Raw genomic sequence first — 72089 nt, 5'->3', positions numbered from 1 at the left:
TGTACTCTTGAGACGCATCTAGTTATTGTACAACTTGCAGAATTTTTCTTGGTTGTGTTCTTTAAAAAAAAAAAAAAAACAAAAAACAAAACAAAACTGTGGAATGTTGTTAGCAAAGTCTTTGATAAGATGGCTGAGTAAGGAGTACTTTTTGTACTCTTGAGACGCATTTTGCTTATCTTATGATTTGCATGAAATTTTTATTTTGGTGTGAAAATATAAATATATATATATGGTGTGCTCATTTGTTGTTTAAGTTTTAACAGTTCACAGCAAAATGGACTTGTGGAGTTACAGGTATTCTTAACAACCCTAATTTACTACTGCAATTCAAGTTGGGGGGTGTAAGATTTAGTTATGAATTATTTGGTTCATATTTAACTGTGAGTTTGCTATTGCTAGTTTGTAGTCTTGTGTGAATTGATTATCTTTATCTGCTCTTATTAAAAAAAAAAATTGTGTTTTAAATAACGCTATTCCTAAAGTTTTGAAGTTATGCACTGATAGCCGGTTAAGTTTGCAATACGAAACATGAATGCATTGATTTCTCATTTGAAAACGTTTATGCATGAGAATAAGTAATTTACATTCATCAGGGATTCAAAATTTAGAAATTGGTTATCGGTCATAAAGTCAAAGGTAATAGTAATTAGCTGATTAGTACATTGTATGATCCCTCAACAGAAGTGGAGACTATTACCCAAGCAAGTGTTTGAGCCTAATAACCGTTAATTCTGAGTGAAATAACACTTACTCTAAATATGCTCTCTTGTTTATCTTATCTTTTCAATGGCTTCAAAATATCAATTCGCTTTGAATGTCTAGTATGATAGCGGATGAATTTGACTGGTTTCAAACTATGAATTAGATGACTGAGAAGCATGATAGGGGGATCAATTTCTTTCATTTTGAGCCTATTTTTTTTTCTTTAAATCAACCTCTTGTTAGCCCATTTGAGCCATTTGTAGTACAACTTCTTTCGTTACCCTTGTTTAACCCATAACCATATGAATTTTATCCAACCTGGTGTGATTTTGGGAATTAGTCTGTTTATCTATTTTCATATTTAAAAAGAAAAAGAAAAAAAAGAAAAAAAAGAGAAAAAAAAAAGAGAAGAAAAAAAAAAGTGAAAAAAAGGGGACAAATTCTCTTAGTTATTCAGCATAACTGTTTCAAAATAAATGCTAAAAAAAAAAAAAAAAAATCCCGACACACCCTTTGCACACTCTACCTTTTCTTTGACAACCCGTATTAACCTTATAGCCCCATTACAACCCAGTCTGGTCCTTTTTTATGCTATAAATCATGTGATCTCAGAATTCGAGTTTGGAGTAGGGAATCATGTTTAAATTCAGAAGTTACTCGTCTAGAGCATTATTCCAATCATGAAGCTATGTCAATTTCCCTGTTCTTTCATGAAAATACGTTCCTTGTATTTGGGATGGCACCGAATTTTGAACTTGTTCTGCATTTACTCTTATAACGGTGCACCCCCTTGTGTGTACACTTGAGGAATCCTTTTTATTGGAGAGAAAATCCATAGTAAGATTTGAAGTCAAAACTTCGAGGGAGTAAGTCTGTGTGTTGGTTATCCTAATTTCCATTCCTGAGATTGTATGACCTTTAACCAAAAATCTGATTTAGAATGCTAAATTATTTATTTAATTTTATGCATTTCGATTTCGAATTTGAAATTTTTACATTCATACAGTTATTGTGAATAAAGTTTGGCAGGTGTATAATCTGATTGCTAAGGGACTAGCAATGTTTAAGTTGGGGGGTATGATTAGTGGTTAATTTTATAAAAATTTTGTTATAATTATACCCTTCTTTTGATCTTAAAAATAGTTTAAATTAGATATTAATATATATTTTATGGTTATATGCAAGTTTAAATTGAAAAATGAATGAAATGAAATTTTAAAGTAAAATTTAATAATAATAATAATAATATATAAAATTATATATAATACATATACATCATTATATGCATGCATGTAATATATATATAATATAATATAATATATATATATATGTGCCATGTGTAATATATATATATAATATATAATTTATTAATAACATTAAATTATTTTTTTTTTTAGGCATGAAGAATTCAAGCCCATGAAGACTTAAAGTCCATGAAGAATTCAAGTCCATGAAGAAATCAAACCCATGGAAAAATCAAGTCCATGAAGAATTCAAGTCCATGAAGAAATCAAGCCCATGAAAAATTAAAGTCCATGAAGAATTCAAGTCCATGAAGAATTAAGACCCAATTTGAGCAACCCATGGAAGATATTATTTGGAGAAGGCCCAAGGATTATTTTTAATCCTAATGAAGATTAAAAACCAATTTATAGAAATCTATTTTTATTTTTTATGTGAGAGCTTTATTAGGTGTGTTTTTTAGCTAAAATCCATTTAACTATTAGGTGGATATTATAGCTAAAATCCATTTAACTTTATGAATGCTTTATTAGGTATGTATTTTAGCTCAAATCCATTTAATATTAGGTGTGTATTATAGCTAAAATCCATTTAACTTTAAGTGTGTGAGTGCCCATTAGATATAATTATGTCTAGTTGAATAATTGAAATTGTGTGGTTTGTATTGCATCTTGTGGCCTATAAATAGATCACTTGATTGCATTTGTAAGTGTGATTATTATTCTTGAATCAAAGTTTAGTTGTTTCCTTATAATTCTCTCTTTGAGAATTGTTCTTGTTCTTTCCCATTTTCTTTAGTATTCTCTATTGTGATCTTACTTCCTTCCTTTCTTCTTTTAAATTCTTATGTCATTTATTATTACTTTATTATTCACCGCCTAAATGGACGGTTAGTTTATGCCTTTAAATTTCTTGTCATTTTAATTCTTGTTATTTAATTATTCACCGCCTAAATGGCCGGTTAGTTTATGCCTTTAAATTTCTTGTCATTTTAATTCTTGTTATTTAATTATTCACCGCCTAAATGGCCGGTTAGTTTATGCCTTTAAATTTCTTGTCATTTTAATTCTTGTTATTTAATTATTCACCGCCTAAATGGCCGGTTAGTTTATGCCTTTAAATTTCTTGTCATTTTAATTCTGTTATTTAAATTACGTCGTTTAAATTCATGTCAATTAACTTTTAAATGGAAATGAGTAGCTAAATCTAATCTTGGGTTAAGGCAAGGACAGTGTCCAACGCCAATGATTCCCAAAGAAAGCTGCGCTTTAAATAAGTAACATTAATTTAAATTTCAGTATGAGTGTATCTTAATTATTGAGAAATCACTAGGTTTGGATTGGAGCGTAAGCCTAACTTAGAGCTTTCATGCCATGTATGAGAGTTACTAGAACTGGAAACGCTATCATACCCAAACTCGGATGATTAATTTAGTTGTTTTGTGTATTAATTGCAATTGAATTTATGGTGGTTGCTTAAATTAGAATCTCGCATATCATGTATGGGGATTGCTTAACCTAGAACTATCATCATCTCTAATTGCATTTAATAACAAACCCTCATATCTGAAATTAAATTAATGTTGCTAATCTTTTATGCTAAAATTTGGGAATCAACGGGTTGGCACTGAAATTGTCTTAACTCAAGTACTATCCAATTTTATATTCTCACTTAAAGTATTTATTTCAATTACTGCCTTAATTTATTTCCTAGTATCTGTTGTTTAAAAAACCATAAAAAACCTTGTTGCCAATTTATCCAAATGCGTGTGTGCTTGTGTGACATTCTTTTTATTTTGCCATAAATAAATCTCTCAGTGGACGACCTGGACTCATTCAGAAAATATAAATTTAAATTTGGACTACAACTGCACTCGTACACTGACGAGTATAAACCTCTCACCTAAACAAAGAAAAAAATATAAAATTTTTATTGTGTTTTGTTTTGTGTTTTAATTGCAGGGTGGGAGTGCAGCCAGAGACCCTTTGGGACTTCTCTATCCTTGGATCCTTAAAGACTCTCCTGAGTTTACAATCTTGAAGGCCTTATCTGGTCTCCTAAAGCTCCGACCTTCTAGGACTGCTAATCCGGTTCAGACTTAGTAGACTTCGCTTATGACATCTTGAATCCTTTGTCTAGTTATGGAACTTTGCTTTAACTGTTTTCAAGAAAAATAAATTTAATTATTGTAGTTTGGCAATAATAATTTGGCGCTCTATGAGAAACGAGCAAAAAGTCATCCTCAATTGTAGAAGCTATAAGGGTCATTTGTGTGAAAAATGTCACCTCAATGCTCCCACTCCATCCTACAGTGCCTCCTGATAAATCATGCTCCAGGGAGCTTTTTGCAAGGTTTTTCTCCTACTACTATATGAGGCCGCCAAGGCTTTTCCCCTACTATTATGCCTACCCTAAGGAGAAAAGCATACCTCCCCACCCTGTCTCAGTTGTTCTTCAAAGTAAGGCACTAGGCTAGGAAAGTGGGAAGGTTGCGAGATGTGCCTCTCATGCATGCCCTTCTTAAGTTGGTATGTGATGACGAGGCTAATAACTCCCTAATCATGTTTGCACCTAAGGGAGAAGGAGCCTTGAAGTCATTTAGAAGTGGAGCGATTTCTTTCTCAAGGATACTTGCATCAGTCGACTTTGTAGGTCCATCCTATCCTAACCCAAGTATGTCGTAATACCTCAAGCTAGCCAAGTTTCTCCAGATATGCCTTTCCCCATGCTCGAGGGAACTCTATAGCAAATGGTGGTCTGCCAACTCAAGTGGCGGTAGGAGTTGGGGAGCTACATGAGGTCAAACTGTTGATCCAAGAAAATAACTCTCTGTAGTTTTTTCTACTACCACTCATGTTGTAACCTCTATCCCCTCTGCTAGAAGATGTTTCGCGCTCAGAGTCCTTTTTAGCCCTATGACGGTATCGCGCAATCAACTGCGACGAGAGTTTCTTATAACCTTGGCCATGGATATTTCAAAGGCATGAGACTAAATGACGTTATATTGATCGCTTCATGAGGATCATTCTCAAGCAATTCGTAACTTTTTAGAAGACTATGAGTCCATAAGACAAGCAAGAAGAGCCCTCAGACAAAGATGTTACTAACTTAAAATTAACTCCTTGTAATTCGTGGATATAAGTGTTTGTACCAAACCACATAAACAAAATGCTCTTGTAATATGAAGAGGGAAAGTATACGATAACATATATATGTGCATGCTTTGTTTTGCAGTGTTCAAAAGAAAACTAAGAGTCTGACATAGTTCATACTAAGAGTCAAGGGATGGAAACTCTTAAGCCTGTTCTAAATCGATCTTTTGTAATTTAGAACTTAAAGGCTGGATGATTATGAATAAACAAGATTATGGATGGAAGTAATCAAGAAGATAAGTCCCAACTGCTGGATCTTTACATTTGCAAGAAATTATCCAGTATTCTGATATTTTGGGGAAAGACAACAGCTATATTGAGGCCTTTCTATGTTAAAAGATTAACTTGATATGATTATAAGGGTAGCTCCTATAAGGGCGAACATAGGTGAAGGACCAAATCACATAAACAAAAATACATAGTTATAATGATGGTGTGACTATGATAAAAGGCGTTCTGCCAAACCACTACAATGAGAGCATTATTGTCATCATGAGCCACAGGACACGCTACCAAAATCCAAGCATTTATTACTCAATTCTTATAATCGTGGAAGTAGGCACCTCGCTGAACCATTATAACAAAATATTGATATTACGGAAGAAAGCACTTCATCGAACTGCTAGAACAAAAATATTGTCCCTCTTATCTGGTTGCAGAAGTAGGCATCTCGTCAAACTACCATAACAAAATATTGATTGCGGATGTAAGCATAACACTAGGCTGCTAAACTGCTAAAACAAAAAAATCCACAAACATAGATTAGCGAACTGAGTTAAAAAAATAAAGTACCTCTCAATGTACTCTGTGTTAGTAGGTAAATGAGCCCCTGTCATCTCCACTCAGTATTCTTTTTCATATGGGCCTAGGACACAACCTGTGAGACATTTCCATTATCTTTGGATGCAAGAACGAGGGTCATTCCCTATAATGACTGAATCTCTTGCCCTGCAAATTTGTGCACCAATTGGTGGAAGGAGCAGAGTTTAGGAAATGTTCTTTTATGCCATGCAAGTCCATTGGTACTCACCCCTTTCATTACACTAAGGCATCTAGGATCATGTACCGCTCCTTGGGACCTAACATTTCCACAAAGGGATTCTATGGGTCGATGTCTTCTTTCCCGCATGACCCTAGGGAAATAGTGGCGGCATTCCTATTAAGGATGAAACCTACGGGTCAAAGGCGATCAGGAGACTCAGGCATGTTCTCACCCCTAGTTGCAAGTGGTGGCAGTGATACCCCTTGTTGATGCCAGATGAGGGATGTTATATACTTTGGATTTCTATTAGGATTCTAGATTATATATTTGTATATCAGGGCAGGGTATTTCATAGTGCCCTGATAGGTATATCGATACCTGTTACGGGTATTTCTCGCACTACTTATGGGCTAGGCTCGACCCAGTAGGCCGACCCAATGGCCTAAAGCCTAACAAACTCCAAGCTGAGTTCGTCGGAGCAAGCTCACACATCTCTAGAGCCTGAGCTCAGATCGCAGGACCAAGCGGGCTTTAGTCGAGCTCCAGCGATATTGTGAGCTCCTAGCGATGCTTCCAACTCGCTAGCCTAATTGATCAGCTCGCGTAATAAGAAGGCCGCAAAGTAACTAGAGAACAGTTATGGGCTAGGGGTTATTCTGGTTAGGCCATCCAAGCCCAACCTGGCCCTAATCTCTAGCCCATTTTCTTGGCCCATAGCGGTTCCATCCTGGCCCTGTACCCGCCTGTAATATCATTATTGCAATCACTTCTGGATTTTTGCGCGCCTACCTTAGATCTTATTCTCATTAATGTTACATCCCATTCTTATTAATGATAGATCTCATCACCTGAAGGCATATGACATACTCAGGATGACATTCTCTCTTCATATATATATATCTACTAGCTCTCTTTAGAGCAGATGTATGTTTTTCTTGCTAGCCTACTACTACATAGTTGCTCTTGACTCTCATACTTACTTGAGCATCGGAGTGCTTGCAGGTACCGGTGGTCGAAACACTCACCACAACCATATTCCCTTGCTGTGCCTATTTTCCTTCCCAGTTGTGTTCATTTTATCAGTGCGGACCAACGAATCACGGTTGACCAATTTCCAACGTTAACAATTCCCTTGAAATTTTTTCACTCCTTCCACAAGTTTATATATGCAATTGTTTTACTATCCACAAGATGGAGGAGGTCAACATCCCTATTACACTCGGAAGTTGGATTCTTTTGGTGCGTCCATGAATATGCAGGAATGCAAGTATTTATAAAATATGCGATCCTCACTCAAAGTAAAGGCATGCCTCTACGAGTAACTACGTATTATTTTTACTTATGATTCTTGTTCCATTTTCAGTTATGCTCTATCCAATCATGAGGCTCGCGCATGTATCAGACCTATGCCTAATCAATCGAACGCTAATTCATTCTTCAAAAGAATGCTCATTCTATTGATATCTGTGTAGTTCTCAAAAATACAAAAGATGAGATGAGCCAAAAGAGTCAAAAAGAGGTGAAAAGAAATCTATTCTAAATTAGGGCCCTAAAATCCATCCTCTAGAGTAGGGACCCCTCCTAAAAAGTCCAAATCTGTAAATTCAATATTTGTCAAGGCATCAATCGCCTATGTTCCTTAAGGAGCTCTATGGTCGGCTGGCGTTTGAGGAGCTTTATGGACCTGTTGTAACATCCCAGTATTTTGAGGAGAAAATAAATTCTTGTATTTCTATAATTTATTAAAAATTTATGATTTTGAGGAATTTATTGGAAGACATTAAATTTATCTTATCTTTGACTGAGGTAGGGATCAGAAGTTGTGAAACTTTTAGGGTTTAAATTATCATTTTAAGGTGAATAAAATATTATAATAATCGATGTATAATAAATAATATATATAATAAAATAAAAGAAGTGAAGATAATTCTGAAATAAAGTGATCGTTATTATGATACGTTATATTAATAACATATATTAATAGTGATTTAATAAATACGTTGTGTGTTATATATATAAGCAAGGAAAGGGGAGGAGGCTCCCACGTGCTGCCATCTCAAACATTATATATATATATATATATTGGTGTGTGCGTGTGGGCTAATGGCATGTGAAGGTTAGTAATAGTGGTCGGAAATTAAGCAAAAGAGGGAAAGTGAGATTGGCAGGCATAATCATGCGCATGAGAAATCTCAATTGGGGACTTGATCTCTAAAATTATAATGACAATGGTATATATGTATGTATGTTAATATATATATATATATAGTAAGGTGATATATATATATATAGATAAAAGAGAAGTTATTAAATTATTAAATAAAATATATGAAAATTCTAGAGGAAGAAAATTGAATTGGGAATAGTATGGGTAGAGAATATTTTGTCAAAGCGATAACTTAACTTAATTTGATGGACTGTAGAACATTGATTTGAAAGGAAAGGGCATAGGAGCATAGGCCCATGATGGCGCATGAAAAATTGGAAATTTGAGAGACTTTTCCTAAAGTCTCTAAATTGATATTATAATATTTAAATAAATATATAGGAAGGTAGTGGGAGACCAAGTTGTATCACTCACGTGAAATTGCTAACGTAATGTATAATATATATAATAATATAATAAAAAGGAAGAGAAGGGGGCAGCAACAGTGTGAGCCTTTCTCAACTTTTGTGTCCATCTCTCTATTTATTGAATGCGTGAGTGTCAAATGCACTTCAGTGCATTATGCATCAAATTTTTAGCTGCCCTTGTTCCGTCTCTTTTCTTCCTTCTTCTATTTTGTCCGTTTGGTTATTCATCAGATTTATTTCTCATATCTTAATAGTTTATAAGCTTACTGCAAACACAAAAGGAAAACTATTAAGGCAAGTTACTAATCCCTTACAAGTTCCTATATCTCTTTTATGGTGAGGCAAGTTTTTATACTCTTTTATCTAAATTTTTCTTTAGTTCTTAAACTTCTTTTCTATTTTAGAAAATTTATTCTTTTCTTTTTGAATAAATTTAATATTATAATTCTTGCATGTCTATCATATTTAATCTTGAAAGTAGGGTTTCGGTTCATCCTATATTTTTAAATGGAATAGTGTTCTTTGTCATAATAAGCTCTATATTTTTTTTGATGATCCAAGCTTCTTTGTCCGCTTGATCCATGATTAAACATATTTATGTTATGATATTATGTTCAAACAATATGAGTGATTTTATAATATAGGTTATGTTGATTATTTACTTCATTAATACTATTGGTGGTACTAACATTTCGATAGTTTTTAAATTACTCTCTCGTTGTTATAAAAATTATATACTCGAATAAAATTACTTTTTGTAATTTGTACAGTTAATATATTATATGTTATTAGAAAATGAAAGAATCATATAAACTGTTGGGTATAACGAAATAAAAATAAAAATGGAAACATGATTATCTATCTGTATATATATACATATATGATATTGTATGGTATAAAAATAAAATAACATAAAGTAAAATAGTGGTGAGGCAGCTTGCATAATCATGCGAGCTGCAAACAAGAAATGGAAATGGGAGATAATCTCCCATGTGATACTTAGGATAATATATATATATATATATATATTGTAATAATAATATATAGATTATTGGCGAGGTGGAACCCAACTAATGCATTTTTAAGTGACCATTTTTTTATTTCTTTTGTTCTGTTTAATTAATTCAAGCATATGATATACATATGATTTATTTATATAACAGTAAATATTTATAAATCTTGTTGGTTATTAATATGTATATTAATTGATTTTATGTTATGATTAATTACGATTGGGACTATACGTTATAAATGTATATTCACGAACATGATGAGACGCATAATATATAATTGTGTATGAGTATATAATTATCTTGTATCATCTTATGAATTTTTTATTCTTTGAAAATTGTTTAAGTGTACATGATGATGGTTATTGTACCATAAGCTCAGTGGACGAAAGTCTAATGCGAGGGAGCTTCGGTTCGTATTGGACGACTATTATGTCGAAAGCTCGATAGACGTAAGTCTAACTAAAAGAAGGATTTCGGTCCACAATTTAATATTTAATGTTTATTTTTGTAAATATATGACCATAAGTCAGGTACGTATTTTATGTCTTAGTGCCAGTATGACTTATGTGGGCCCAAAGGTCATATGCATGCATTTATGAATGCCTATATTTTTATATGATATGGTAAAGTATAGCGTGGGTGTGTTTAATGTAAATAAGTAAATCTATTGTTTGTTTCGATTCCCATTGATTCATGTCCATTTTAAAATTATATTTGTTGAGCCTTATGGCTCATACCTGCTTTCACATCATTCCAGGTAAAGGGAAAGCAAAGGTCGAAGGTGAGTCTAGTGGAGTTTGATCCTCGTTGGGTATACTTGTGTACGGAACAATCCCGACTGAAAAGGTCTTTGGGAGTATTTCAAATGTAAGGGCAAAATTGTTGTATTTTATTATGTTGAACTTCTTGGGAATTATGATTGTATTAGATGAACATATGGTTTATAATATTTATTTTGCTTCCGTGGTGTAAAAAAAAAAAAATCGAGCTGTTACACCTACAGGGTTGGAGAGATCCCCTATCTCAGTATTCAAATATTCTTTCGACACCTTAAGGTCAAGATCCCTATATTCTTGCTAATCGTGGATGCCTTCTCTAATCTTTTCAGCTGTGAAAACTACGTCAAAATGGTTAGTGTTCAAGCGTGTTCTCTCGAGATACCCCTGCGCTAAATAAAATCCATACTTAGCAAAGCCTAAGGCATATCTCTCATTTTCCTCCTAGCATATTTTCGAGAAAGCCGATATTCTTTCACTACCTCTGCTCGAATGGCATCAATATTGATCTCCTTAAGCTGGCTAGACAACTCCTGAAATTGAGCATGTGTGCTTTTCCTTTCCTCCAAGGCCTGATTAAGTTTAGCAGTTATGGCAGAGTTGGCTCCCATAAGTGCTGGTTCAGCCTCACCCTGTTCCCTCATTTCTTCCTCTAGCTACTCAACTTCACCCTTTAGGAAGTTTCTCTCCTTCTTGACTTCCTTAGCCTCATGCTTATGATGAAGGGCTTGGTCCCTGTATTCCCTCAGGTCCCTAACTTCGTGCTCTAAGCGACTTGTCTCATCCATTTGGCTGAGAAAGTTGCAAGTCATCCTAGCCTTGTCAGTCTCAACTTTAGCTAGGTTTACCTGAGCGTTAGTCGTCACAATCACCTGACGTTGCACTCCCTGTTAGCCAAGTAAAAAGTTTGAATATTAGAAGCTACAATATGAAGAGGAGACGACACTCAAAAAGGAAAAAAATTCAAAATATTTCATACCTTAGCCAAATATTGTTCCACTATATCCAACTGACTCCAAGTGCTCCCTGGATATCTCAATTCATCGCGCGACATTACAGTGGCGTACATCAATTCGCAACGCCCGACTATGCAATAAAGTCTGTGTTTAGGAGTTCTGAGCGTACCATAAATTCACACCCTCTAAGTTGTTGATGCCCTACAAGCACTAATCCTTGGTGGATAAAGCCCAAATCTAGGAATTAGGGCGAGTGTTCCCTAGACTCCATATCTAGCTCCCTATACTCTAGGCATTTCGTAGGCTGCGAAAAAGGTAAGTTGCTAATGGCCCAATTTCGACCATGATACCTCTCTAGTTTAGCCTAAGCCTCAGCCTCCTCTCTTGTTTCCCAAGCAACCTTATCATCCTTCAAAGCAGCTTGAGTCCTTGGGCTTAATGGCAATGGTGGTGGTGGTGGTATTTCTCCATTTTCAATAAATTTGGCTGTAGATGGAGGATATGGCAGAAGATCCCATAAAGGGAAGTTGAAAAAATCATCAAACGGGTCCGTTTTTTTGTTTCTGCAAGCCAATGTGATCTCTCTCTCTTCAATCTCTCCCATAAAAGAAGAGGCTTGGGTAACTTGTAGTTGCGTCCCCTAGTGGGCCTCCTGCATTTCTTGTTTCGACTTCTCTTACCTACCCAGCATTATCCTCTGAAACTGTCGCATCTCTACACACCCAAAAACAATCAAACAATCAATGCAACCATCATAATATCTGAAAAGGCAAAATAAAAGAAAAGGCTCAAGGTGAGCACTTTCGGGGTCTACCTCCCATTCACATCCATCATCTTCCTTTTCTCCCATTATGTCCTCATCTCCTGTTACATCTACCTCTTTATCATTATCCTTATCTTTTTCACTTTCTTTACTATTATCCGACAAAAAGGACGATGATGATGCAACCTTTGGGACTCAATTGTCCTCGAAGGACCAAATCACTATCCTTTACTACAACCATTCAACCCGCTGCAATAAGGCACTCGTTGACTGCTAAGTCTAACAAGACCATTGGACCCTTTTAGGTCAAATTATTAATTTCATCCTAGTGTTCCTTTACTAGTGAATTCACGTTCGACCACTCATGCCTTACGCTCCTCATCTCTTTATTATGCCAAGATAAAGATGACCTCCAACATCCTAGGGGCGACGTCACTACCAGCCACCTAGTTTTAAAATTGTCTATCTTTTAAGGTCTGCTTCTAAATAGCCTAACCCTATTAGGCATCATTTGAAGGGATGCAAATTCTTTTTCTCCCCTTATGGTTTGGGTGGGATAAAAGCAATGCAATAAGGAGGTGGTAGGTTCCATCCCACGCTCTTTGCACAAAACAAAAAATCCAACCAGCACAACCCAGCCATTTGGATGTAACAGGGCCGACACCAGCATTTCTTCCTCCAAAAATTGTATCCCAAAAAGGTGCAGTGGAATCCTAAGTCCTGCCTGCAAACTATCTAAGTGTATCACTACCTCTCATCTTTCAACAGTAGTCGCAAGCTCCCTAGCCTTAGGACCCCTTGGTTTCCACGATTAAGGAATGCGATAAGATCGCACAAAGCCTTCGACAATTTTGCCTCTTAGAACTGAGGATTGCAACTGTGAGGAGATAGGAATTTTAGTATGAGGCTGTGAGGAAGCCATTTTTACCTCAAAGTATGTATTTTCGGTGAGTAAGAGTCTTCCGGAGGTTATGAATCTTCGAGGAACCAAGAGCAGCAAGGAGTCTTCAGGATGATCGAGAGTCTTCGGATGCTCCAGATGACTTTGGCTCTTTAGGGGAAATGTGGCCCATTAGGGACCACTGCATATTTATGGTCCAAGTCCTCAACAGTCAGTCACCAATTCCTCGGAGACTCTGCCTTAATAAGTCATACTTAGCACCCACCTTTTTTACTCTTCCCTTTGCCTTTCAGCCCAAGGCAAGAGTGAAGAGCTATTGTTGTGGGATGCCCTATAAATTTTACGTAAATCATAAGTAGTTTCCCGTTGAGACCAAAGTCCCCAGAGAGTCTCTAAGATAAGAGTCACCCAGGGCCCTAGAGTCCCCCAGGTTGGTCTAGCCTTCTCATTCTGCATAGTCCAAAGACTTTTTCAGAGTCTTCTGAGCAAGAGATACCCAGTGGCCCCGAACTCTTTTGGACCACCTGGAGACATTCATCAGGGCATCTTAACCCCCAAGATATCTCTAGGCCCTCCAGCCTCACCCGATGCATCTCTAGGAAGAGTCTGCAGACTCATCTATGAACCACACCAATCATCTATAAATACTAGCTGTCTTCATGGCAAACAGATCTTTTTGAATCTTTGGGACCCCTACTCTCTCTCTCTAAGACTTACTCAAAAGACCTCTACCCTATATTACTCTTCGGGATATCGAAAGACATCTTAAAACACACATCATCATACATATATTTCATACTTTTACACGAACTTCTTGGACTTTATTGTTTGACTTAGGCATTGGAGGGCCCATGTGGGGAAAATCCTCGTGTGCCTTTTTGATGTCCTTTGTGGTTGCAGATTCAGCCAGGTCTTTAATCCCATTAGAAGCCTTCATCGGAGACCCTTCATGATGCCTCTATCCTCGAATCCCTGAAGACTCTCCCGGATTGACAATCTTGAAGACCCCATTCTGTCTCCTGAAGCTCCAGCCTTCTAGGACTGCTGATCCGATTCAAACCTAATGGACCTTGCTTGCAACATCTTAGATCCTCTGTCTAGCTGTGGAACTCTACTTTGGTTGTTTTTAAGATAAATAAATTTAGTTATTATAATTTGACAATAACATTTATGGCCATATACTCTATAATAACATTATATCTTATGTTAAGTTTAAGGATTTTTTTCTGATTACATTTGAAAGTTCTTCAAAAGAATTTTAAATCTCCAATCATCTCTAAGGTATATCTTCAATAATGACCTTATTTTTTATGTCATGTTTAAGGAACATTTTTCCCCCTTAATAAATTTAAGAGTTTTTCATTAAGTTTTTATTAATTTTCACTCCATCTTTTGTTACAAGTAAATTTTACTTATAAGTCGAATAATTCCTCGATCCCAAACTTGAATAAAAGAACAAGGTTATGTGTTATATAACCAACAATTAAGGTAAAACCCATAAAATCAAAACATGAAAAACTCTAAACAATGAGAAACCATCAAACAAGTCATGATTTGAAAAAAGTTAATTATTTTTAGTTTGCACGTTTTATTTCAAAGGCTCTGTGATATCTGCTTTTGCTCTCCATAAGATCTCTCAAGCATCAACCAGTGTTCTAAAATGCACCAGGTTGGGGCCTAGCGCCTAGGCGAGGCCTAGAAAAACTATTATTTTTTAAATTAAAATTCATATTATTCCAAATATACATATAAATTAAACAAAAATATGAAATATTAATATAGATTATTAAGTTTAGGGTTTAGACTCTTGACTTTGTGAAACACAACTTATAAGCATTAGAAATAATAGAATCAAATAAAGACATAATAACAAAATACAACACTTGGCGAAGAAAGAAGAACTTAGCGAAGGAAGAAGAACACAACCAAATACAAACAATAGCAACAACAAGCATCTGCAACAAAAACACTTGGCGAAGGAAGAAGATCAAGAACAAGTAGCTGCTACAACAACTACTGCAAGAGACGGTCAAGAACGGAGGAACTTCAAACCCAGATGATGGTTGTACGTATTGAAGGAAGAAGATTGAGAACGGTAGGGAGACGATTTGCGGTGGCAGCAGCAACGACAAGGAAAGAGCAAGCAACGAGTCAGGCGGTGTGCGACGAGAGACGACCTAGGCAGCCCAAGTAGATAGGCAGCTGCAGGCGGCGCCTGCGACTAGGCTACCCAAGCGGCTAGGCGTCGCCTAGGCGTCGATTTGGTTAGAGTAATCGGCATGGCGTCTAAGGGTGTCGATCAATAGTTAATTGTGGCGGCTAGGAGCCGACTAATGCCTAGGCGGTGCCTAGGCCGCCTTTTAGAACACTGGCATCAGCAAATGATTTATTGCTCCATGTGTTTTTGCTAATTCATCTCCAGTAACAGAAACAAAGGCTGAGACTTATGATTAGGAAGCTGTTTTTGTTCCCCCACCCACAAAATATATATATATATATGTATGTATATAAATAAGCTCAATTGCTGAAATGCCACTAGAGTTGTAGACAGTCGAGCCGAGCCGAGCCGATCCGATTGCATAAAAGCCCAAATTAACCAGATGTTTCCAGCCCGGAAAACTACAGAGTCAGCCGGAATCATCAGCAATTCCAACTTGAAAGTATGAAGGAATAGAAGAAGCAGAAGCAGCAGTATGACCATTGCATAACAATCAAAAGAAGATTATTAAACCAAATGACCATTGTATGACAATCAAAAGAAGATTTAGTATTTCTAGAAGTATTAAGCTCATGGAAACAAAGTCAAACTGAGGAACCAACATGCAAAGCTCAGCCCGCACAGAGATTATTAAGATGGCTTGTAGTATTTTGTTGGTACGAAAGGCATTTTCGTGACGTTTCCATCGTAGGGCTTTCCTCGAACCAGGATCTTAACCTTGGTTCCGGGTTTGTGGGAACCAGATTTGACGTATCCCATTGCTATGTTCTTCTTGAGGCAGGGGCTAAATCCTCCGCTGGTGACTTCCCCGATGCTACTCCCCTTCTCGTCCTGAATCTCACTGTGGCTTCTAGCAGGTGGACCTGCAGAGAAAAAGCCAACGCGCCTGATCGACGGACCCTCTTCAAGTTGTTTGAGGATTACCTCGGCTCCAAGAAAGCCGCCTTCTGCCCTCCTCCTCTTCCCGATGGCCCATGTGAGTCCGGCCTCTACCGGTGTTGTGTGCTGTTCCATGTCATTGCCATACAAACACAGACCGGCCTCGAGCCGAAGACTGTCTCTAGCACCCAGCCCGGTCAATCTTATCTTCCCTTCAGATTTCTCTAAGATTGCTTTGGCAAGTTCCACTGCATGCTCTGAAGGAACTGAGATTTCAAATCCATCTTCACCGGTGTACCTGAATACAAATACACATAGCCAGAGATAATGATCTAAATTCACAGCTTTCTCCAAGTAGAGTAACAAGACGAAAACTTCAATGAACTGAACAGGGAAAATTTGGGAGGATATTAATCTTTTGCTGTCTTGGTGAGTCAGAGATTCTAATTTGTCAGTTTAGGCAAGTCCATTCAGTCCGGGATTCAGAAACACAAGATACAATGAAATTATTCAATCAAATTCATTAATGGACAAAGCAACGGATCACTAAACTTCTTTTGGAGCCTAGCATCTAGTATACCGAGAGAGAGAGAGAGAGAGAGAGCCGGGAGGGGGGGGGGGGGGGTGTCAGTGTAAGAAGTAGCTGTCCATTTCAACATTCTAACTGAATCTTCCAGCAAAACATATATAGATGCATTGAGCACGAAATCTCTTAATAGTGGGAATCAGATCAAATTAAGACTGGTATCCAACGACCAAAGAACAGGAAAATCATAGTGGCGTGAATTTTTCAAAAGTCCATTCCAAAATTTTAAACACTGTCAGAAACCAGGAAACAATGTTATACATCATTCTGGGACTTGAACAGGCTCGAGAATGTGGCGTCATATCTTCAAGCATATAATGCAGCTAATAGCTATCAGAGTGATTTGAGTTTATCTTCTATGTACAAACTCCAAGGTTGAAAGAGGAATCATATACATAAACTTTTTGAATATAACACAGGTGATGAGCACATAGCACATGGAATCCACACATGTAGTGGGAGAATAGGAGGCAGGACCAAGAAATGATCAAACAGTGTTAACACAACCGGGTTGAAGCAACTGGATCAACCGGGAACCAGCCAATGGACTTGTCTGGCTGGAAGCAAAGACCCAGCTTGTTGAATCAGGTGAACTGGTCCAGTTCAACCGGGCAGTTTCTTTTTTTAATTTCATTTTTAACTGTTAAATAATAATAATAGAAAAGCAATTGATGTCAACTCGTTAGATAGCATCAGTAACTTTGATGGTTCAAATCTTATTCAAAATAAAGGACAACACAATGGAAATATTTATAATGAAATGTAATTTGGATATTGTTGATGTATCAACTTTTTTTGTACTTGTTGATTTCGTAATTTTGATTTTTTTTTTTTTATTTTCATCCTAAACTTGTGTTAACATCGTTTATGGTTTTTTTCCCATTGTACTATAATGTTAATAAATTTAAGTCCATTATAGTATTTTTGTGATGAATTTTATTATTTATTATTTTCTATATCTAAGTTATAATTATTACGTCTTTATTTATTTAACAAAAATAAATCCCATTTTGACCCTTGACCCTCTCCCATTTTCAGTTCAATACCCAATTCCAGGTCTCAAAACATTGTGATCAAACTTAAGGCAATGGCCAACCAGGAAAGGGCTCAAGGAGCCTTAGGTCTCTTAAGGAACTTAATCGTCCCAATAAGGAGCAATCATATAAATGATTTTATAAATAAGCTCATAGTAAGAAAAAGAAAGGGAAAATAAATTAACTTAAAGAAGTATAGACCTATAAATTGTTAAAATAAACATCATTCAGAATAAGTGAGATTGATAAATTGCTATTAGGTCCTAATACATGGGGGTTTTCTGCTTGCTTTTGGCATTATCCCACTGATAGGAACAGAAGTAAGCAAGATCCATCTAACTACATGCTAGAGTCATTTTCTCAATGACCGGAGGACAGAAGCCACAAAAGATAGTTTCAGTAAATCAGTGAACTCATAAATGAAAAATGGTCATTGCTTGAAGAATAGTTAAATAATCTGACGGAGCAGTCATGTAACCAACATACCCTGTCCTGGTAAGAAAGCAATGCACCCCATTAATATCCAACATCCGAAACTCTCCAAAGTATACCTTGCTCAAATTGTCCTTTGTCAGGTGTTGAAGAGCAGGCGCTGCAAGAGGACCCTGCACCAGACACACCCAAAAACTTCTTAATTTAGGTAACAGGGTTGTCATAAACCCTATTCTATACTCATCTGTTGAAAAGAAAAATGTTACAATGTAGAGACAAAAGATAGATGAAGCAAGAACATGACCATGATAAGGTAAAAAGAACAGCAGCTTAAATGATACAGAGTATTAGATCTGTACATAAGCAGCCCATAAGTTTGTGCAGACAAATAACATATTTGGAGAGACAAAGGCAAAGTCCCAGCTTACCTAAATATCTCATGATAAATTAAGAAAAGTTTGAAGGAGAAAGCCCCATGTACATCAGAGCTCAAAAGAAAGAAATGAAAACAGGGGAAAAAAACACCACCAACATAAGCACGTGGAAAAAATGCGGTATCAACTGAAGATACTAGATGACTAACAATGAGACGTAGAAGCAGAAAAGGATACAAGAGCTGGTTCTTAAATCAAATTGAAAATGAATTATCACTGTATCTCATATGAAATACTAAAATTGTCTCCAGTGTTAATGACTACTGAAGAATGCAGCCAAAAGAATTAGACTAATGATGAAGATGCTCATAGTTGAATTTCATGAAAAATTGAATTTTGATCCACACAAACAGTTATTCACGTGGGTGTAGTAATAGATATGAAATTATAAATCCAGTATTACAGAAAGATATTTCCTAATTTAATATTCCAAAAGGAGACAAAGAGGTCACTAATATTGTTGAAATATCCAAGCAACATAACTTGGCACAATTTACCTGGAGAGCTAGCAGAGATCTCTCATCATGAATGTGCCAAGTGACATCTCCACCTTTGGCCTTGAATGCCTTCATATGTGCCTCAATGTGTGCAAGATCCTTATCTCTGCACCCCGCATTCACAACCAGGTATATGTAGTCATCCTTGACCTTTGTGATAACCGAATCATCAATTGCCCCTCCCTTCTCATTTGTGAAGACAGTAAGAGTCCCTGTTCCAGGGGCAAGCCCGGCAACATCAGCAATAACAAGTTTCTCAAGAAATGGGATACAGTCCTTCCCCTTGAGGCTCAGCCCACACATGTGAGAGACATCAAAAAGCCCACCATTTTCTCTACAGTTCACAGTGGAATCCATGATTGAGTCCTTGTATTGAATCGGCATACTCCAACCAGCAAATGGAACCATCTTGCCACCATTTGAGACATGGAAATCATATAAAACTGTCTTCTTAAGTTCAGCTTCTGTGGCAAAGCATCGCCGACCTATGACCTTCTTATCAGCTTGAGAAAGTCGGCGAGTGATTGATTGCCCAAGTTGCCACAAAGCTCCTCCCCTCATTTTCTTGTAGGCTTGCGTCTAATTGCCACTCATCAAAATAGACATAATACTCAGATACCGTGCATAACCAAGAACTAACAAACAATTGCATTCAACGTTCGGCCAAAACTAAAATTAAGCATGATCACAGCCAACAAATGGATAGCACAAACCAATCACATAGAAACCTAAAGAAATTGAGAGTTGATTTAAAATAATGGAAACCTCGAGAAGGAGCTTTAGACATCACAATGACCAACCAAGCTAGTACATTGAGATTTACATTGCATTTCAGGGCAGTGCCTCTTATGCAATAGAGACAATAAACAAGATAATCAACATGGACAAAACAAATACTAATCATTTCACTCTGAAGCATCCTAATGCATCTCCAAATTTCCAGGGCATTAATGGCCAGCAATCTACTCGAAACAGATTGACCAAAATACGAATTCAAACTTCAACAGTACGCGATATTAAGGGCTCGGCATTCGTTTAACATGCTATCAAGAACAGAATCAGCCGAATTGACAAACTATGCTGAAACGGACTAGAATCAGTCATTTCAGGAGAATCAAGAAAAAGTAGAGGCAAAACACCAGTCACTAGAAACGATCTTGAAATGGTACCAAGAAATTCATGGAAAAATTTAAAAAAATCAGAGAGAAAGCGGATCGCAGCAATGACAGATGCCTACCTGGCAGAAGAAATAACCCACAAACAAAATTGATTTGAGATCAGAAAATTATCATTTAGACACAATCTCAATGACACCACCCAACTCATGCATTGAAACACATCTATATATATATATATAGAGAGAGAGAGAGAGAGAGAGAGAGATTACAGAACGGGTTGTTCGTTGATGGAGCTCTTCTTCTCTTTCTCCTTCAAAGGGTGAGCAAATCCGTGCGGCTAAGTGAGCATTTGGGAAGAACAGAAGAGAAAAGAGATAGAGGGAGGGAGAAAATAATGGCCTTTTAATATATATATATATTAAAATATATATATGTCCAATTATATTATATATATAAATTATAAAAGGAAAGGAAAATGCAAAGGGTTGGTGGAATGCAGTGGGTGGCGGAGAGATCCTCAATCTTTCTCGGCCAAGTCGAGACAACCAAACCACATCCCCACCGGGTGGTGCTCGTCGTAGCAAACCAGCAAGCACTCTCTCTCCCTCTCTCTTGCCGTTGGTAGGATGACGATCGATTGTGGGTGAGATGATGAGATTGTAATTTCACTTTAATTTTTTGGAAATTTGCTTATTAACTACTTGCAATTTTTTTTATCGTAATCAAATAAAGAATAGTTTAATATTCTTATAACTTATAAGATTGTGTGCATTTTTTTTAATAGGAAGGATTAAATGAAGAAAATGAATAGATAAATGTCAGTAACATTTTCATTAATAACTTTTTAGAAAAGTTTATATAAAGAAAAATATTTTTTTAATTATTAACTCTCAACCAAACAAAGCCAAGAATTAGTTGGTCACGGTCAAATGGCGGAATGCAACACCTTGCATCATACTTATGCCATACATTCAATCTATAATACTATATTATCATTATTAAATATATAATAAGAAATTCAGTCATTTTTGTGTTGTCATCAACCTCCCCTCTCTCTCTCTCTCTCTCTAAAAGTAAATACCAAGTTTGGTGAATTTTGTATTATGGCGTTCAAAGTTCAAACTCAACTCGTCTTACTATAGTTGTAGCCAAAAATGAAATGAAAATATTCAACTCGAAACAAATACAAGATGGAGGACTTCAACTCATTACATGTATACGAGATGACGCATACGTCCGAGAAGGTTGCCTTCGGCCGAGAGCACCACAAAAGCACATCAATATCGAACTACATCAGAAGGTTGTCAATCAACAACAATAGTAACCAAAAAAGCCTTAACCACTGCGTAGGCGGGCTGAGCGGCAGAGCTGGTTATATGAATTCTGAAACTACGTGAACATCATAACCTCAAAGAGTTCAGAGAAAAAGGCGCCATCTTTGTCTAGAACTAACCCAGTCCTCACAAACTTTGTTCCTCTCCAGTCATCTATATCCGGACTATATAGCCAATTCGAACCCTTCCTTCTCAATGGCATGAATAGCACACATTGCATCGCTTCATTCTTCCAGTAAGAATCAACTCAACGTTCACTCTTGTTGCCTGGTGTGGTATATACAAGGAATCCATCACAAATGTGCAGATGACAGAAGTGCAACCTTGTCTTTCAGAGACTTTCGTGCGCGCCAATAGATGGCGTTAGCTGTTTCTGAGGTTCCCATCTGTAGAATTTATCAGAAAGCCAAATCAGTTCAGTTGAGTTCAGTTCAGTGTGGTATAAGATAGGTAACTGACTAAATCATGAATTAAATATGTGGATCTAAGCAATCAAATATCAATCAGAGAGAGACCAAACTGAAACTGTCTATAGGAGTACAAGAACAAGAGACCGGCTAATCAGAGAGGCTTGATTCTCTAATTATTTTGAGTTCAAAAGCATAACAATATTCAAATTCTGCAGCTCCGATGACTAACGTGAGACCACGGATCCAATCATATTTTTTATTTTTGTTTTTAAATTCAGGTGTAGAGTAGTCCATTCACTATTCCTAAAAATATATTCTCGAAATCACAAACCATCATATATGCTTATGTTTTTATTAGTCAGAGTCCATTCATATTTACCTTGCTCTCCATGGAATAATAATTTTGCCACAAGCTCACATCTTGCTTGTAGGTTGCAAGCGCAGATTCATATAATTTCCGGGCTTCTAGAAGACCATCTCTATCACCAGCAGATGCAAGGTTTGCTTCCAACTCAATGCAGTATTGATATATCACGAGTCCAGGACGGGGTAAAGCAAGAAACCTGAAGTGAAACAGGAATACGGCTTGTGACTTACAGTCATCTCCAAATTAGCACATAAGAAAATTTAAAAATGTGAAAAATATAGCAAAGCAGTGCAACAAGCCCATCTTAGATTATATGCATAGCATAATGAAGCATTCAAAAGTAGGTGAGTTGTCCTGCTACAGCATTCAGATTATTGTCTAAAATTGCTGGCTGTGTTCCACCATTGAAATTGAATAGAATGCAAAATGAGTAAGAGAAAGAAGGCCATATTCATGCTCCTTTGTGCCTGACATGGTATATTTATAAGATGGAATTACTACCTGCTTTAATAGTGTTGAGGGTCCATAGCATCTTACAAAAAAAAAGAAAACATGTTTTCCAGTCTGCCTTAAAGATTGCATTCAATTAGTCTTTCTCAAGACTGTTCTTGCAATTTTATAGGCACTGATGATCATATAGGAGTAGAACTTTCGTTTGTGTGCATAATGGGTTTAAGCACTACTATAAATCATTTTACTTGGTAAAATAATTTCTGCTAAAAGATGAAGGAGACATTTCAGAGAAGGGATGACAGAATAAAAATTAAAAAAGGAAGTAGACAAATAATAGAGAGAGGAAGCCCCAATCACCTCTATCTTGAAATTATTCAACAAAAATCTAAGGACACACAGCAAGCGATCCATCCTCCTGGACAACCTAGAAACGGGTACACATTTTTTGCTCTTCTTTACTTTCCTTTCCTTTTTCTTTTTCTTTTTTTGATATGAAAATAACAAGAAACAAACTGGACACCCAAAAAGGCCAAAAGAAAATATTACTCTAAATCTTCAAGCAATGGCAGTTCCTGTCAAGGACTTTATTTTCCTAATAAAAAAATGAAACAGAAAAGACGTCTGATATGTAGTGAAAATTTAAGCATGGACTGCAATTTGCCAGCAGTGTGAAATGCAGATAAAACTTTCAGAACATTCATTAAAACAAAGTTCAGAGGTCCAAGATCTAGTGAATTACCGCTTATACATATCCCTTGCATACTGAATTCCATCCTTCTGAAGAACAAAGTTTATTATAGTAGAAGATAAGGAAAATCCATTGTCACTGCCCCCATCTTTAGTTAACGAAACCAGGGCAAGTTCCACCAGCTTGTCAAAATAATGTTTTTGATTTGCAAAATACTTTAGGCCCTGCAGGAAAAATAATGTTAATTGGCTTAAACAACAAAGTTTTCTTTCATCTAGTTGTGTATCATACAGTAAGGAATGAGGAGAAGAAAAATAAACATCAAAGCATAAAGATGATAATAGTAAGGTCTGAAACAAACAACATAACTCAGTGATATCATCCAAGCAGACATAGGAACCCAGCAAAAGCTTACAATTGTAAAAGCAAGGGAAAATTATTTATCCATCATTCCTGTTTTCAGCGCTTTCACAAAATTATTCAATGATTACAAGAGTTAGGTTGGGACATCTTAGTAACTCCGAAGGGAACGTGAACTATACATTTTATCGACGCATAAGTTCAAAAAAAATAAGGCAAGCATTAAAAAAGATGAAAAATCAAAAGGCGGTGGGACCGAATAATATATCAATAGAAATGGAAATACATGGGAGAAGAGGGTATCTCCTGGCTAACGAAATTATTTAACACGATCCTTAAATCAAAAAAAGATGCCAGATGAGTGAAGGAATAGTACTTTGGTTCCTATATACAAGAACAAAAGAGATGTTCAAAACTGTGAAAATTACAGAGGAAGTTAATGAGCCATACCATGAAACTCTGGGAGAGAGTAACAGGGCAGAGGCTCAGAAAAGAAACAGACGTCTTGGAAAATCAGTTTGGTTTCATGTCTGATAGGTTAACAATGGAAACTATATACCTACTGAGGCGCCTAATGGAAAGGTATCGGGATCATCAGAAGGACCCGCATATGGTGTTTTTAGATCTAAGAAAAGCCTGTGATAGGGTCCCTAGAGAAGTATTATGGAGAGTTTTAGAGAATAAATGAGTCCGAATAGCCTATATACAAGCCCTTAAAGACATATATCACGGTGCAGAAATAAAGGTCAGACATGTATCACGGTGCAGAGACAAGGGGATACTAAACCGTTTAAAATTACAATGGAATTGCATCAAGGTTCTACACTAAATCCATACTTATTTGCTTTAGTAATAGATTAACTCACTAAACACATTCAGACAGAGGTGCCATGGTGTATGCTATTTGCAGATGACATAGTATTGGTGGATGAAACAAAAGAGGGAGTGAACACTAAGCTTGAGTTGTGAAAAAACAATTTAGAATCTAAGGGATTTAAATTAAGTAGAAGGAAAACATAATGTATGAAATGTAAATTTAGTAAGAATGCAAGAGTGAAGGATGTTATAATAAAATTGGAAGACCAAATTATACAAAGAAAAAACCATTTTCGATATTTGAGATCAGTAATTCAAAAAGATGGAGAAATTCACGAGGATGTCACCCATAGAATTAAGGGAGGTTGGCTAAAATGGAGAAATGCATTGAGAGTGTTATCTGATGGTAAAATTCCATTAAAACTGAAAGGAAAATTCTATAAAACAGCTATAAAACCAATTTTGTTGTATGGCTCAAAATGTTGGGCAGTCAAATACCAACATGAGCAAAAGACGAGCGTAGCAGAGATGAGGATGCTATGATGGATGTGCGGCCATACAAGAAAAGATAAAATTAGAAATGAGGTTATTCGTAATAAAGTAGGAGTAGTGCCAATCGAGGAAAAAATAAGAGAGACTAGACTAAGATAGTTTGGTCATGTGAGAAGAAGACCAAGAGACACTCCTGTGAGAAGAGTTTATGAAATAAAACAATTAGTCAAAAAAAAAGATAATGGCAGACCCAAAAAGACTTTGGGAGAGACATTAAAGTTTGATATGAAGTGTATGGGCCTAAATGAAGATATGACAAAAGACAAAATAAAGAAATACATGAAAGTTTAGAATTCATGTAGCCGACCCCACATAATGGGATAAAGGCTGAATATGTTGTTGTCCTGTTTTTAGCGCAGAAGAAGATAACCTCATTAAATGGGAAAATTTAGCACATCAAATGAGAAAGGAGAAAAGGTGTAAATAAGTATATTGTCTTCAACCAAGGTTCAGCGTGCAGCATGTCTATTGTAAACCTTGGACGCTCCTAGGGAAGGGTATTGACCCCCGCCAGTCCTCCAGGTGCAACATGACTACTTTAACCTTGGATGCTCCTGGGAGAAGGGGGGTGGGATTCCCCCTTTCATTCTCTAGTGAAACATGTCTATTGTAAACCTTGGATGCAACCCCAGAAGAAAAAGATAGATCAATTTGTTTGGTGAATGGAAATGAATTTGAAGGGATGATCCCAACATTTTGAGGCTTCATTTGGGAATGCAATACTTTGTGGCAAACAGTGTCCCATTCAAATATTGGCGATCCTAATATAGGGCAGGTCCAATTCCCTTCTTAAATTTTTAATTTCCATGAGGGTGTCTTGGTAGCAATAGTAGTTGCATCTTTGTGACTGGAACACTATGGGCTGAAGTTACTATAATAACTACATTGTGATATAAAGGAACCTGCAGCTAGCAACAACATATCAAGCCTTAATCCCACTAGGTGGGATCAGCAATCATTTCTATCAATAGAATGTGCACTAAGCTCTAAAAAAAATATTGAGCAAACATCAGAGATGAATAGGGAGTATAGGCAACTGTAAAGGTGTTGAGATGAGGAACTACCCAGTCTTCTCCCTTTAATCAAAGACAAATATCCCTTACGAGTACTACTTTGATTATCATACTAAAAGGCAAACTATATTAATAGTTTCAAATTAAGGGGAAAAAGGAGTAGTCACAGAATAATATGGCTGATTAAGCATATTTTGGAGACAGGAAAGTCAAAAGACCATAGATTAGGGTGCACAGAATTATAGTTTCAGGTCAGTCATAAAAGAATTTACAGATCACTGAGTTCTGAAACAAACACAGGCAAAATATGGGAGTATTGCTCATACCATAAGCCACAAGCTCTTGGCTTTCCAAACAGCCATTTCTCTAAGAACACTTTTGAGAAGCTCAAAGACAGACATAAGATCAGCTTTACTTGGGAAACCAGATCTCTCTGTAACACATCTCATCTCTAGTGAAAGCCTCAGTACCCACAACTCTACTGCATTAGAAAGTTTTCCATTACATAGCTTTTCTGCCAGCTTCCTAGCTTCCTCCAATCTCCTTGCTTGCATATAAAATGAAACATATTGGCAAGCAAGATCTTCAGTAATGCACCCCTCACTCTCTGCCCTTTCATATACCACCAGAGTATGTGAAATAAGATCTAAAGCATGACCAGAAGGACAGATAGCCCCAGGACTTTGTGCATCTCCATTTTTTTGACCAATAACCTCCCTCAAAAACCTTGTATAGCGACTAAACATCTCATCTGAAGGAAGAACTTCTATAGCCTCTTCATAAACCTGCAGGTGGCAGATATGCAAGCTGATCATCAAGATTATAAACAGGCATACAGTCGACACAGAGAAAAATGCTTGACAGAAAAACTTCATTACTTCTTAGCATGACATTCTTGGTATTCAGCAACACAAGAAAGAAGATATTGATATAATTAGTAGGCTAATACTATTGCAAAGGAGCATAATGGATATGTCTTGAAATTCAACTGAATGGACCATTTAATTCATATCCTAATGGTCCTTCGAAAGTAAAGCATTCACAAATCATAAGCAGAAAAGCATCTGCTTCATCCTGCTGCCCGTTATTGTGATTCAAAATTCCATGAATCGTGTATCACAACAATAAGAAATAGAGATGCCTTTGTTTTCCATTGTTTATCAAGCATACTAAAGACCAATAGCTAGTTATTGTCTTTCTACACTTAAAATAGATGTGAAGTTGCATTTCCAGTGGACAGAGAAAAAGGCATCCAAAATGGTTGTCATGGGGAGGGGAAGTGAAGAGAGAACACAAAAAATATGGTTGCTAAGGGGCCATGAACTTTGCTGCAGATACAAATAAATATACTTGGCCTGCAAATATGAGCCAAAAGTATAATTTGCTTGTGAGGTGCAGTCATATCTTGTGCATGCAATGCCGTGCAGCAAAAGCACCACAATGAGCCAAAAAGACCTATGCATTGATGAAAGCAGTCTTACTTTCTTCCTGGAATCTAAAGACTTGCTGAGTAAACACATCTGTCTATAGGACTACCTATCAGGACTCAATTGAAGCGGCCAGTTCACATGGTATTGTACCTGAATTGCTTTATCTAACCGAGCAGGTGTGATTTCTTTATTCAACACCTGTGTGCTTGTAGAATTAGTAATTTCTAGTCTTGCAAGCCAGTCCCAATACTCTGGATCCTTCGCAAAATCTCTTTTCATGTCAGCCAGTATCTCTTTTCGCATTTCTTCAGAACGACCTAAGTTTATTGCTTCCAGTATCTCAACAAACCGCTTTCTAAGGCTCAAAGAAGAAGGCAGGGCTTCAACAGCACCACCATAAATAGTTTGAAGAATGCTCAAACCTTGTTCCTGAAACAAATCTAACTTCTTGGATTCTTCATTTTGGAGAGCTGCAGATTCATCATTATCTCCACTCTTGTCAAGGGCCACAAACAATTCTTTGTTTTCATCTCTCCATTGGTTCTCCTCAGCAACTTCATAATTCCGAGTAAGTGTTCCCTCATCTTCTCCAAGAGCAACCTTTCTTGCCTTTAACTTATTAAGGTAAGTAAGCTCCATTCGAAGATACTCCACCCAAAGATCCTCTGAAGTTGGACAAGCTCTCAACCCACTTTGCATGATAGAACGAGCAGCTGCAGCATTTAAGTTTTGGTCAAACTCCCAAGCTGCAGCATATATCCAGACACCTGGCACTTTGGGATGAAATCTAATCACCTGAGCCAGGACCTATAAAAAAGTATAATGGCACAAACATTTAAAAAGTTATGTTAAAACCTGATATTCTACAGAATCAAATGGTGGTCTTGAAGACCAAAAGAAAAAAAAAACAAGAAAAAAAAAAAGAGAACCAAAAGATCAATGTGCAACGAACAAAGTAAGTTGAGCGATTTGCAGGATTATGCATTAGTTTGAGCAGTACATTAAAAACATATGAAAAAGTAGTCGTTTAGGCTATTAGCAATTTACCAGTGAACAGATTTTATTCCCCCAAATGCAGGGCAATTCAATATTCACACCAATTCACAACTTAGCAGAATAAATCCCACTAGAAGGATCAGCTACATGAACTCTAGCTCATCAATAATTTCTATTTATGGACATATCTTATGGAACCCCTCGTAACTTGGCAGAATACTTAGCAAGAAAATGCTAAACACAATCTGAACTATGCTCGAGAAAGCCTTTTATCGTTATTAGATGCCAATATGTAATAACAAATTTCAGCTTTCCTCTCTTTGTTGATACCATGTCTGGTTAACCAACAAAGCATATAAGACCCAAATCTGTCAGTACAATACTAAACACGCGGCTTCAATCAGCTAACCGCGTAAAAATATTCACCATTAAACAAATGCAGTTTCTACCATTGCTATATATGAATTTATATGCGTGTATGCATTACCTTCTTCATCCGTCCATTCTTGCGTTGCCTACAGAACTCCAGATACTGAAACCAGAGCTCAAGATCGCCCTTAAACCGCGTCGTGGCGAGGCGATAAATCTCGAGAATCCTGGAAACTCCAGCAAAGTCGGAGACCGATTTCTTCATCTTAATCTTCTTCTTGTTTTCGTCGTTTTCGACGTCTCGCTGATCCTGGAGCTGGCGAGCCACCGCCTTCTTGCGGAGGAGGCGAAGCGCGTCGAGGCTCTTCTCATAGTCGATGTAGGTGAGGAAGTCGTGCTTGAGAGGGCTCGGACGCTTCAGCCTGTACTCGAACTTCCTCCTCTGCTTCACGATCTCCGATATCTCGCGGCGCGTGAAAAGGCCTCGCCGCTCGAGGTCGTCGAGCTCGTCGACCATGCGCTCCAGCTTGTACTGCACCACGTCCGCCATCGCCGCCGGCTGCCTGTGCGTGAGGGCTCGCTCGCCGTCTGGTTTGTCTCTTCGGCGGGAGAGGGAGAGGGAGAGGGAGAGAGGGCTACAGCATCGTCTAGAGTTTGAACCTCGTGTCAACTAATCAAGGCCAAGGTCAAGCCCAAGCCCAAGACAAGCCCGGTCAGAACTTGGGCTCCCAACTTCTATTAAATAAACTAAATTTCATGCGGGTGGGGTTTACATTTGGTTACTTGGGTCACTAACTGGCCCAAATATTCAAAATAATCAAATCTCAGAGAACCTAATGGCATTTTTATAAATAAACTATATTTTAATGGTATTTTTAAAACACTTAACATTTAGGAGTAGGAGATCAAATACCCTCTTATTATATTCTTAAATTATATATATAAAAAAATTTAATAATACAATATGGTTTATGCTTGTCTATTTTCATGTTTTGTTTGCAGTCTCATGTGGGGCTATGATTTTTTATAGCCAAAATCAGATCTCTCTTAAAATTGTTGCCACTTTGATTTACGCTTCAAATTATGTTTTTATTGCAAACAAAAGGAGGACATTACAATGAAACAATTGATTTTAGATGAATTTTTTTTCCTGGATTTGAGTTTTGTCTTAGATAAATTTGAGATGGATTTGAGATAGAAAAGAAATTCATAGCAAATTTAAGACATATTTTGAGATGAATTAGAATCTATCTTAAATTTTAGATGAATTCTAAGACGAAAAAATATTTATCTCAAATTTGAAATAGTTTCTAATTAAATGGGCTTTTATCCATTCTTAGATCGAAATTTTGATTCACAGTTTTGAATGGATTGTTTTTGTCTTAGATTTGAGATGAATATTTTCTATTAATTGTTATTTTTGTAAGAAGAAAGAATGTTTGCTGCTGAAATACAGGTGTAGACTTTTACCCATTGGACAACAACTCAACAACATTGAAGAGGAAAAAACTATAAATACTACAAGAGACTCAAGACAAAGTAGAATGGTGATATGAAAATATTGAACAAAAAGTCTTGACCTGAAGCATTCAAAGCCACATTTTTATTCACTATTAATAGAGAGAATGCTCTTGTATTTAATATATCATTTGAATCTATCCTTTATGAGAAGCCTTTCTTAATTGAGTGCTAAACTATATTAACTTTTTCGAGTATTCACCTACATCATTTTTTAGCTTGTTTTAACTACAAGGGTTAAGTGCTTGAGTCACAAAAAACACATTATAAAGGTTCCAACAATGTAAGTGAAAAGTTGTGTAAAAATTTCTAAGTACGGTAAAAGTTAAATAATAAGTGATTTAAAAATTCTTAATGAAGAATTAAGATAGCGGGTGTAGATAATTTCGATCGAACCACTGTTTATCTTATATGCTGAATTTTTTATTTTAATTTTATTTTAGCATTTTTTAAATATAGAGTGAGCTTAATTCACACATCTTATGGTAACTCTTCTTCAAAAACAATATTTTTAATTAAAAATATATAAAAATTAAATATAACCTTAAATACTATTTATATACAAAATATAGTTATATACAGATGTAACAATATATTTATAAACTTGATCTATATAAAAATATTTTTACGTAAATATATTGAAATATATTTACAAAATATATTTATTTAAAGTAAATAAAACCTAAAAATATAATTAAATATATTTTCTATGTGCATAAAATATAAAGTTAAATATATGTAAATCCCGGTTTTTTTTTATATATTTTTTTGGATAATCTTCATATAGGGACATTAATTATGCTTTGTATGATTTTCTATCTTTTTCCAATATTGGGTTAAAAATGGTATTCTATTACAAAATGGTATAAGAAAATTGATTTCCTCAAGATTTCTTGCGAAAAAAAATACTCTCAAATTTGACATTTTAACGGACATCAAATTTGACATTTGATGTTTTATATATTTATATTAATAATATCAATATAGAATATCATTATAAATGTCAAATTTAAGTGTGCATAAAATAATAATATTGAAATGATAATTAATTAGTTAATTAATGAAGAAGAAGGAGGAAGCTAGGAAGAATGTGTTGAAGATATGGTGGCATGGTACAGTGAAAAGTGATTGATTGCATGATCATCAGTTGATACTAGAAATGGAAGACAATAAGGAATTCTCTTAATTTGATGATCATATGATATATAGCCATTTTCCTAGCTTTGCAACATTGGCGATGGTGGTGTCAAGCGTGTGTGAACTAGCTAGGGTTTATTACCATTGATGTAGGTGTCTCCTACACCAATATTACCACTGTCATCGCCACCGGCTCCTATGCCAAACCCGAATCCCATGCCCATCCCAAATCCCATCCCACCTCCATGATTGCCACCAGAACCCTTGCCTTCACCATATCCTGATCCTTCATTAGAAGTTTTATTGTCATTGTTGCCGTCCTCGCCGCCGCCGCCGCCGCCGCCACCTCCCAAACTACCACCCATTCCAAAGCCACTTCCATACCCAGATCCTCCGTTATAAGTGGCACCACCACCTCCCCCTTCGCCAATGCCACCTATGCCGACTCCAGCACCAAAGCCACTACCATGACCAAAACCACTATTGCCGCCGCCACCCCCACCTCCTCCTCCTCCAAAGCCACCACCACCTTTGCTTCCACCTTCGCCACTGCCGCCAAAACCAGCACCAGCACCATACCCGCTACCATGTCCATGACTTCCATCCATATTGCTACCACTGCCACCACCTCCGTGGCCCCCACCGCCGCCGCCTCCTCCACCTATGCCATCACCACCTACACCAAAACCAGCACCAGCACCATACCCGCTACCATGTCCATAACTTCCATCCATATTGCTACCACCGCCACCACCTCCGTGGCCCCCACCGCCGCCGCCTCCTCCACCTATGCCATCACCACCTACACCAAAACCAGCACCAGCACCATACCCGCTACCATGTCCATAACTTCCATCCATATTGCTACCACCGCCACCACCTCCGTGGCCCCCACCGCCGCCGCCTCCTCCACCTATGCCATCACCACCTACACCAAAACCAGCACCAGCACCATACCCGCTACCATGTCCATAACTTCCATCCATATTGCTACCACCGCCACCACCTCCGTGGCCCCCACCGCCGCCGCCTCCTCCACCTATGCCATCACCACCTACACCAAAACCAGCACCAGCGCCATACCCGCTACCATGTCCATAACTTCCATCCATATTACTACCACCGCCACCACCTCCGTGGCCCCCACCGCCGCCGCCTCCTCCACCTATGCCATCACCACCTACACCAAAACCAGCTCCAAAACCTTCGCCATAACCAGCCCCACCATCCGCATTACCCCCTCCACCACCATGCCCTCCGCCGCCTCCTCCTCCTCCATCACCGCCACCACCAGCACCACTTCCTAGACCAAAAAAGCTCTTGCAACCCCGCCAACCTCCATAATTACAATATTCACGATCATCAACACTTGGAACATTCTCACCAGAGCTTGCCCCACTCCATGAAACAAAAATGGTAAGAAGAAGAGCCATACAAAGAGAACTAGGTGGAGTTCCCATGGCAATTTGAACAAGCAAGGATCAGCACTTGAAGACCCAGTTTCTTGCTTGGTCCTCTCTTCTCCAAGACCCCTTCTATTTATAGCCATTAGAACAATCATTTACTGATAGAGATGTATCTCCTGCAGTCAACGCATCCGACAAAAAAGAAAAATTAAAAAAGACAGCCCATATAATTGCATATATATATGTGTGTGTGTGTGTGTGTGTGTGTGTTAAAATGTGTAGGTTATACAAATTCGATATTGCAATGAGCATGAGATGGTGGAGTGGGTGTGGCTGTACCTTCAAGAACTATCCATGGAAGAAAGAAATCAGGGAAGCTAGGTAGCGGCTAGTGGTATCCATCTTTCATATTAATTATTTTTAGATTATAAGAATATGACATGTGTTAATATAATATATATATATATATATAATAGAATATGGAGGTCTTGTTTAATTCAGTTCTGTATGTCTGGAAGCCACCATGCACCAGTGGGAGGCTAAAATGGCAAGTAATTAATGTGCAAGCCATGTGAGCCTAATTATGTACAAGTATCTAGCAACAGGATATTGGTTGAGGATAAGTACTGGACCAAACCTCACATGGCAGCCACCCAAGCAAAAGCAAGCATTGGGTCGGATCCAACTGATGATGATGAAGCTAAGCCCTTGTATCTAGCTATATATATACTTGGTAGGTTTGGTCCGTTGGGGTGCCATTTCTCAGGGGGACAGGTCCCCAGCTTTGGGGCCAATGACCTACGCCAGTGGCGTACACACACACACACACACATACATATATATACAGCTTTTATGGGTCTCCATGCTGAATTACGAGTGCCTGTCTTTACCTTGATAAGATTAATACAAGTGTTTGATTATTAATTAACAACTTCTCATCATTCATGCCCATGTGTCCTTAAAGAGGTAGAAAAATTTCAGAGTAATATGATTATGAAGATTAAATATCTTGGAGGGGAGGTAAACAAATCCCCCATAAAGTCAGTTACTCATGCTTACACTTTTGTTGGTCTCGCGTGGTCTCAAATATTTTCTATTCAAGAAAAATAAATAAATAAACAAATTGACAAGACTCTTAAGTCTTAAAACATAAGGTAACCCACAATGTGAGAATGATTTCATTAAAAAGCAGCAAGCCAATATTACATGAAAAGAATATTGAAAGATTTCATTAAATTTACAGAATATCATTAGCTTTATTAAATTCAACAATCTACCAGATCATCCACATGTTATATATTAACTCAAGATTTTCCACGTCACCCACATATTAAAATCTAAAATACATATTTTTTTTTTTTTATCTTTTGCCACAAATTTTTATGTAACATACTTAGTTTTTAAAAATGGGGTAATTATACCCAAATCTCATGAAGATCTCTTGTGATTTTAAAGAATGTTTCTTAGTTTACTTTTTGGTTTGTGCACTCCATTGGCACATTTTTAAACTAACAAATGGGTTGTTAATTTGAGAAAATAAATAAATCATAAGAATCTCTAGAGATATTTTTAATATATAAAAAACTTAAATTATAAGAAATTTGAATGTAATTTATCCCATAATTTAGTGTACAATAATGCATGTTTTTCCTCTTTTCTTTAATTTTGGACCCTCTACTCTCTATAATTTGTCTCTTTGTCATAATTGTTTGATGAAGCTTCTATATATTCTAATTAATGGACTAGTCGTCTAGTCCACACCAACCACTCCACTTCTTCAGCACAATTTGCTATTGGAATCCAGTACCATCCCTTGAAGCCTTACCCTTTTGCCAATTATTAATTATTATCTACACCAACTCAGATAATTAAATAGTCGGAGCATGATTAAACAACTCAAAATAGATCACAGTGCTCGAGAAGGCAATTAATTAACAAATGAAATGATTAATTATTCTAATTTTCAAGAGTCTGCTATAATTTTACTTATTAAAAAGAAGAAATGATTGTTCTAATTAAGATGGAATAACCACTGTTTGTTCCTTAATCGATACTTTAACAATGGCGAGCTTGAATAGCATGAAGAGCTTTGCTAATATCCACTAGCTAGCTAGAGAGACACTGCCACTGCACTACTGATCGGAAATTAAGACATTTGGTTTGTGTATATATTGAGATTACAGTTATGGAAGTCCATCTCCAGCAGCTCCACCACCGGAAACAGAAGCATCCTTCCCGTCTCCGCCCACAACGCCGCCTCCAAAGCCGCCGCCTACGCGGCCGCCAAGTCGGCCGGCGTCACCGCCAAAGCCAAAGCCCCCACCCAGTCCCACTCCGCCTCCCAAGCCAGCCGGCGGGCCGTTGCCAAACCCTGGGCCGTGGCCCAGTCCGCCGCCGTAGCGGGGAAAGTGGCTCCAGAATTTCTTGTCGGCGTAAACGGCAGTAGCCTTGTCCATTTCAAGCTTCCTGGCATTAGTAAGAGACCTGCAAGCAAGTTCAGCAAGGAGGATCAGAAGAAGAAACTTAATGCCCATAGTTGAGCTTTGTGGATCTATGTGATGATTGGGAAGAAGAGAATAGATACATATACTCACACACACACACACACACACACATACATATCTACTTATCTCCACACTTTTCTGATGATCTACCTAGTTGTCATATAAACTAGACCTTACAACAACACTCATGCACGGCTTGCTTCTCGTTTAATTTGTCATGGAAGGTTTGATTTTATTGTGGCTTTTCTTTCTTTGGTTTATTGGATAGAGGGTAATTAAAGTGATCCAGGCTCAAATATTACTTAAGACACTAATGATACATTCATTAGAGTATATAATCGGATACTAGTTAGTATTGAATAGGGAAATTAAATGAGAAAATAACAAGGATACAAAAAAAAAAAAGTTAACCCACTAATTTGTCTCAACAATTCACTTCTATAATAGACACCAAATCAAAACTTAAACCAACTAATTTTGCGGCCTTAGCTAATTAGTTATTATATACATCAAAAATCTAATCACATGCTCGCTGGAGACACACAATTATATGATAATCTGATTATATCATTCTATAAATTAGTGGGGTGTAGTCCATTAATAATTAAATCACAACCCATTAAATCTTTCAAACCTATTCTAATCCTCACTATTAGATAAAATGATTTGAATGACTTGTCCTACCTTACATTAACCAAATTAAAAATTTAATAATTCATCTAACACGGTACACACAAGCCTACCGCGTCCACCCATCTACCAGGTGAGCTCTTGTTTTAGTTTCCATGTTTCGATTGATTTTCACTTTTATTTTCAATTGAAAAGTGAAAATTGAATTTATGGGTTAATTTTTGCTACCATCTTCAGAAATTTGAAAATAAAAACAAAGTCATTTTATTTGTGTTATTTTTTCTCAATATTGATAGAACATTTGAAACAAACTACTGTATTTATGTTTGGTTTTGATAATTTGAAAAGTGTTTCTTAAACCAAATTAGAACGATAATTTATCTATTTTTCAAACAACCATATATTTAAAACTATCGAAATGGTAACTCAGCTCTTTGGACAATTTAGGCTATTTCAACTATAACAATAGGTAACAATTATCTAAAATAATAATAATAATAATAATAATAATAATAATAATAATAATAATAATAATCAAACATAACAACAATGACATTTTTATTTTTGTTTTTAAAATAAAAAAAAACTTGGGAGTTAACCCATCCAAGTTGTCAATTAGTATGGTTGAGAGGGAGATGAAAAAAAGTTATTTCAACCCAATCAAATTGGCATCTCTTCGAGTTCTCATAAAATTAAAGATAACCCCGAGTATATATTATGAAAGAAAACCTCAAAGACCCTTTCTTATTAGGTGCCCTGTGCCTGGGCCCTATGGTCCACTAGGTTTGGGTCAGGTTATTTGCCCTTCCTTTAATATTGGGTCCAATAAGGTTTCATATTGGACCCATTTTTAAGAGTCATTTTGCGCTGTTACTTTAGAATTTTAGCCAAAATTTTAGGTCCATTTGCGGTTAGAGTTATACCCCGTTCAAGGACCATTTATATGGGACTCTCTTTTTAAGCCCACAAAATAGTCCTAGTTTGGGACAATTTTTAAGCCCATTTTCACTTTTGTGTTGGATACATACGTTAACGTACATTTAGGCCACCATTTACACTTAGCAGGCCATATTTATCCCCTTTGCCACGCCTCTTTGGGCTCATTTTGGGTTAAAATTTGTGTGTGTGTGTGTGTGTGTAACTTTAGGGTTATTTTGGAGCTGCATTTTTACCACCTAAAATGGCAACATTTACTAATAAACTAGTACACATCAGCATAATGGCATATATGCTCCGTGCTCATAAGGCTTACTTATCACTTTTAAACATGCCTTTCACCGGACAGATGTTGGTAATATGTCATAATCCTATATCTAAAAAAGATAATTTTTTTATGTACCTTTGTATTTAATAAATGACGATTTTATCTTTATTTATGACTTTCTAATTTTATATGAATGACTCATGATTTTTTGTTGAAAATCTCATTCTTAAGTTGTTAAGAATATGATGATGAAATTTTTCTGTACATGGAATTTAAATTATTCCTAATTCTTAACTTTTTTTGAATGGGGACTTTAAAAAGCAAGTATGGACTATTATGGAAGTTTACTACTTTGATTAATACATGATACTAATAATAAAGGGTGGTGGGTCACATACCACAAAGCGTGTGATGCTTACAATAAATGAGTGGGCCGTTGTTGGTTGAAATAACACACTGAACATGATTATATGGTTTGAGAGGATTAACAATTTGTTATTAGTTGCGATTGAGTAATTAATCACCTGACTTAAAGTAACACAATTATTTTGTGCATTGGTGTGTGATATTTACTAGTGATGAAAACTCATTCAATTGCGAGATATGAATGTTCACTGTGTGGTCTTATTTGATTGATATTCGGAGGCAAATGTTTGCTAAAAAGGATCCATTCCCTCTATCATGAAGTGAATGTTCTATGCGGTCTTTTGTTAGTTTGTGATATGAAAAGTCCTTTGGCAAGGCATAAAAGGAGTTTTCAATATGTCATCTCATTACTCCAATTGAGATTTATTGCATAAAATTGAGTTAGTGAGTTTGTTGAACCTTTAATTTTGATGATTATTCCTAAACATATGCTTAAGAATAGTAAAAATACAAACCGTTGAAATCGAATTTGAAAACAAAAATTTTAAGTGAGCAACACACATAATTAATTGAGAAATATGATTTTTACTCGAGTAATATCTTATGTTAGTCAAGTATTTATCTCTAGGAAGTTTACTTTAAACTAAAATTCAAAAGTTACTTGAGTAATAAGAATTAATTGGCTGAGTAAAATATACCAAGAATTTAAGATTCAAAATCTTAATTGATTGATCATCTGACTTAATCGAGTAATCATACTATTAATCGAGTAGAATAGTTAAACAAAAAAATATCATATGACTTAAGCATAAAAGATTTCAAGCTTTAATTGAGTAACCAAACTTATCAATCTAGTACTCAAAAAGATTAACTGACTAAGAGTTAATTTTAGTCGAGTATTATTCTTTGAATATTTTTAAACTCAAAAATTAATCGACTAAGAGTTAATTTTAGTCAAGTATTATTCTTTGAATAGTTTTGGTCTCAAAAGATTAATTGACTAAGAGTTAATTTTAATCGAGTATTATTTTTTAAACATTTTTGGACAGTAAGGTACTTAAAAGATTAATCGACTAAGAGTTAGTTTTAATTGAGTATTATCTTTTTTAGTCAAGTAATAAAATTGTTTAATCGAGTAATTATTCTTCAATCATTTTTGGATAGCAAGGTACTCAAAAAGTTAATCGACTAAGAGTTAGTTTTAATCGAATATTATCTTCTTTAGTCGAGCAACATAATTGCATAATCAAATAATGACATATTTGTAACAACCTGCTTTCTCAAGGCGTGTCACTATTTTAGAATTTTTTTTAATATATATATTTTTTCTCACAATACCATCTTGAAATTCCCAAAATACAGTATTTAAAAATCCCTAAACATATATGTAATGACTTGAATTTTTGGAAAAATAATATATGTATTTAAGGTGATCCGTGGCCTTGAGGAATTAATGAAAAAATGTTAAATTTATTATCTTTTTGAATGAAAGGAATAATTGAGAGTTGGTGGAATTTATTGAGTTTCAATGTAAGTTGGAAAATGGACATTTATTTAGTATAAAATTAAATGTAGTGCTAAGTTGTAGCAAGGGGGGTAGTTGGGTGGTTGAGTATGCAAGTATTTTGTGTTTTTAAATTAAATAGGAGGAAAAATGGTTAAATGATCAAAATGGGTTTAATGAGGTCGCCGAAGATTCTGATACATCTTTGTCGTGCTCGGATGGATAGTGTAACAGGATCGTTTTGGTGGGATGGTTTGAAAAGAGACATGAGAAAATATGTTTTGCAATGTGCGGTAAGTCAACAAATTAAGGCAGAACATCAGAGACCAGCTGGTCTCCTACAGTTGTTATCTATTCCAGAGTAGAAATAGGATAATATATCCATGGACTTTGTGATGGGTTTGCCTAGGATGACAAAGGGACACGATGCCATATGGGTGATAGTTGACAGGCTGACTAAATTAGCCCACTTCTTGTCGATAAAGAAGACTTACCCTTTGAACTGCTTAGAGAAGATATATATTGAGGAGATCGTGAGACTGCATGGTATCCCATCTAGTATTGTGTCAAATCAGGATTCTCGTTTCACTTCACATTTTTGGGAGGCTTTGCATGGTGCTACTGGCACGAAGTTGAGATTTAATACTGTATTTCATCCACTGACTGACGAGTAGATGGAGAGGACGATCCAGACATTTGAGGATACTTAGGGCATGTGTATTGGATTTTCAAGGCAATTGGATGATAATTTGTCATTGGTGGAGTTCACCTACAATAATAGTCATCATGTGAGTATTGGGATGCCATCTTATGAGGCATTATATGGAAGACTATGTAGATCGCCCATTTGTTGGAAGGAATTAGGAGATAGAGCATTGTTGAGACCCGAGGTCATTGAACAGATGACATAAAAGATCCGAACCATTAAGCCCCAAATGAAAATAGCTTAAGATAGACAAAAGAGTTACTTGGACAAGAGGCGGCATAACTTGGAATTTGATGTGGGCGATCATGGATGGTTGAGGGTAATGTCTATGAAGGGTGTGTGTCAATTTCAAGTTTCGAGAAAGCTTAGTCCGTAATGGATTGTTTGAAATTTTAGAGCGAGTCGGGACTTTGGCATATAGTTTTGCTTCGCCACCTTAGTTATCCGGTGTTCACAACATCTTCCATGTGTTTATGTTGAGAAAGTACATGCCGATCCCCAGCACATTATTGACTATTAGACCATAGAGATCAGTGATGATGTTTCTTATGAGGAAATGACAGTCAGTATATTGGAGTAGAGTGAGAAAGTATTAAGAAACAGGACGATTCCGTTTGTGAAAATCCAATGATAGCGTCACTCTTCAGACAAGGCTACTTGGGAGCTTGAGGATGAGATGAGGTGTATTTTTCCCTAGTTGTTTGCATGACTAGGTATGAATTTGAGGGACCAAATTCTTTTAGGAGGGGGGAATAAACTGTAACAACTTGTTATTGGGTTTATGTCATGGTTAATGATTTTATTTTATTTTGGTGTATAAATATATTTTTATATATCTTGGATTATAGAGAAATCTAGAGGTTGAAAATTTAATAAATTGGGTTGAGTTTAATGAATAGAGTTGGGCTAATGTGAAAAGCCCAAGATCATGGGATAGTAAAAATTTAAATTTAAACTTATATGGATTGGGCCTAAATTATGTGGGTTGTGAATTTAGTTAAATTCAAATGAAATGGGTTGGGTCTTAAGTGTTGGGCCAAGTTAGAAAATAAAACTCTTTGGACTTATGTGAGTTGAGCCTAATTAATAAGAGTTGAATTAATGGGTTGGGCTCGAGCTCATTTTCTATGCAGTGAGATAAATTAAAGGGAAATGTAATTTAATTGTGAAATGTCAAGGAAGTGCTTGAGGTCTTTATGTTGAGTGTGAAAAAGCTAAGGGTAAATGGGAAATTGTATAAATGGGTTTGATAAAGTGAAAGTAAAGCAAGATTGGTATGGGGCAAGCAACGTAGTTTAAAAATTTTAAATCTTATCTCAATCCCGACGATTGGATCAACGTCAAAATCAAAACAATCATATACATAATAAAATAAATCTAACCTTTAGATTTTTGAGTCGTTTGCGGATTCAAGCCGTCCAAGTGTCCGGCCTCTAACTCGTAATACGTGACACGCATCCGTTGGTGATGAGAGCGAAATAAGAGTGCTAACTCTTTCTCCTTTTCGTGGCTTGTGTACGGATGGAAAAGAATGCCCTCGTTTCAAATCGATGCCAAAAGAAACGAGAGAGAGTGAATGGCAATTGTTTTTCTAACTTTTGAAAAATCACACAAAACAATTTCATAATTTGGGCAACCCTTAAATGGGTATTTATAGAGGAGTTATAGGGTTTCTTAAGCCCTAAAAGATATGGGCCGACCCATTTATTCTAGTTCAACTAAGAACTTAATTAAATGGGTTTATTCTAGTCCAACTAAAAACTTAATTACTTGGTTTAAATCCAATAATAAGTTTAAATAAAATATTCGGTCCAAATCTAATTTAGTCCAAATATATTATTTAATTTAGTCTAAATATAATATTTAATTTAATATTTGATCCAAATACTTTATTTAGTCCAAATATTAATTTAAGCCCCAATATATTTTATTTCCTATTTGCCACTCCAACAAATAAAAAATTATTAAATTAAAAACTCATTTCTAATTTAATCAATTGCCATATTAGGAAACTCTTCCCTTTATGACGACCCCTCGTCATATTGACGTCATTACGTCTATTTGTTATTTTTTGTGAGAACTTACGACGGCATAACTTCTTGTCGAAGTGTCCCAGTTAACCATACGTCCGCTCTCTTAATTTGAGCTAGGGACTATACCTTTTGCGTATGACTTATTAGGCTTTTAAATGTGTTGGCAATGTGTCGGTATGAACATATAAGACAATATTGGCCTCTAGCAAGGCGTCATGCTTACCCAATTATTCAAATGGATTCATAATCCACGAACAATCTTTCACGAGCATGGTTACCGTATAATTCAATCATCTCGTCAATGTATCTTATGTGATCTCAAGTCTGGCAATGTGTTACTTGATTACGATCACATGAGTTTTCTTCGGTTCTCCAGATATCCTCACTCAATAGAGAGTGAATCAATAACTCCTTATTGATCTCTTTCAACATGGCTATGGATTTAAAGTGAATATCCACCAAATACACCTTAGATACATCATCCTCTATCAAGGGATAGACGAGTCCCATCTTGGTTTTATACCCATCTCTATAAGCCTCACGATATGCCCGACGATCGTCCAAGTGCAGACTTTGTCTAGGCCCATCGAAACAATGTCAAAACATATACTGGTCTTCTTATGAGATTACCGTGACAACCTCAGGTCTAAAGATTAGTTACACCCATCTCATATGAGAATCCATCAACATATAACCAAAATGGATTCTTATGGTAGGTCATGTCCAGTGACACGTTCTCCAACATTGGTCACCTATGTACTTGTCTAGGCATCCCTATGCCTATAGGTGTGAGACCCCCATTGTTATCACATAGCAAAAATATAACACATACAAGTCTTACCGTAATTGTTAATGTCCATTCTTGACATTATTACAACTTGGGACATTTAATGATGTCTAGAAACTACGATGCATCATCTCATATTTTTATAGATTAATCACAATATACATCATATTGACTTTTACCCAGTTTTATTCGATCATTACAATAATAAAAAGAAAATAATAGAAAGATTTTTTGTGAAATTGAATAACTCCTTATTCAATAATAAATATACTTACAATTGTCAGTGTACAACATGCCCAATTTGATTGGGTCTAGAGCACCTACACTAATATAAAGAACATAAAAAAAGAAATGAAAAATGTCCAAAAGGGGGATGATAATAATTGTATTTGTGTGTGTAAGTGAAGGGCAAAAGAGTCTTTTGGTGAGAGACACATGACCCTCTCTTTCCCCATTTCTCTCTCATTTGTTTCCCTCTATTCTTTCTCTTCCTTCATCTTCTGAGAAGTCTTCTTCATCTCCTTCTTCTTGGTTTCCTTCTTCTTCTTCTTCATTTGGAGCTTCAAGGGTGAATTCTCAAGTTGGAAGACAGATTCTCCTTAGTTTATCTTCATAAGAAGGAAGACAAGTTTTCCTTACATCTCTCTTGTTATGCACGATTTCTTTTTACCATTTTATGTACAAGCTTTTTACTTAATTCCCTTCATTTTGAGTATATCTTTCTTTCTATCCATGGCTAAAAATACCATTTTTGGTTAAAAATGGGTCTTTCTTTTTATTTGCAAATATTTTGTAAAAATTCTTTAAAATTAGTAGGTCCTATTTGATCTTCATTTTGGGCTTGATTTACTCCAAAGTTTTTCAAAGAATGACATTTTATTGGTTAGATTAGAGGATTTGCAAGTATTTTTGAGTTACAATGTATTATGTTTGAGTTTCTGTTTCTGGGTCTTTAAGAGTCAACTTTCGCATATGGAAGAGTTGACTTTCGGGTTTTCAAGAGTTGACTCTCGAGTCTCCAAGAGTTGACTTTCACTATTCCAAAAGTCGACTTTCAATGCTTTCAAAAGTCGACTTTCCAGTCTTCAAGAGTCAACTTTCCACATCGTAAGAGTCAACTCTCCATCTTTCAGAAGTCAACTTTCAGTGTTCAGAATTGTATTTTTAATCTAGAATTGTGGAAAAATAATTTATAAATGATTCATAATAAGATATGGGTTGTAATTTGTATGTTAATTAAGCATTATTGAAGATAGTGAACTTCTCCCTACTCTTGGGAATAACTAACACTGAAGTCATTGTTAGCCTCTTCTTCAACTTTTGAAAGCAATTCTCGCATGTCTCATTCCACTTGAACTTTACTCTTTTCCAAGTCAATTTGGTCATAGTTAAGGATAATCAGGAGAATCCCTCAATGAACCTCCTATAATAACCTACCAATCCCAAAAAGCTTCAGATACTAGTCACAATAGTTGGCCTGGGCCAATCAACCACTGCCTTCGCCTTTTTAGGGTCCACTACAATATCCTTGCTAGACACTACATGTGCCAAGAAGCCCACATTTCGCTACCAAAAATCACATTTACTGAATTTTGCATATAACAATTCTTTTTTGAACCTCTACAAGGTTACCTTGAGATGGGTCTCATGTTTTTCCAAGTTTGGTGAGTAAATAAGGATATCATCAATAAACACAATAACAAAACAATCCAAGTATTCCCTAAATACCCTATTTATCAAATCCATGAAGACTGCTAGGGCATTCTTTAACCCGAATGGCATGACCACAAACTCATAATGGCCATACTAGGTGCAAAATGTTGTCTTCTGCACATCTTCTTCTCTGACCCTCACTTGATGGTACCCTAATTTCAAATTAATATTCAAAAAGACTGAGGCTTCCTAGAGTTAGTCTAACAAATCATCAACACGTGGGAGAAGGTACTTGTTCTTCAATGTCACCTGATTTAACTTCCAATCGTCAATGCATAGCCTCATAGATCCATATTTTTTCCTCACAAACAATACTAGAGCACCCCAAGGTGAGGCACTTGGGCGGATGAATCCATTCTCAATCAGTTCTTGCAGCTACACCTTCAGTTCCTTTAATTCATTAGCCGCCATTCTATAATGGGCCTTGGAAATAGGCTGCGTACCTGGCACCAACTCTATAGAAAACTCAATATCCCTCGGTGGTTGCAATCCTGGCAATTCAGGAAATACATTGGGAAATTTCTGAACTACTGGAATATCTGACAACTCTGCTTTATTCTCCTGATATGTCATCACAAAAGCCAAATATGCCTCGCATCCATGTCGCACCAACTTCTCTACCTTCATTACAGAAATCATGGGTGTGGAGCTCATAGGCTTGATGCCTTGATACACTATAATCGACTGCTGAGACAACTCAAAATGAATTACCTTGTGTCGACAATCAACCTTGGCATAATGTTGGAATAGCTAATCCATGCCCAAAATAAGATCAAAATTCTTTATGTCCAATACCACCAAATTTCTTGGGAGCTCCTTATCATGCACCTTAATTTTACAACCTCTATAAACTTCACTATATACCAATTCCACATTTCCCAACGTAGACACAATCAAATAATACAACAGTAATGTTCTAGGAATTGGAATATGGCATACAACTCGGGGTGCAACAAAAGAGTGTGTGGATCCTGTGTCAAATAAAACACGCACATCATCATATAAGGAGAGAATAACTTGTACTGTATCGTTCCCTTTCTTAACCTCAACTGTAGTTAAAGCTAACACTCGCCCTTGAACGTGGGGTTTGTCAGTATCCTCGGTGTACTATCCCTGTGGTAGTGCTAAGAGTGGAGTCGTCCCCTAAACTCTGGGTACTGTCGACCTCTGACCCTATCTGTAACCTTGATTCCAGATTTCTATCCTCCCTATTGTGGTAGCTAAGTACAAACATTAGACTTATAGCCCTTCCGGCCACACTGATAACAAATCACCTATCTGTCGCTTATCGTGCCCAAACTTTATGGGCAATCCTCTATAGGTACCCTATCAGCCTGCAAGTGTAACATGTTCAAACTAACCTCAGTGTTTTCTACCACAAGTCTTATATGGTGGGTATTAGATGTACTACTTATTGAATTAGACGCCCCCATCATCTTCTTATCACTGCCATGTCCATGAGATGAACTCGCTCCCCATGAAGCTACCTATGCTATAATAACTCGTATTACATGGTATTAAAAAAATAAATAATTTCTAATGATTTCGAAAGGATCTTGTGTGGTCCGGGAAGTCCGGAAGTCGATTTTGAGAAATTAATTAATAAAAGTGGCTGAATCGACGGTAGGGAATGCCTTGGGACTTGGATGTCCAGGGAGGAGGGCATGAGATTGGCGAGTGGCCGGCTATCGAACCACTCCAGAAATAGAGATCTATGTTTGCATCTCTTCTCTAGTTTGCAGCAAAGTGCACCCTAGGTCATCTCTCACAAGGAGCCTCACTTTCTTCTACCAACAAAGGAGAACCAACATAACCAATAACAGTTTGTTTGGGGGGGGTTTTGACAGAAAACTAATTGGTAAAACAGAAAGATGAAGATGGATGAAAAATCAATAAGAGGAGTGCAACCGGCTGTGTATTTGTCTCCTATGTGAAATCTTCCTTGTCCACTCTATATATCTTGGTTTGCTAGATGCTTTGATCTCCGGAAAACAAACTCAAAGCATCCCCAACAACCGTCCAAGGATTAGAATGATTGGAAATAACAAAATGAATGCAGAAATCTCTTGCAAACAAAATGCAACCATTCACTCTCTATTCAACCTATCCGGACCTATGCAAGAACAACCGTTCAAGCACACAATATTCATTTCCGAGATGTTATACCAACCGGCTATAACATTCTGTTCTCTTAAGCATTTAACAGAAAGTGAAACCATGCAAGTTCACACAAACCTGCCATGAACTCCATGCATTCACAAATCTGCTCAAACTAAACCAAATAGAAATGAATAAGAAACAAACAACAAACCAGATTCTTGTAGCTCATTCGGGACTCAAATTCCACATGGATTCAAGACACACAACCGGTTACAAAGTGTTCTAGCCTATCATTACAGAAAGGAAAACAAAATGGAACAAAAGATGTAAAAAAAACAGGAAAGTGCTACAACAACAAAAACGGGCAGAATCCCCTCTATTTTCTCCTCTCTATCTATATGATGATCTCTGAAAATTAATGCTAAGAGGCCTTAAATACATGGCCAAGAAAGGAAAGGCTAGGGAGGCTAGGGTTGGGCCTAGCCCAACAGAAAACAAGTGAGACCAAGTCTGCTCCTTTGATTGTAGGCCCAAGCTCCTTGAAAGTAGGCCCAAGCTCCTTTAGTAGGCCCAAGCTCCTTTAGTAGGGCCAAAGCTCTAGCCCATCCAATATTCCCTAAAGCCTGGATTCATAGAGTAGAGGTAAGATAGAAAATAGTGTAAGGACAATTTGAAGCATAATAAAATAGAAACAATGAAATATCAGCAAAAATTGCTTCAAATGGCCTAATAAGAATGAGGTGAAATGCCAAAATATGGTATAAATATGCATGCTATCAGCGAGCGTCTCGAGGTAAGGCTAATGACGCTGGAACCAATCAAACCAGGAATAATTTTTGAAATAATTTCTGTATAAGTCCGAATGGTTGCTTGAACTGATGATTGCAGAGAACCTCCAGGAAGCTGAGGGGACCCTAAGGGTGGTCCGATTTTGTGAGTGAGGCAACCTTGAAGTGTTTTCGGGTCGAATCGAGGTCCCGTGCTAGAGTAGGGATGAAATTGAAATTCCCGAACAGATGTCGGTTATTAATTTTGGAAAAATCGAGATTTTGAGTGGCTTGATGATATTTAATTTAAGGCATGGAGGGCCTAGGTGTAATTATCTAAATTTTTAATTATAATTAATAAATCCCTCAAGTGTAATTAAAGAGAATAGGGGGGTTTAATATGTAATATATATGGGTGCGCGAAATTGGGAGGAAGCTTTGTACCTTCCTCTGATATTTTCAAACGTAGAGAATGAGAGAGGCAGAGTGCTTGGGGTCGTGTATGCGAGAGAGAGATGAAGAGAGGTCGTGAGAAAGAGATGGCTAGCCGGAGGCTGCTTGAAGCGGTGGCGTAGCTGGCCAGTTACAGTGGCGACGATGGAGGTAGCAGCGGGTGGAGTTGGGCGGCCATGGCGTTGCAGAGGCCATGGAAGCCGGTTGTGATGGTTGGAGAAGCAGCCACGGTGGTAGAGGCGGCCAGTGGTGGTTGAGCTGTCTAGCGGTGGTGGGCTTAGCCGGCGAAGGCGGAGGTTGCAACAGAGGCCGGCCATGGTAGTGGCTGGTGCGCGGGGGAGGCGTGGGCCGCAATGGCAAAGGCCGATGGCCGGTGGGTGCGTGACAACGAGAAGCGGTTGACGGAGGCTGAAAGAGGCCAGGCAGTGGCCAATTGCTGGCATGCACAAGCGCTGTGTGTGCTGTGGAAGAAGAAGAAGATCAGAGGAGGAAGAAGCGCGGGAAAAAGAAAGAAGAAGTGAAGGAGAAGAAGAAAAATAAAGAAAAAAAGAAAATAGAAAAATATGAAAACAAGGAGAAAAAATGGAGAAAATGTTGAAAAATTTCAAAAAAATAGAGGAAAATTTTGAAAATTATTTTGGAGCTAGAGGAGCTTGCTGGAGGCTCAGAAATAGGGTTTTGAGAGCAAGACGGCATCCCATGGGGGAACATCGGTGTGGGCATTTGGCCGATTTTCTCCTCCATATTGGATGAGGTAAAGCAATTAATTATTTTCTAGTTATTTGCATTATGTGAGATGATGTAATGTGAAGTGATGGTTGGATTATGCTTGTGGTTGGAGTTGGTTGTAGTTGTTGATGGGTGATTTTTGCAGTGTGTGGTAAAAATATGAGCCTTGGTTTAATATTTGATGTTGATGGGTTTGTGTGGCATCTAAGTTCTACTGAGGAAGCGGTGGTCTTAGAAGAGCTCGAGGTTCAGGGTAGCATTCTCGCCCATGGCAGAGAAGAGGCTTCGAGCCAAGTAAGGGATGACCCCAAGGGTGGTGGTCTTGCATGCATTCGTAAATGTTTTTCTTTATGAGTTGCATGTAGTGGTTAACACTTGCATGATATGAGTTCTAGTGTATCTATGGCCATATGGAGGACTAGTGTTGTGGGAAGGGTTGGTTGATGCCTTAATCTATGGAGGTTATGAGGGCATGAAAGACTACTCATTTTGCATTGTATTTTTGTATTACATACTCTCTCATTCTTCATTTACTTATGCATTGCACCCTTACTGAGTCTTTATGACTCATGAGGTCTTACCTTATGTTGTAGATGTTGCAAGTCCAGAGGTAAGCAGGGATGGCGTAGGGAGGATGAGGTGGCAACTAGCATTGTTGCCCGAGATGTTTGTTGTATATTCTCTTGTAATTGTATATAGTATATTCATGTATGTAATCCTGTATTCATGTGAATGTATATGCTGTTGAGTGCTAGATGTATCTAGTTGTTGTAATCATCATAGTGTGGTAGGTGATTGTGAGATTGCTTGATGTATATGGCTTAGTTGGAGGAGCTAAGTTTCGGATCAGGTAAGGATCGAAAAGGTATGTTCCCATAAATCCCCAGTACTTAACAAACATTTGATGTGCTAGTTTTGTGCCTGGGTTACCTTTGGCTTGCTATGAGGCAAGCTAAAGAAAGGTGAAGCTCACTTGGGTTTTGGGTTTCGTTCCGTTGTGTTTCCTTGTCTGTGTTTGAGATCGATTCCTCGAGTGGAGCGAAGGGAAAGACGAAGCCTAGTGCCCACATAGGGCGTTTCATGTTGAAACGTAGTCCAACCATTTAGTTGTTGGTTTGTCGTGTGAGTAATCCGGTCGATTATTCATGAGTAGCGCTCGTAGGTGGGGGCATGTCGTTACATATGCCGTCTCAACTCATTTCTCTCCCTCTCAATTATGTAGGCCCTCCATACTACTGTAGCATAATCTGTGAGCTGAGCACTAGCCAACTGATATTTGATCTCAATACGTAATCCCCTCTAAAATTTTGTTGCATTCTTCTCATATGTGGATACTAAGTTTGGAGCAAACCTCGCCAGAGAAGTAAACTTTGCCTCATACTGTGCTACTGACCTGTTTCCTTGAGTCAACTCAATGAACTCGTAGGTCTTCTGGTCATGGATTTAGGCGGGAAAATAATTACCATTGAATGCTTCCTTGAACTCTACTCATGATGGCTCTCTACCATTGAATCTCTGCCTAGTTGTTTCCCACCACCTCTCAGCATCCCCACGTAACAGAAACATTGCCATATGATCATTTTAAGCATCGCTGCACCTTATAGTTCGGAGGTGCTTCTCTATGGACAACATCCAGTCCCCTGCAGCTAGTGCATCTCTGGAACTCTGGAGGCCTAAGAGTCATAAAGGTCCTAAGTAGCTAACTTCCTGCATTTTCATCTGTCCCTTGGACTCCATTTCCTAAGTCACTGGGTTTAAAGTCTACCCACTATTATTTTCATTCAACCCTAGTTCATTTCTTGCCCCATGAGGTACCTGACCATATCTCTCCTGGTTTGCCATAAAGGCCTCAAAATGTCTCAACATGGTGGCCATTGTTGTAACAATCTGTTAGTGGGTTCGAGCCACATACTTTGGAGTAAGATATTTATTTTATTAGAATTATGATAATTTGGTGGAATATATGTGATATTTTTAGGTAATGTGCAATGGAAGAGGAAAGGTCAAATATTTGACTTAAAAGGTGATGGGACCTGACATAAACTAAGGAATGTATTGAAATATCACTTGGGGTTTAATTGGTGTCCAACCTAACTTGGAATGGGATTATGTGATAGGGGAATTTCACTTAAGAGTTAGGGGCATTTAAGTAATTGTGTGTGGAAATGTGTGTATATATATATATATATATATAAGAGGAAGGGGTTCTTCTTTTGCATGTAAAGGAAGAGTTAAAGAGGCAAAGGAAGAGAATTGGAGGGAGACTGATCAGGAGAGAGGAAACAAGAGGTAGAGTTTCCTTCTGTTCTCTTTCCCTTACTTGTTTATGATTCAAAAGGGGTTGTGGGAGTTAGTTATCTTCATCTTCTTCCCCTCTTTCTTTTTTTGCTAGTTTTCTTGTTGAGTGTGTAAAGTAAAAGGGTTTGGAAGCTTGTTGGCTCAAGAAGGATCATCAAGAGGGGTTTCTAAGGTAAGTTCTACTCCTCTCTTCTTCTTTTTGATCATTTGGTTTTGGTGCATGGTGAAAACTCCTAAGTTTTCAAGAAAAGTTTTTGTTGGAGGCTATGTAGAAATGTTTGTAAGTCTCCCAAACCCCTTGCTTGATCTTGCTAGTTTCATTTGAACTTCAAAATAGGGCTTGTTCTATCATATAATCCCTTGGGAATAATGTGTTTGTTGTAGTTGGTGCATGTATTTTTTCTTAACTTGCATGTTTTGAGGGTTCTTCGGGTAGCTCTTGGCTCCAAATTGTCGACCATTTTTGGGAAACAATCGACTGTTTCTGCCTTATGGTAGTCTGCACATGCTTTGCTATTTTGGGCATAACATTTAGTAGAAAAATCAGATTTGAGATTTGTTTGTTGCATTGTAAAATAAACTCGATAAGCTTCGATTGGGTATAAAATTTGAATTATTTGGCTGAGTTTTGAGTGGTTTCCTCTTGGTTCCAAAACATGTCTAGAGGAGTTGGGGTTCATGAAAGGCTTATGTTAAAATGATGAGTTAGGGTGATTTCTTCATGATCCCTAAGAAAGTTTAGATGCTCTTGAGGGATTATTTAGGCATTTTTGGGTATGGTTGAGGCATGATTTGGGGTTAGACGAGTTTGGTAATTTGGTGTAATATTATAAGCTTGTTTATATATGTTAATTTGGGTATGCTATATGGGTGAGCCAAGGCATTGAGTGGAGCTAATTGGCCTCTAGGGTTGCGTGTGTATGGGAGCATGCCTCTAGGTGTTGAGCTATCTAGCCTTAATGATCTTGTGGCATGATATATGCATATAGACTTTGGGTGGAGCTGGTTGGCCTCAAGTGTTAACCTAGAGTTGAGTTGTCTGGCCCCAAGGGTCAGTTGATACGTATGTAGACCTTGGGTGGAGCTGACTGGCCTCGGGCATCGCGTTAGGAGTGGAGCTGTTTGGCCTCGAGTGTCCGATATTATCTAGGCATATGGCGTTGGGATATGGATGTGTGCATGTATCATCCCTTGTCTTGGATTTGTGTGCATTGTATGGTTGTGCTAGAGCCACCGAGTGGAGAGTGGACTGAGGGCACTACTATGATGAGTGTGATGACCCGACCCCTACTACCGGGTGCCACCATAACCCACAGTTACAACCCCAGCTATAAGGACGGTTATGCCCTACCAACATAAAATATTAAAATAATATGGGCATTTTAGGTGGGGTCCAGGCTTCGCCCCCTTCGACTATCGAGAACTCGGGTGTAAAATGCATAGACAGCGGAAATTCATCCGATTCTTGTGCCCAATTAGGCCCTTGAAATATAAATCCAATTTCAAATAGATAAACAAATACACACCAACATGCTCAATAAATCCAACGGTCAAGCATATTTAAACATATTCTATATCCTGACTGCAACCGACCACTTCTCCTACTTCTTTTCACTTCATGCCTTGCTCATTCTCAATTTATAGCCAACCTCTTTATATAGACGTCTCAGCCGCCCTCTTGTTTCAATTTCACCATGGGTTAAGCCTAATGTTTTCACTCTAGGATGGCTTAATTACGTATGTACATGGCTGGGGGTGTTCCTTGGGGGCCAAGGTTGCCTCATAAACTGCCATGTGGCAGCAAAAAGGAAAGACAGGTGGCTGGTGCAGGTAGGGCCACGTGGCCTCACATGGCGCACGTGTGTCCTAGCGCATGGGCACCCTAAAACGGTGCCCTTTTGGGCACCCTTGCATTGGAAAGAAATCCAACAAATTCCCTCTCGCATAGGCATCGCAGATCGATCCCGTGACCTCACCCAACACACGCGCACGCGCGATCGCTTGTGCTAGTTGGTCCCTCACTTATATAAGGCCTCCCATTAAATTTAAACCCATTCTTAGCCTGTTTTCCGGATTTCCACTCTAACCCCATAACTTTTAGAAATTAACACACACACATGCAACACCTTATTTCTCTTTATTTCACATACGTCCCAAACATTCCCAAAAATCCATCAAATCAATTCATTTTATTCTTTCATTATTTCCATAAATATTCTCAAATAAAATAATTAATTATCTTAATTTCCCATTTTCTCAAAACCATGCACACAACTCAATAAATCTCCTTAAAACCCATACATTAATTATTTCCCAAAATCAAGGATGTTACAGTCTCCCCTCCTTAATAAATTTCATCCTCAAAATTTTCAAGTGACCATTTATATTCCACATAAAGTTTCGGAATCAACTATAATTCTTGAAATTTTGAGCAATCATCTCGATCTTAAATACATTCCTAGAATCAACATGTTCCTTGAACAAATATCATACGTAAACTTTTATATAAACTCTCAAAATCCCACACACATGCCCTGAGTAATGCTTCTAGAATTAACTATAATCCTCGAGTAAATAAGGAAGTTCCTCTCACATAGTCTTCCAAAAGATGGACACAATATTCATCGAAATCTAACACAATTATTTAGTTTCTTGAATGGAGAAAATTGTTCAATGTTTATAGTTCTTCCAGAAATTAAGATATGTGTTGATGACATCAATCAATTCACAATCGCCCAAATAACATTAATTTTCTTTGAGGTTTAGGGTAATCCCATGATAAAATCTATTACCACATGTACTTATTCCCATTTTGGAATCTTCAAAGGTCATAATCTCCTCAATGATTATCATATCTTCTCACAAATTCATCTTCACTTTTCCATTAATAAATCATAAATAGATGAACACTAATGCACAAGTCTTCGATACCCATATTTTTCCTTCTTTCTCAACACTAATATAGGGTTTTGAGGTGCACTACACACGGGGTCCGATGCACCTTACTTAGAATTTCTTGTTGTAGCTCATTATAAGCACATACATCATTCCGATGTGCACTTGGATAGTCTGTGAGCCTCCATGGTGTTTAAATTGAATTGCTTGCATTGTCCATTCTCTTCCATCTGTTGCCTCAGACTATCCTCTTGTGCCATAGCTCACTTAACCTTTTCCCACAAGTCAACTTGCAAGTTCATCTGCACCACAACTGCAGCGTCACTGCATGGCTCTACCTTGAGAGCTACCTTTGCAAATTTTCCAATCAAGGTCCACAAATGAGTGATCAAATGAACTCTCGGGTGCACTGTATATCGAGTCATGTGGGCCTCACCTAAAATCCTTTGCCTCAATTCTCAAGGTTAGGCACGTATATCCTACCCCAAAACTTGATAGTGCCATTTCGCACCTCATTTATCCATAGACAAATACTTGTCACCCACGTATGCCTCTCATATTTCGTTCATCAGATCTAGCTAAACCACCAGGCTAACGATAAGAACGAACGATCCCCTTAGCACTACACTCACAGTCACTAGGCAAAATCCTCCCCATAATTGCCACTCACTGGCCATCCACTTAGTCATAGTAGGCACACTCATACTCAAAGCGTCAGGCACCTCATTGCCACACCCTGGGTGATACAATATAGTGTAGTCATAGTCTTTAAGGGACTTCATCCACCGTTGTTGCCTCATGTTCATCTCTTTCTGTGAGAACACATACGTCAGGCTCCTTGTGGTTCGTAAGGAAATCATATGTCCCACCGTACTGGTAGTGCCTCCATAACCCTAAGAGCACATACCTCAACTGCCAGCTCCAAGTCTACATCGGGTAGTTCACTTTGTGCCTTAGCGTGATCCATACATAACCACCCATCAATGTTGCGATTACAAGCATATTCTCACTTGACTCCCCTCATGAGTTCTGTTAGGGATACAACTTTCCAGAAAATCTCTTCACGAATCTTTGACAATAGTCTGCCAATCTCAAAACTTTCAATCATTTCATAGACAGTTAGGGATCCTATTACAGTGCTCCAGTCCCTTGGGACTTGGATTCTGGTCCAAACATAATAGCCACGGTGTTGTCTAAACTTTGGCATCTGACTGTCTTTGCAGTTCACTATGTGGCTCTGACTCATGGGTCTCACACCCCTACCATGAGCCAACCTACAAGTTACTCCGGTCATTAGTCATGGGCCCATCACTAGTCCTCTACCTTGGTCCCTAGGCTCAGATCTGCTGTTACAGGTCACACACCCATGGTGCTATTGTCATGCTAGAGCCTCCCATCCTGTCTCTGAGAGTTGCAATTGACCCCACTCCTGTCACTTCTGGTACTTCTTTTTAGCACCAGCCCAAATCTCCAAATCTCATGGATCCTCGATCTTTTTCAGAGTTACACTTACCCAGGTTACCAATCTTTGAATCAAATCTTATTTGATCTCCCAACCTCATGGTGCATATGACAACTAATGTGATCTCATGATTACTGACATGGAGCCTCATGCTCTTATCATTTATTTTACGATTGTTACGACCTAGCAAGCAAACCCTGATCAAAAAATCCACTTTGATACTTCCAACAATGCCTCTTAGGATTGCCAAAACTCACATATGACAAATTTGGCGTACAACTAGTGCTTCCTAAGAGTTTCCAACATTATACTCAATGTTCCTTATGCATCTCCCTATCCGAGGAATATACCAGTATATCATCAATAAACACAATCACTAACTCGACTTTGATGCAGCTGGTTAATAATCAATTCGAGATAAAGGATATTAACTCTTAATTATCATTTTATCCACAGCTAGATAATTTATACCCTCAGTCAAGCCACACTTAGCTAAGCATCCAATAATCCCAAGCTATCAATGGCAAATTCAAACTCATCATTAAGAAATAATTCCAATAAATTTTTCGAGAATACATCCTAGTATTTCTCTCACTACCTCAACTTTCTTACGGCTTTTCACTAACCACATGCACCTACACCACGTATCCACAGGCTCCTTAAGTTCACAACTTGCTGACACGATCTTTAATGATTGCCCCTTATCTATGCACCACTAAATTCCACAAATTGCACACCAAGGGTAGTTGACTAATTGTTTTTGTTTTCCAAAGTCCAGCAGTACTAGATATTGGGATAATAAATCCATGTTAAAAAATTTACATCAAAATTCTTAATCTCCAATGGATTTGGTGTAATGACCCGTTAGAGGGCCCATAATTTATTTAGAATTATCTAAGTATTTATTTAAGTTTTGAGAATTTTTCAATTAATTATTTAATATGGCAATTTAGATTTTTCATTGAGAAATAGCATTTAATGCATTTAATTATTTAAGAATTAAATGCAAGGACATGAAGGTAATTATAGGGTTTAATTATTAATTAAAGTATTAATAATAATTTATTATTATTATTAATTAAGTGAGATTTGTATTTAAGGGAGAGTGAGAATCCATGCGTGAGATGGATTTGGATTGAGAGTCTCCTAGTTGCAGTAGGAGAAAGATTTCAAGTTATAAAGAGAGTGTGATCTAGGGTTTCTTATGTCTATATATATAGGATTATATTAAGCTATAAGCTTCTCATGCTGCTGGAGAAGATTTTTGTGAAGAACAGAGAGCCAAGAGAGGTAGAGGTGTGCAATTTATCAGTTTAACCGAATTGAACCGACCGATTCAGTTTGGTTATTTAGCTTAACAGGTTGTGGTTCGGTTAGAAGGTGGGTTTAATTGTGGTTCGGTTTATCAGTTTAGTTAGTTCGGCCGATTATCCGAATAAACTGAATTGATTGATATATAAAATGACGTCGTTTTCCGTTTAGGACCCGCATACCCTAACTCGACCCCAATGCAGTCCACGTGCCACATTTTCCATTCGAGAGGCTTCTTGAGTTCAGAGAGAGAGTGAAACCGAAAACCCTAACCCCTTCCGATTGGAACCCCAACTGTCGCCGTTACTGCCGTTCATCGCCATCGGTTGGGTTCCTTCATCACCTTCTCCTTCTATCGCCCTTGATTCCTTCGTCAGCTCTACCATCCGTAGCCCTTCCATTTGTTGTTAGACGTCGACATAGTCACATAGGTGACAGGTGAGTCTCATCGCGTCTCTCTCTCTCTCCAGTATTTAACTTGGTTTTTGGTTTTTCAGATATTAGCGTCGATCGTCTGTTGTCCTTCCATCGTCTGTCCGCCTTCTAATCATTTTTCGTCCACTCTTAGGTATTTTATGATTTATTTTGGTTTTGTCATTTTGGTTTTGTCGTTTTGGTTTTGATATGCTACTCAACTTCATGTACATTGTTGCGAGCCACTTAGGCTGACAGAACGATGAAAATGTGTTGTAGTTGTGGAATTTTTGTGTTTGATTGGGTAGAATTAAAGGTTTATTTCTTTATTTTGTGTGTCTTGAGGTTCATTATTGATGAGAAAAGACTACATTCCTAATTTGTTCTTTGCTTCCAAATTAGGGTTTAGCGTTCAACTTCATTTATAATCAACTAATATGCATGATTTATGTTAATCTATGTAAAATTGAAAGAACTCATTAGAACTAGAATACATTTAATTAACAAAATACATTTAATTGAAAAAAAAGAACTCACTAGAATTAGAAACTAGGGTTTTCTCTTCTGCTTTCTGTTTTCTTTTTTGGCTCTCCTTCTCTATAACCTAACAGAATACATTTAATTAACAACACTATTTAATTAAGTTATTAATAGTAAAATACATTTAATTAACAACATTATTTTAATTAATAGCATCATCAATTTATAATAGCAGAATATGCTTGCACAGTTGCACAAAACAGTATACTATTTATGAACATAGGTTTCTCTGGATGCTAGTGGTGGTATTATTTAAACCCCACTAAGGTTATGCTTTCAAAGCCATTCAAATAATAGTAATGACAACATTACTATTTTTGAAAGAGACTAATTTTGATAATATTATTGTAATGTAATAGGGAATATAAGTGTTATTACACTGGTACTTCATTCGAAATGGCAACCTCAACGTCCTCCTCTTGCAATGTACGTAAAGTCATACTTCTATATGATATTTTGTAATTGATCCTTGTTTTCATGTGTTAGGTTTCCTAATTTATGTACATAGATGCCCTTTCCAACTATAGTCTTTAGTCTTTAAAAATATTTAAATTAAATTAAAATTACTCTTTAGTCTTTAAAAACATTTAAATTAAATTAAAATTACTCTTTAGTCTTTAAAAATATTTAAATTAAATTAAAATTACTCTTTAGTCTTTAAAAACATTTAAATTAAATTAAAATTACTCTTTAGTCTTTAAAACATTTAAATTAAATTAAAATTACTCTTTAGTCTTTAAAAACATTTAAATTAAATTAAAATTACTCTTTAGTCTTTAGTCTTTAAATAAATTTAAATTAAATTAAGATCACTCTTTAGTCTTTAGTCTTTAAATACATTTAAATTAAAATTACAATTATCAATTGTCTTAATCTAATTTTAGATGGCAAGAGAAGAAGACATGACTCACACCACGAATATCTCTAGTGTGGATGATAGTTCAAGGCCTGCACCAATAGCACCAACCCAAGATAACCAACTAGAAAATGATAGAGGTACAACATCACTTGGGAAGGCAAAGAGAAAACCAATAAGAGCTAGGTCAAAGGTTTGGGATCATTTTACCAAGTTTACAAATTCAGAGGGTGAGAATAAAGGGAGATGCAACTATTGTTCTAAGGAGTTCCACTGTGACCCCCCAAAAAATGGGACTATAACTTTAAGGAATCATATGAAAAATTGTAAGAAACACCCTCATGTTGTAGAATCTCGTCAAATGGAATTACATTTTCAATCAACTACAACAGGGGATGAGAGACAGGGTGGTGATAATGTTGCTACAGTGGTTAATTAGAAATTTGATCAAGTGGTTGCAAGAAAGGCTTTAGGTCGTATGCTGATGGTAGATGAGCTACCTTTCAAGTTTGTTGATCGTGAGGGGTTTAGACACTTCGTGAATGTTATTTGTCCAAAATTTCAGTTTCCTTCACGTTGGACTATGGCTCGTGATTGTTTTGAGTTATTCAATGAAGAGAGGTTGAACATGATGAATGAGTTAAAAAATTCTTGTCAAAGAGTTTGCTTAACTACTGACACTTAGACTTCAATTCAAAGGATGAATTATATGTGTTCGACATCGCACTATATTGACAATACTTGGATTTTGAAAAAAAAAAAATCTTAAACTTTTGTCCAATATCTAATCATAAAGGTGATGCCATTGCTATGAAAATTGAGAAATGTCTCATGGGATAGGAACTTGATAGAGTTTTTACTTTGACAATGGATCATGCTAGTTCAAATGATGTTGCTGTGGCGAATTTTAAGAAAAAGATGGAAAAATGGGATACTAACATTATGAATGGGCAATATTTGCATATGAGGTGTGTGGCTCACATTATAAATTTAGTTGTACAAAATGGGTTGAAAGACCTAAATGAATAGGTAACAAGAGTTAGGGATGGAGTGAGATATGTTAGATAATTCCCAACAAGATTGAGAAAATTCAAACAACATGTGTGCTGAAATGGAAAAAATTGAATGTAAGGGCTTGTTATCGTTGGAAGTTGCAACTAGATGGAACTCCACCTACTTGATGTTAGAGACCACTCAAAAGTTTGAGAGGGCTTTTGAGAGATTTGATGAAGAAGATCCTTGTTTTAAACTTGATCTTAGTACAAGTAATTGGAATACTGATTTGAACCAAGTTATTACTATAGATAGGAGACTAAAGCCAGAGGATTGGAAAAAGGTTAGACTTTTTGTCAAAGTGTTGAAACATTTTTAGGAGCTAACTTTGCGAGTATTGGGTTCATCATATGTCACCTTCAACACTTTTTTCACGAGCTTGGTAAGATGCATTGTCTCTTCAGGGGTGGTTGGAGAGTGACGATTTTGAAATGGTAGAAATGACGATAAAAATGAAAGAAAAGTTTGATAAATATTGGGGGGATCCGCATAAAACAAATCACTTAATTTATATTGCTGTGGTGCTTGATCTGAGGTACAACTTAGAATATATGGAATATGTACTGAAAGAGATGTATTAGGGTGAAGGAGGAGTCGGGGTAGTTTTGTTATTAAAAAATTCCCTACATACTTTATATGAGGAATATAAGAAAAAGTTAGGACCTCAAGGTGATACTAGAGAGCCATTTGAAGTGTCTACTCCAACTGCGTGGCGGATGACGAGGACGACTCTGAAAATCCATTTTTTCTCCCTTCAAAAACATAAGTGTGGCGGTGGTAGTAGACCTACAATTGTGCCTTCAGAATTGGATAAGTATTTCAGTGAAGTGTGTGAGTCTCCAGCTAAAGAATTCAACATTTTGGAATGGTGAAAAGCAAATTATCATAGGTTTCTTATTCTGTCTTCGATGGCTCGAGATGTATTGGCAATTCCAGTTTCTACTATTGCGTTTGAGTCTGCATTCAGCATTGGGGGTTGAGTACTTAATCCATTTAGGAGCTCTCTATTTTCTAAAGTGGTTGAAAGCTTGATTTGTACACAAGATTGTCTTCGGTCATCTACCACTCCAATAAGTGTTGAAGAAGATTTGGAGCATGTTAAACAACTTGAAGAAGGCAAAACTCAATTTTACTCTTTTTTAAATTTACTCAAGAGTTAGTTCAATACATGAAAATTGTTTATGGACTAATTCATTTTGCATATTGATTTTAGAATTGTCAAAGGTTATCATAAACAACAGTAACTCAATGTCTAATATGGAAATTTAGAGTTTTGATTTTGAAGATTTCGTGCATTTGTAAGTATATATGTTTTCTACTTTCTAGTTGTATATATTTTATATTCCTTAAATCAGTAAATGTCCACTTACCTAATGACATTGCTTTTCAACCATTTTCAGGTGTGGAATTATTTTCAATTAATTTGAATGAGCAATTTGTGAAATCGTTAATTGTCTCACCTTCTAAGGTATGCCTCACTAAATTTCAATGCTCATTTTATCCAATCTTTATATATGTCTTTCACTAAATTTCAATGCCATTTACTCAATGGGTATTCCTTAATAGCCATTAAGAATATAAACCCCAAGATACATCAAACTGTAACCTTAAACATATACAACCATACCAGCTCCAAAGTAACACCTTAAACATATACACCAATCCTGCCATTTACTCAATGGGTATTCACTAATTCACTTAATAAAATTCTGTTAAGTTGTATACCAATGTATCTAATATGTCCTAATCTACTGTAACATGCATAATTATAGGGCGTGTTTTGCTTCTGCAGGTTGAATCTGAGTACCTACCTTTGTATAGTAATTTTGGTTTGGGTCTTACCACGTGGAGCCCGCTTGTTTCTAGAGTTCTAATTGGAAAATATAACTCAGGACATGTTCCGCTTGATAGTCGATTTGCATTAGAAAACTACAAGGTAAAACTTGATTTGGAATAAAAATTTTGACTGTCGCAATATATTATTTTTGTAAGACCCCGTTTTGGCATAAGGTTGCCATGTAATTTCAGTGAGATTAAAATATCAAAACCTGGGTTTGATTGTAAAATAAGTCATCAAATTGACTACAGGGAATGCCCTAGAGTGTAAATGTCTAACAAAAATGATATGGTCTTGATGAGCGTTTCGAAATAGGATTTATGGTATTAAAAGAAATCGGAACTGAGACGGTTTTCAGTACAGCTAAAATGCAGCTATGATTTAGGCTGAAAAACTAAATTATCATAAGGGACTTACAGGAAGTTAATGGAACCTTAGGAAGGCTCCGATTTTGCGTGAGGAATAACCCTAAGGTGGTTTCGGGATGAATCAATAGCCCAGTGAGGACACTGGGGTGAAATCGATCTTGTCGAGCAAATTCGAAGTTATTAATTATGGATTTCAAGCATCGTAATGCAAATTAACTTGTTCATTCGGGGTGTATTTGAAATTAGAGAAATTCCCAAGTGAAATAAGGTTGAATTATAGGGATTAAAATTGCAATATAAATATAATATATATAATATTCATATGTGTGTGCGCGGGTGATGGCAATGAGGAACAAAAAGGCATGCGTAATGGAGGCGTGAGAGGCAACATGCAACATGATTGTTGTGTGCGGGTGTGCTAGAGGAAGCTTCTGGGAAGCTTCATGGCCGATGGAGTAGTGGCCAAGGCTTTAGTGGCTTGCCTATATTTAGATGGGAATTAGAGTTGTAGAGTGTGGGAGAAGAGAGCAATCAGAATGGCCGAGAGAATGAGGGTAGGGAGAGAGCTTGGCTGGGTGTGAAATCGAGAGAGAGATTGAACGAGAGTTGCACAAGAAGGAGAGGCCGGAGCTGGCCGCAGCAAGCGGGCAACATCCATGGCTGCAAGCTACGGCCATGGCAACTCTCAAGGAAGCCAACGCAAAGCAAGGGTGATGGCAATAAGGTGCAGCGACAATTGGTGGGCTCGGTGGAGGTCCTAGAGCTGACCAGTGGCATCGGAGGTGGCCGGAAGCAACCAAAGTGACCGCAATAGTTTGTGATAAACATGGCTGTAAGCTTTCAGCAAGCTTGGCGAGTAGGGCAGCAGCGGGGAGGCTGGTTGTAGTGGCAGGTAGCGGTCGTGTGATGGCTTGCGACGGGAGTGGCGACCAGAGGAGGCCGTGGTGGTGGCTAGTGGCGGTAGAGGCCAAGCAGTAGTGGTCGCATGGCTGTGCGTGGGGAGTTGTAGAGAAGGAAAGAAGAAGAAGAAGAAGGAAGGAGAAGAAAAAAAGAAGAAAAAGAAAAGAAAAAAAAGAAAAAAATATAAATATAGGATGAAAAATTTGCAAAAAATTCTAAAACATCTAGAAAAACATTTTAGAAGTTTTGGTGAAGAAAAATTGAGGAAAAGAGTTATAGAATAATTTATTTTATTTCTTGAAAAGAAATAGATCTTATGGAAAATAGGAGAATAAGGAGAAAAAAAATAGAAAAATTAGGAGAAAAATCAGAAAATTAGGTGTATTGATTTTAGAATGGATTGATGGCCAGTGAGCGATTTAATTTGGAAGACTTCACGTAAATCGAGGCAGTTGCACACTCAAGGTTAAAAGCACGCTTCTGAAGACTCAAGTAGATTTCAAAGGTAAGCTAGTTTTCTCAAACTTAATTTATTTATGAAAGATATTTTCTAAAAACGTGCCATATTGTTTGAAATAGTGTGCCTATATGTTTGATGTGATGTATGCTTCAAAGTATGTTTTGGCATGTTAACATGTTATGTTTCGATGTGTTTTCACGTAGATGCATCGGCATGTTTTGTTGAGATGCATACATACATAAACGTTATCGTCCATCATGCATTGCATATATTTGAGAGTACGGACAAGTAACTCCAGTTCAAACCGATATGAAAGTTGTTACATCAGCTCAGACCGACATGAAAGTTGTTACGTCAGCTCAAACAGTCATGAAAGTTGTTAATGGATTGTCGGCTCAAACGACCAAGTGGTAAAGGACATTGTTTCATTTTGCACACAAGCATGCAAAGTTATAAATGTATCCTTACTTAGATGATTCATCATCTAACCCGGGTAATGCCCTTGAAATATTCAATGTTCCAGATAGAGGTCATAGCAGGAATGAAGAAAATGAAGACATGTAATGGCTCTTATGAAAATGTGTAAATGTATCGATTATATGTATAAGCATGCCACATTTAAGTTTTGCTACGTTATATATAATGTTGACTATGTTAGTCTGGCTTGTATTATTTTGAAGGATGATGTTAGGTTATGTTGAAAAAACCTATTCAAGTTTTGGTTATGTAATAGATCAGATATTCGGCTTGATGTTTTGTTCAAATTATGATTATGAGATTTTAAATATGAATTAGGTTGCGATCTGAACACATTTCCGCAATAAGACATAGTTTACCCCAATAAGGAAAAAAAATATATATATATAAGGAAAAATAAGGAAATGGATGTTGCAATCATTATATGTCGGGGTAAGAAATGCTTCTAGAAGAACAGGGCGTTACAATTTTTATACTTCCTTTAACACTAGCTTTTGGCTTATTTGAACTTTCATTCTGATGCTCGGATGTTTCTTATGAGTATGTGCTTAACTATTAGTTCAAAGGTTTCTTTGAAGTTTTGTGCTAGATTGAGATAAGTCTGTCATACTAATACATTTTTTTTTGAAGCTATATACCCTGCAACATTCAAAAATGGCGTATTTGTCTCTTTATTGTTGTCTGTTGAGAAGTTTTATCAACATATTTTATCATTACTTCAATTATGGTGCTAATAATTTTAGTTCTTATCAATTGAAACATATTTTTTTTTCTTCTTGCTAATTTCTAAATGTGTGAGTCTTTGATTAGGCTAAAAGTGTTGTCAATTGCTTTAAAACTACTTATAGATTGTTGCATAGCACTTGTCTAAATCATAACTTTAGATTTTGAGCTGAATTTTGAGGTTTTAACAAAATGCTAGTGGTTGGTGGTTGGAACTGGAAGTTCCATGCCCCAAAAAGAACCAATTTCGATTTAGTTTGTAGGAATTCGGTTATGTCATTTTTGTGTAAACCCGATTCGGTTTTTTTCGGTTATTGCTGTGATTAATCGGTTAGGTTACATTAAACCCAATGTCGGTTATTTCTATTTTGATTACATCAGTTAGTATAGATAGTTTGGTTCGATTATCCAAGCAAAAACGGTTCAGTTCGGTTAGCTAAAAATTGGCCGGTTCGGTTCGGTTTAGTTAAACCGAATGCTAACCCCTAAAGAGAGGTGGCAGTGTTGCATAGGAGCTTTTGTTGAAGCGTTTAAGTCGATCAAGATTCTTCAAGTTCATTCAAGGGTTCGATCAAAGAGTTTTATCAGGCAAGTATCTTCCTTGTAATCCCTTCCAATACAGGTTTATATTAAGCTTCGTTTTTCATATTAAGAACCCTTCGTTTGGTTCTCAGATTTTAACAGTTATAGTGTATATATATATATATGTATACCGTGATTGCATGAGCAAGTTATGAATGATTTCTTACATCGATTCAATTAGATTAATCCTTGAGTCATACTTGGCATTGTTTCATGTTGATTGAGATGTTCAGCTATGGTATCAGATTTCAGTTTATCAGAGGGTTTTATTTTATTTTATTCATTTTTCCCATAACACCTCTTCTCGGGCAGATCTTGGAGATGGGGTGTTACAGTATTGGTATCAGAGTGGTGTTTTGAGGTATCTCCCGTACACACATAGGATGTTGGGCAGAGTTAGGACTTGTGTCCCTTAGTTAGATAAGTTTTCCCAATTAGCAGTATTCTAACCCTAAGTGGTGTTGCAGTATGAGTAATAGAGGTGGACGACCCCGTACTCACAGTCAGGCTGCTTCTATTCTAGACGAGGTTCCAGTATCCACGCTCGGCTCACCAGGGGAGTTCGGTAGTGATCTACGGTAGGGGATGGCCGAGATGCAAGGTATGTTAGCAGGCTTGATGAGGGTGGTTGTGTGGTGCCATAGAAAAAGAGGGGATAAAAAAAATCAAAAAGAAGAAAAAGTGATAAAAGAAGAGAGGAGGTTGGCGGCAAAAATTGCCGCCAGCTGGTAGCCTAGGAGGTTGCGGCTGTCTTGCACTCGCAAGAAGCCGCGAGGCGCAGCTGCCTCGCGGCTGAATGCCACGAGAAGCAGCCTCGCGGCAGTGTTTGCCGCGAGGCTTCCTCACTGCTGTTTGCTGCGAGACACAGTTGCCTCGTGGCAGTGTTTGCCGCGAGGCCCAGTTGCCTTGCGACGGCATCGAAGCAACCTCCCCATTTTTTTTTTTTTTTGGATTGGTTCTTGATATTTTACTTTTGGTTATAAAATGGTTTTGATAATGACTATATGAAAATCAATCTCTAAATCTTTATGAGTATATATTTATGGATAAGTTTGTTTTTAATCAATTTATATGAATGTGAAAAACAATCTTTAAATCTCCTTGAAGCAAAGTTATGAAAATTTATATAGGAGATATGTTGAATATGGTTGAGTGTGGTTTGTTTCAAAATATAGTTTTGATAATCTCAACTTGCTTTTAAAAGAATCAAAATGAGGATTTATTAAGTTTTCAATATTTTCAAATGAATAGTCGACTATGTGGTTCATTTTGTTAACTATGCCTGAAAATAGTCGACTATGTTATAAGGATAGTCAACTATGCATAAGGATAGTCGACTATGTTGATTTGATCTGTCGACTATTTAAGGCTTCTATCGACTATTTTTGCATCTATCGACTATCAAGTAAGGATAGTTGACTATGGCTTTTCATCTGTCGACTATTTTTGTTCATAAAATTCAAAATTCTCTTCACATTTTTGCAATAGTCGACTGTGCATATGTATCTGTCGACTATGGGATTTTTGTGTTATAAGATAGTCGACTATGCGTTTTTGTCTGTCGACTATGTTTTGTTTTATTTGTAAAAGTAGTCAACTATGCATTTTCTTTTGTCGACTATATATTTTACAGAAAGCTTCCAACGGCTAGTTTTTCAACTCCAACGGTCACAAACGGTCACAAACGGCTACATTTCTCTTCAATCTCTTGGGAAGCTTATAAATACAAGTCATGGATGATCAAGAGAAGGCTAATGGATGGGAACGAGTTGATCTAAAGAGTTCAAATCATTTTTACTCGAGCTTATAATATTTGCGCTTTCACTGTTGTATTTTTTTCTCCAAGGTTTCGTTGTTCTATCATTGTAAATTTATTATTAAGTCTTGTTTTCATTGTGAGAGAACTTGTAACTAAGAGTGTTAACTCTTAGCTTCTCTCTTTACATTTGTATCATTCTTATTTTCCTAGCTTTGTGCTAGAGGACTTGCTCGTTGAAGCAAGGGGCTGTTTTCCTAGCTTGTATAGCTAGAGGGCCTACTTATATAAGTAGGAGATTTTAGTGAATTGGTTCAAAATCCTTAATGGGAGCTAAGGTAGTGGATTAGGCTTGGTTTAAGCCGAACCACTATAAATTCTTTGTGTCATTTATCCTTCCTGCTTTTACATTCATTGAGCTTTATATTTGTCATTTCATATGTTTAATGTCTAAAACACTAAAACCTCAATTGGGTCAAAAAGATTTCAAGTCCTATCAAGATTTTTAAAATAGCCAATTCACCCCCCCTCTTGGTGTGTGCCATAGCACCTCTCGATCTAACAGTTTTGATCCATTCAGCGACTGCCACGTGTCAACACCAACTACCCTCGATAATCGAGCCCTATAAATACCCAGCTACAGGACATTAATGGGGATTGGAACTTTGGTAAAATCTGGACACTTTGAATACACTTTTACTATTTTTTGAATATTCATCGGGATTCGGGACTGACTTTAGCATCGGAGGGTCTTTGCAGGGAAGATTCCCGAGAGCCTTCTAACCCATTTTCTCAGCATTAACAGGGTCGAATCCTTGCAGCGAAGGAAAAGTCTTGCGGCAAACCTAGCGGCGAGGCTAAGGTCTTGTGGCGAAGCCTTGTGGTGAAGCTTGCGGCAAAGCTAGTGGCGAGTCCTTATGGCAAGAGCTAGCGGCGAGAGCTAGTGGCAAGAACTTGTGGCGAGAGCTTGTGGCGAGAGCTTGTGGCAAGAGCTAGCAGCGAAAGCTAGTGGCGAGACCTTACGGCGAGAGCTAGTGGCGAGACCTTGTGGCGAAAGCTAGTGGTGAGACCTTGTGGTGAGAGCTAGTGGCGAGACCTTGTGGTGAAAGCTAGTGGCGAGACCTTGTGGTGAGACCTTGAGCCGAGAGCTTATGGCGAAGCTTGTGGCAAAGCTAGTGGCGAATCCCTGCGGCGAGCGTCCTAGCGGTAATCTCCCTTGAGGCGATATCTCTTACGGTAACTTAACTTCACCCGACACCAAGCTCGAGTGGACCCCACATCATAAATTTTAATTGTTGTATTTTGGCAAGAACAGGTTGATACCCTAGCAACTAATCAGGTAAGACAACTGCCATAAGAAGCAGGAGGTGGTAGAGGTAATTCGCTAGTCGTTCCAAAAGCTCCAGTTGTGGAGGCAAATACAGGGAATAAGTTATTAAAGGATTTCATGGCCTTTCGACCACTAGCGTTCCATGGAGGCACAGATGCAGCAGTGGCAGATAATTAGATGCTATCAATAGAGAAGCATCTCTATTCTATTGGTTGTACGGAACGATCGATGGGTGCGACTTAGCACATTCTTATTTAGAAGCGATGCCGAGAGATGGTGGGAGACTGCCAGCCAAAGGTTTGGTAATCGAGAACCTACATGGGTCGAGTTCCAGCAAGTGTTCAATGATGCCTATTACCTGATAGAATAGAAATGCTATGGCACACACCAAGAAGGGGGGTGAATTGATATATAAAAAATTCTTTTGGTAATTAGATATGTTGTCTGAGAAGACCACGGCTTCGATTAAAACTCAATACCTTAAAATAGAACAATGAGAGACATAAATACGTGAAACAAGAGAGAAATAAAAGGAATGCTTGAAAAGATAATATGAAAAGACCACAAAAACACAAGAACACAAGGATTTATAGTGGTTCAGCTTAACTAAGCCTAATCCACTACCTTAGCTCCTCACTAAGGATTTTCAAGCAAAACACTATAACTCTCCTATCACGCTGGATAGGTCTTCTAGCTTTTAAGCTAGGAAGATACAAACCTCTTGCTTAAATAAGCAAGCCCTCTTGCAAAACTAGGTAACAAAACCCCTTACTTTGACAAGTAGGTCCTCTAGCTATACAAGCTAGGAACATAAGAAATGATACAAGAGATTAGTTTGCCCACTTGGTTACAATGTAATCAAGAATAAATACAAGGGTACAAATTATGCTTTGAAACAAATAAAATACAAGCCTTGAGAGCAAGAGACTTAGGGCACAATTGAAGCACGATTGATGAGCACTTGGGAGCTAGTTGATAGATTGCTTCGGTAGATCAAATTCTTCTTCTTGACTTGCATTTATAGAGGTTTGAAAGACAGAACTTGAAATCATCTCGTTGCAAGTGGAGACACCATCATGGAGGAAGGAATTTTGGCCGTTAAAAGTTGTCTGCCATAGAGACTATTGACATCTTATTTACAACCTGTCGACAGATTAATTCAAATTTAAACAACTGTCGACAGTTAAACAAATACTGTCGACATTTTGACAAAACTGTCGACAGTGTTGATGCAGTGACTGTCGACATTTAGAAACCGAGAGCATCCAAATATCATGTCGACAATTTAATTAAGACTGTCGATAGTTTGGGCTGAAAATTAAAAATAGATCGACAATTTATGATATACTGTCGACATTTTCTCCCAAACAATAGATACTGTCGACATGTTCTTTTAGAACTGTCGACATTTTCTAATATTAAGTAAAAGGATTTTTTTTGGGAAAACATATTTAAATAATGATTTGATTTAGATAACATTTTGATTAAAACCAAAACGAGTGTAAATATATTTTGCCAAGCAAACCATTCGAATTGATCATCATCAAAACTTAAAGCAAAGAAGCAAATTATCAATCTCCCCCTTTTTGATGATGACAAAAACTATATAAAAATCATTTATTGAAATCATTTACCCTTCTCCCCCTTTTTTTTGACACAAATCAAAAAGATATAGGAACACAAAAATGCTCTTCGATAAAATAAGAAAGAACTGGGAAATGAAGCACATTACAGAAGACTCCCCCTTAAGAAAAATATTATCATAATTTTAGCATTCAACTAGAGAGAAACAAATATCCATAGGAGTAGGCAAGGCATCAAGAAGATAAAATATAGATATTTATCCTTGCATCAAAAGTTTAGACAAAAATAAAATTGCACTACACAATAGAAGAAATATGTGTGAACATCATGGAAAAACTACTAAGGCTCTTGAGGAGGCTGAGGCTGCGGTGATGATGGACCAGGTGGAGGCATGCGAGAAAGAAGAGCTTCTAGCAGCTGCGTCATATGATTCATTTGAATAGCAGCGTTATCTTGATTAGCCCTTATCTCCTTCATCTCATCTTCAAGAGAGTCAACTTTAGCTTTGAGATAGGCGATACCATGAACGATAACATCATCTTGGGAGTGAGAGGATTCTCCTGTGTGATAAGGTGGAGAAGCAGAAAGAGGAGAAGGGATATCTTCATTTGGAAGAAGATCATCCTCACTAGATGGCTTTTGACGCTTCTTGGATTTTACCCATTGACCAGATTTAGTTTTGGTAAAACCGACATGCCTAAGAGACGATTCGCTAAGAATTTTTGAAGGACGCACATATATACGATGAACATTTCCTAGATTGTCAACTTTTGAGTTAATAATTTCACTAAGGAGCATGCCATATGGAAGGCATCTTTTCTTAGTTGTGAATGCACCTATCATTTCTCCTATGATGAGAGAACATAAATAAATTCTTTTTCTAGTCATGATGTGAAACATAATCCAACAATCTTCTTTTGAGACTGCAGGAAAGTTGCCATTACGAGGAGAAATAATATGAACAACAATAAGATGGAGAAGGTGACCCATCATAGACAATTTTGTGGAAGCGTTAATGAAGAAAGGTAAGGATTCATCTTCAAAAACGATTTTAGCGGCTAAACCAAAGTTAAAATCACTAGAGTTATAAACTTCACCACCAGTGGGAATACCAAACTGATTATGAATAAGATTAGTATTGATAACAAATGGAGTTCCACAAACATTTGTTTTGAATTGATTGTGAGAAGGAATGCGATCAAATACATTAGATGCATTGCAATAGAGGCTCTGATAGCATCTTCGTAGACATTTCTATGAAGTGTAAGAAAGTTTGTCCACCCAAAATTTTCTAGATTTGATGCATAGGGAAAACTAATATTGTTGAGAAATTCAAAAGTAAGAACCTGACCAAGAAGAACGTTATGAGTGGAAAAGGAAGTAGAGTACCTTTCTAAATTTCTAGAAATATAAACTAACCGTTGAACATCGATGGGTTCAGTGGATTGGACGTTGGCCGCGGCTTGAGGTCGCTTGGTTCTAGCCATTGGAACCGAAAATTGAAGAAGAAATAAGAGAATAATGGAGAAATCGAGTGAGTAGGAAGATAGGGAGTAGAGAGATTCGAAGACAAGAGAGAGAGAGAGGGGATTTCTTTGAATGAGAAGATCGATGGTCGTGGGTTTTTAAAAACCCTTGATAGAAACTGTCGACAGTATTATTGAGGATGTTGACAGTTTTTGAAAACCGGTCGACAGTTTTGATATAATTGTCGACAGTTTTCCTGTAGTTCACACGATTTAGATTTTTGCCTTGATGATCTGTCGATAGCTTTAAACATACTGTCGACATCTTGTTAGAAATATGTCGACATTATGAGGCAGCATGTCGACAGTTTCTTAAGAAGGCTTTTAAATAAAATCAATAACTAAAGAAAATAATATACATTTCATATTAAACATCATGCCACAAAAATTATCATTCCTAGTTCACTGTGAAAAATTTCAATTTTTTTTTGGTCCAAGGGTTTAGTAAAGATGACAGTTATTTAATGGTTTTGAAAGTAAAGCAAGATCGCTACAGGGTAAACAACGTAGTTCAAAATTTTTAAACTTACCTCGATCTCGACGATTGGATCAACGTCGAGATTAAATCATTCACAAACAAATAAATAAATCTAACATTTAGATTATCGAGTCGTTCGCGGATTCGAGCCGTCCAAGCGTCCGGCCTCTAGCACTCCTATTCCGCTCTCCTTACCAATGGACGCGTGCCGCGTATCATGAGTTAGAGGCTGGACGCTTGGACGGCTCGAATCCGCAAACGAAAAGAACGCCCTCGTTTCGCATTGATGCCAAAAGAAATGGGGAAGAGTGAGAGGCAATACGTTTTTTCAACTCTTGAAAAACGACACCAAAAATCCCCCGTTATTTGGGCAACCCATAAATGGGTATTTATAAGGAGCTCTAGGGTTTCTTAAACCTTAATGGACATGTGTAATACCCGATATTACATAGTATTGTAAATAAATGAGTTTTGACTATTTCGGCAGGGCCTCGGGTGGTCCGGGAAGGCCAAAACTCAATTTTGAGTAATTTATTAACAAATTGGCGGCTGGGAGTGCCTCGGGACTTGGATGTCCAAGGAAAAAGACAAGAGATTGATGAGCGTCTCGAGATGAGATTAATGACGCTGGA

The 72089-nt window shown here is 37.2% G+C and overlaps 4 protein-coding genes across 5 annotated transcripts; all 4 read right to left on the bottom strand.

Annotated features, from left to right (window-relative positions):
- Positions 1–15764: 15764 nt before the first annotated feature.
- LOC127795611 (aminomethyltransferase, mitochondrial) lies at positions 15765–20691 on the bottom strand. The gene is made up of 4 exons (XM_052327393.1): positions 20532–20691; positions 19145–19723; positions 18268–18386; positions 15765–16459 (listed from the first exon to the last, which is right to left on the bottom strand). The coding sequence occupies exons 2-4, from the start codon at positions 19703–19705 to the stop codon at positions 15913–15915; spliced, it is 1227 nt and encodes a 408-aa protein (XP_052183353.1). The 5' UTR covers positions 19706–19723; positions 20532–20691; the 3' UTR covers positions 15765–15912.
- A 645-nt stretch (positions 20692–21336) lies between these two features.
- Positions 21337–29705, bottom strand: LOC127795817 (uncharacterized). Its single transcript, XM_052327723.1, has 6 exons — positions 29169–29705; positions 27836–28492; positions 26582–27040; positions 23566–23738; positions 22386–22569; positions 21337–21982 (listed from the first exon to the last, which is right to left on the bottom strand). The coding sequence occupies exons 1-6, from the start codon at positions 29598–29600 to the stop codon at positions 21890–21892; spliced, it is 1998 nt and encodes a 665-aa protein (XP_052183683.1). The 5' UTR covers positions 29601–29705; the 3' UTR covers positions 21337–21889.
- Positions 29706–31601: 1896 nt separating this feature from the next.
- LOC127795433 (glycine-rich cell wall structural protein 1-like) lies at positions 31602–33203 on the bottom strand. Of its 2 annotated transcripts, none has more exons than XM_052327095.1 (2): positions 32886–33203; positions 31602–32759 (listed from the first exon to the last, which is right to left on the bottom strand). In XM_052327095.1, the coding sequence occupies exons 1-2, from the start codon at positions 33163–33165 to the stop codon at positions 31834–31836; spliced, it is 1206 nt and encodes a 401-aa protein (XP_052183055.1). In that variant the 5' UTR covers positions 33166–33203; the 3' UTR covers positions 31602–31833. The 2 variants fall into 2 exon arrangements, with proteins under 2 accessions (XP_052183055.1, XP_052183056.1); XM_052327096.1 differs by having other exon boundaries at positions 31602–32633.
- A 1995-nt stretch (positions 33204–35198) lies between these two features.
- LOC127795434 (glycine-rich protein 5-like) lies at positions 35199–35857 on the bottom strand. The gene is made up of 2 exons (XM_052327097.1): positions 35730–35857; positions 35199–35595 (listed from the first exon to the last, which is right to left on the bottom strand). Coding segments are annotated over exons 1-2 (303 nt in total). The 5' UTR covers positions 35732–35857; the 3' UTR covers positions 35199–35294.
- Between the last annotated feature and the right edge of the window lie 36232 nt (positions 35858–72089).

The sequence above is a fragment of the Diospyros lotus genome, chromosome 2 (genome assembly GCF_014633365.1).
Source record: "Diospyros lotus cultivar Yz01 chromosome 2, ASM1463336v1, whole genome shotgun sequence".
In the NCBI taxonomy this organism is placed as follows: domain Eukaryota; kingdom Viridiplantae; phylum Streptophyta; class Magnoliopsida; order Ericales; family Ebenaceae; genus Diospyros; species Diospyros lotus.
Note: the sequence above shows the minus strand (reverse complement) of the source record. Positions and strands in the feature narration are given on the sequence as shown.

Excerpts from the sequence above, each read along its gene's own strand:
- LOC127795611 (XM_052327393.1), bottom strand. The coding sequence starts at position 19,705 with ATGAGGGGAGGAGCTTTGTGGCAACTTGGGCAATCAATCACTCGCCGA. Across the intron at positions 18,387-19,144 it reads GATCTCTGCTAGCTCTCCAG|GGTCCTCTTGCAGCGCCTGC; the intron begins GTAAATTGTGCC and ends TGTCTGGTGCAG. Across the intron at positions 16,460-18,267 it reads TGCTTTCTTACCAGGACAGG|GTACACCGGTGAAGATGGAT; the intron begins GTATGTTGGTTA and ends ATTTGTATTCAG.
- LOC127795817 (XM_052327723.1), bottom strand. The coding sequence starts at position 29,600 with ATGGCGGACGTGGTGCAGTACAAGCTGGAGCGCATGGTCGACGAGCTC. Across the intron at positions 27,041-27,835 it reads GGTTAGATAAAGCAATTCAG|GTTTATGAAGAGGCTATAGA; the intron begins GTACAATACCAT and ends TGCCACCTGCAG. Across the intron at positions 22,570-23,565 it reads GCAAGGGATATGTATAAGCG|GTTTCTTGCTTTACCCCGTC; the intron begins GTAATTCACTAG and ends GTTTCACTTCAG.
- LOC127795433 (XM_052327095.1), bottom strand. The coding sequence starts at position 33,165 with ATGGGAACTCCACCTAGTTCTCTTTGTATGGCTCTTCTTCTTACCATT. Across the intron at positions 32,760-32,885 it reads TGGAGCTGGTTTTGGTGTAG|GTGGTGATGGCATAGGTGGA; the intron begins GTGGTGATGGCA and ends GTTTTGGTGTAG.